The sequence below is a fragment of the Hevea brasiliensis genome, chromosome 14, assembly GCF_030052815.1.
Source record: "Hevea brasiliensis isolate MT/VB/25A 57/8 chromosome 14, ASM3005281v1, whole genome shotgun sequence".
Classification (NCBI taxonomy): domain Eukaryota; kingdom Viridiplantae; phylum Streptophyta; class Magnoliopsida; order Malpighiales; family Euphorbiaceae; genus Hevea; species Hevea brasiliensis.
In genome coordinates this window covers 24,878,873-24,942,892 of record NC_079506.1, presented here as the reverse complement: position 1 = coordinate 24,942,892, position 64,020 = coordinate 24,878,873, and the positions used below count along the sequence as shown (strand labels likewise).

Below are 64,020 nucleotides of genomic sequence, written 5' to 3'. Positions count from 1 at the left end.
ATTATATTTGCATATGAAAGTATAAATGAAGGAGAAAATGAAGGGAACTAATCAATTTGCCTTCAATCCTTTCATTTTTCTTTTATGTTTCAAGCAAATTAAATATAATAGGAAAGAATAAGTGAAGTGCATCTTAGGGAAAATTATTATTTAACTGACGTGTTTTAACAAAAGTTACTATTTAATTTTTTTATTTTAAAAAAATAAAGTATATGACCCTCTTGGTTTTAATATGTTAAATTGTTTAGTTCCTTATTAAATTGTTTGTTAGTAAATGAATTTTAATATCGGTAAAATATTATTTAATTTTTTTATTTTGTGAAACTAATTAGTTGATATTTATGTTTTAAAAAATACATTAGTTAATTCTTATAATTTGGTTTCATTAACTCTTTAGTCTTTTGATTTTTTTTTTTATATAATCAAATTGCATGAACCCTCTCTTATTTCTCTCCCACCCTCCCTTATTTCTTTTTCTCCCTATATCTTCCTCTCTGTACTTACACTCTTCTCTCCCCTTATTCTCTCTATGTTTTTTATTTTTTAATAGAAAATGGTATAAACTGTCTACACAAAAAGTTAATAAGTTTCATTAGATCTCTAACTAATTAAGACAATAATTCAGGAAAATTGTTTCATAATAAAGAAAATATAAAAATAATGTTTGGAGAATTGAATGGAAATATTTAATTTTTTTTTACAAAAATTGTAAATTCAAAATTAGTTTCCACAAAGCAAAATTTTTATTTTTATAAAGAATATGTTTATTTTTCAAAATATAAAAATTAACTAATTAATTTCATTAAAATAAAAAAACTAAAAAATAGTATTTTTCCAAATATCAAAATTTATTAATTAATCTATATAATATATAAATGTATGAAGGACAAGGGAAACATTAGGATTGGCTAAAATTGTAACACTTTGAATTTTTAAATAATTATTTTATGTGTAATTATATGATTTTTGCCTGTTTTAGAGGGCTCAGAAGGGGCCATATGATGTTGAGGAGATATGGATTGAGATGTATGATTTAGAAGTATTATTTGAGCCATTTTGCAGATTGGGTAGGTCCTAGGCATAAGAGAAACTCTGTTGGATTCTTAACATAAATTAGGATGTCTTTTATCTCTTTAAAATCATATTTTGAGCTAGTACTAATGAAAATATAACATAATTGTATAGGTGATCAGGGTCAACCATCTTCCTCAACCCAATCGCTATAGTAGTCACCGGTTAACCAGTGAGTAGATATTGATTTTGATTATAATTTCAATATTATTATTTTATATTCAAAGCATGCCATGCATCATATATAAAAATATGTATTTGGCTATCATAGGCATACTTTGTGTTACATTATTACTTAATATATAGACGTGGATGTTGCCTTAGGGTAGTTTGGAGCTCTGTGTGTGTGTTAGCGTATGTGTGGTGTGGTGTGGTGTGATGGATAAGGGTAGAATGGGTAAATTGGCTTGAGCTAGTCACGCTTGGGGCCCGATCCTTTTTGTAATAATTTAGGATGAGTACGGTTTTAAGTTGATCTCGCTGACCCCCGCATTTGGATTATTAGGAGAAAGTCCAGCTTAAGTTGATCTCGCTGGTAGGCATGGGATTAAGAGAGCTGTATAGGGGATCAACTCCCATATTATATATATTGATATGACACACGGATGCGTGAGTGCTCCAAATTATTCTTTGTACGAGAGTTGTTTGAAAATGTCTGAATATGATTATATGTGTTGCATCTCATCCTTAGGGATGCCTTAGTGCTAAATAGTTATAGAAATTATACTTAAAATCAATATCTTACTCTATGAGTCGAACGCTCATGCTTGTTCACCTTATTTTTTCAGGTTACAGGATAGCTTTTTCTTGTGTTTAACCTACTTTCTTCTTTGCAGGTCTACTGGCCATTGTCTTCATAATTTGAAATGTTAAATTTGAATTCCAGATCTCCGCATGTGTAGGAATATATTATTTAGTTGGGACTATACGATTTGTTAAATTGGATGTAAGTTATAATTTACATGCATGTGTAATTGTAGGGATGGATACCTATGTTGGATGAGGGGGTTGGACTACTATTTGATTTAATATTGAGTATGGATGATTGTGTGGGTCAGCTGAATTACTCGAATAAATGTATTTTGTGATTACAGGTTAAATGAGCTAAAAACTTTCCGTTGGATAGTCCAGGTTATGGCTGGACTTTGTCCGGTTAGTTTCTTGAAATGAGTTTGTATATGGGCTTTAAGGTTGGGCTATTGAATAGTTAGGCTTACTATGGGTTTTGAGGGTCTTATGCTTACCCAAGTCCTAGTGCAAGTCCGGCTCGTATGATCGGATAGTGACCAATTCCAATACAATTATAATCCTCAAATATATATATATATATATATATATATATATATATATATATATATATATAATTCAAAAAATCCTGAGAGTTCAAATTCTATTTACAACAACACACTTATATAGCTAAGTATAGGAAATATTAAACTCTAATTTACTATGTGCTATATTCTTTTTTCTAACAAATGATTATTTAATAAATTAGCATTTTATTAAATTATTTTTAACAAACTCTAATTTAAATTCTTTATATTGTTAGTTATTATAAAAGTTATTTGATTATTCATAATGATTATTGTTTTATTTATTTGTATTTAATACTAATTATTTATAATAATAATTATTATTATATTTGTTTGCTTAAATTGATTTGTGATTGAAAATTATATTAGAAAATTATTAATGAAAAATATTCATATGTAAAATTATAATTCTATAACTATAATTATAGTTATAATTCTAATACAATTATAATTTTAAATTTTAAAAGTTTAAAATTTAATATCACTCATTGATGATAAAAAAATTAAATAATATATATATATATATATATATATATATATATATATATATATATATATATATATATATCTAAATTGGCATAGAATTATAGTAATATTAGAATTTTTATTTCAATTTGATAATTCCTTTAAATTGAGATTATATTGTTATTATTGGTATTTTTATTTATTTATTACATATAATAATTAAATTTAATTATAACAGGTAACTTTCCATAAAAATATAATCTAATCAAAGATATAATAAAATTTAATTTAATAGATATTTTATAATTTTTAATTTAAAAAATATTTTTATTTATAAATTAATTAAATTAACATTAATATTAATAATAATTTAAAAAATGAAATTTAATATTTAATATTTATACGTAAATTATAAATAGTATAATTGAAAATGTGTAGAGATAAAATTATTATTGTTATTATTATGAGATAGAGTTTTTACTAAAAATTGTTTTTAACTTTTGTTATAAAATTTAATACTTTAAAATATTATAATTTTAAAATTTTTTATATTTAATGGACTATTTATTTTTCTAATTAAATGATATTAATATGGTATAATATATTAAAAATTATTAAAAAAGTTACATTTGAACAAAGTTAAATTACTAATACTAATAAAAAGTATAAATAACACGCGTAGCGTAGTAAATAAAAAGACTAGCATATAACTAAGTATAGAAAATATTAAACTCGAATTTATAATTTGCCATATTTTTTTTATTAGCAAATAATTATTTAATAAATTAGCATTTTATTAAATTTTGTTTTTAAGAAACTCTAATTAAAATTCTTTATATTGTTAATTATTATAAAGTTATCTGATTATTCATAATGATTATTATTTTATTTATTTGTTATTTAATATTAATTATTTATAATAATTATTGTACTTATTTGTCAAATTGATTTGTAATTGGAAAAAATATTATAAAATTATTAATGACAAAATATTTATATGTAAATTATAAAGAGAATAATTAAAGATGTGTAGAGATAAAATTATCATTGTTATTATTATAAGATAGAGTTTTAAGGTAAAAATTGTTTTCAATTTTTATTACAAAATTTTATTAAATTTAATATTTTAAAATATGATCTCTTTAATAATAGGCAAAATGGTAATAGCGTGAATATATACTATAAAACAATAAAAAAGAATGTGAATTATACTAGAATGATTAGATCTTTAGAAGTAAAGGAAGCACTTAAGAGAATGAAAGTAGGTAAAGTCTGTGGACCCGATGGAATGCCAATTGAAGCGTGAAAGTGTTTGGGAGATATAAGAGTGGCATGGTTAAATAAATTATTTAATAAGATTCTAAACTCAAAGAAAATGTTTGATGAATCGAGAATGAGTATTTTAGTACCTATTTTTAAAAATAAGGGAGACATACAGAGTTGCTCGAACTATAGGGAAATTAAACTTATGAGCCATACTATGAAGTTGTGAGAGAGAGTTGTGGAGCATTGACTACGTCATGATACTTCTATCTCTCTCAATCAATTTGGCTTCATGCCCGGTCGTTCAACTATGGAAGCGATCTTTCTCATTAGAAGCTTGATGGAGAAATATAGAGATGTGAAGAAAAATCTATACATGGTTTTTATTGATTTGGAGAAGGCTTATGATAGTGTTCCAAGAGATATTTTATGGAGTGTGTTAAAACAAAAGAGGGTATCTATTAGGTATATACAAGTGTTAAAAGATATGTATGAAGAAACAACTACTATTGTGTGCACAGTGAGAGGGGACACAAGAGATTTTCTGATCTCAATTGAATTACACCAAGGATCAGCTATAAGCCCTTACCTTTTTACATTAGTTTTAAATGAATTGACGAAACATATACAAGAGAGTATTCCTTAATGCATGATGTTTGCGGATGATATTATTCTGATAGATGAGACGCGAGAAGGAGTCAATAGAAATCTAGAGCTTTGGAGAAGTACTCTAGAGTCAAAGGGCTTTAAGTTAAGTAGAATGAAGACAGAATACATGCATTGCAAGTTTAATGAAGGCCAAACTGGTGATAGGGAATGAGTTAGTTTGGATGGAGTGGTACTGTCCCAAAGTAATCACTTTAAATATCTCGACTCATTCCTTCAAGTAGATGGGGGATGTGAGGAGGATGTTAGTCATAGAATTAAAGCCGGATGGTTGAAGTGGAGACGTGCCACGGGAGTTTTAAGTGATCACAAGATTCCCAATAAATTGAAAGGAAAATTTACCGTACAGCCATGCGATCGGCTATGTTATATGGTAGTAAGTGTTGGGCACTGAAGGAGCCGTATGCATCTAAGATAGGAGTTTCAGAGATAAGAATGTTAAGATGAATAAATGGTCATACTAGACTAGATAAAGTCCGTAATGAGAGTATTAGAGAAAAGGTAGGAGTGGTGCCAATTAAGGATAAGTTAAGAGAACGGTGATTGAGGTGAGGTCATGTGAAGCGTAGACATACGGAGGCTCCAGTTAGACAAGTAGAGCACATTAGGTTAGAGGATAGGAAAAAAAAAGGGGTAGACCTAAATTGACTTGGAAGAGAGTAGTACAACATGACCTAAAAGCATTACACATTTCTGAGGATTTAACCCAAAATCGTTTAGAGTGGAGAAAGCGAATCCATATAGTCAACTCCAAATTTTTTAGATAAAGACTTAGTTGAGTTGAGTTGAGTTGAGTTAAGTTAATATTTTAAAATACTATAATTTTAAAATTTTTACATTTGATGGACTATTTATTTTTTAATTAAGTGATATTAATTTGATACAATATAATAAAAAATATTCAAAAATTACATATAAATATAATTAAATTAGAAACACTAATAGCGAACATAAATAACGTGCATAGCACCTTATATAAAAAAATTAATTTTATTAAAATAAAAAAATTAATTTTATTAAAATAAAAAAATTAAATAATAATTTAATTATTATTGAAATTTATCTATTCAAAAAAATTAAAAATTTTAATGAAAGTAAAATATAAAATTAAATAATAAATTTTTTACAGGAATGAAATAATTCATTCCTCTATTTTAAATACCGGTAGGCTTGAGACCAAGTGTAATGTGGGGCGCGACCATGTAAACGCCGTGCAGAGTTGTGTGGATTAGTTGGATGAGAATGCAGAGTGGGGATAGATTGGTTGACGTCAGCCAGAGGCAGATTTACAAGAAACTGCGCAGACACTCGCAATATGTGTTGCTTTATTTTATTTTACTCCTTTTTTTTTTTTTTTTTGGTTAAACGCATTATGTGTTATTAATGGCAAGTAGATGGCAGCAATATGTTTTTGTCCAACACAGCATCAAACGACAAATGTCGCCCCAGTAGACTTTGGCGACAACTAAATGGTCTGCTCCAGTTTTTACTTTTCTCAAATTAAATGTGAACGCAGCCACATCTGATACTACTGGCTACGTTGGTTTAGGCATTATTTTAGTTTTTCTATTTTAAAAAAATTATTTAATTAGTTTTGTACTTTAGAAAGAGATATTAGTTAATTTTTTAATCTAGTTTTATTAATTATTTAATTTTATAATTATTTTTTAAGTTTAATGTTTTAAGATATTCAAAATTTTATGCATTTTTTATTTATAGCTAAATTTATTTTAATTTGATTTAAAAATTTAGTATTTATTATTATTTGATAAAAATGAGAAATTGAGGGTATTGATATGATGTTTAAAATAGTAAAATGTTATTTTTTAATATATTATTATTGATGTCGTATCTAATCGTTTGTAAGTTTTTTAGTTTTTATTTATGTGACGAGACGTGATAAAAATATTATTATTTTATATATCATTAATGATGTAGTATAATTTTAATAATTAAAAAATATTAATTTTATTAATTATAATCAATTCTATAAATTTATTTTAATTATAGTTAATTAACTATTTTTGATATAATTTAATCAAAAATTAATATTTTATAATCTAATAAAATTATAAAAATAAATATATATATTACTTAGTATAATAAAAAAAATAATTTTCCCCTCTTTCTCTTAATTTTTTATTATAACAATACTCATCATTTTTTTAATAATAATAATAATAAAAATAATAATAATCATGAGTTAATATGTATATATATTATTGGATGATAGTATGAGAGAGAGAGAGAGAGAGAGAGAGAGAGAGAGAGAGAGAGAGAGAGAGAGAGAGGGGGAAGTATATGAATATTTTTTAGGTAGAGAGGTGGGTATATATATATATATATATATATATATATATATATATATATATATATATATATATATATATATATATATATATATATATATATATATAGTGGGTGGGAAGAGAGAGGTAGATTGATTAAAAAAAAAGATGAGAGAGAGAGATATTTTTAATTTTAAATAAATAAGAATTTATTTATTTTGATAAATAATTTCATAAATACTAAAAAAATAGGAGAGAGAAATAGAGAAATATATTTTTTTGTTATACTAAATAATATAAATATTCATTTTGATAATTATATTACCTAATAAAATATTAATTTTAACCAAATTAGAATATAATTATTCAACTAACTATAAATAAAATAAACTTATAAAATTGATAATAGTGGGTAAAAGTTGAAAAATTTTAGATTTTTTTTAATTATTAAAGTTATACTACGGTAGTAGTAACGTATAAAATAATAATATTTCTACTATATCAGTAAGAACATAAAAATTTATGTCAAATCAGCTGCTACATCAGCAATAACATATTAAAAAATGATATTTTTACCACCTTAAGCACGACATCAGCACCTCCAATTCTCCATTTTTGACTAGGTTATAATAAATATTAAACTTTTAAATCAAGCTAAAATTGAAAAAAGGAGCGGATAAAGTTTTATTTTTTTAATAATATTTAATCTATATTTTATACTTAAACTATTTTAATTCTCTCATTCTTATTTATTTCTTATTATCCATTATTTCTCTCTTTATGTTCCTTCTCATCTGCATCAAGACCCTTCTCCTTCTCATTCCCTCTTAGTTTTCATCTTTCAATAAAAATAATACAAATTGTCTACGTAAGAAAGTTAATCAATTTTCCTTAATTTCTAAGTAATTAAGAAAAATTATTTTCTAATAAAAAATGCACAAAAATGATATCCAATGAGTTAAATAAAAATATTTAAATAATTTATAATATATATATTTATTTTCCATATAGTAAAATTTTTATTGAAAAATATATTTTTTAAAATATTATATTTTCAGATACAAGCATCAATTAATTAATTTTACTAATTTAAAAAAAATTAAATAATAATATTTTTTAAAATATAAAAATTAATTAATTAATTTCTTTAAAATATAAATATTAAATAGTAATTTAATTAGTATTAATTAATAAAAAAATTTGATAAAGAGATTAAATAATTAAATAAAAAAAAATTTTAATATATTTTTTTAAAATACTTGAGTAAGTAGTTAGATTCGTTACGTAATGTTTAACTAATTGTATTCCTCTATTTTCTTTAGCCCATGTCTCTTTCATTCGTTTACTTCGATTTAATAGTTTCTCAGAAATGTAGAACAGATAAGCATACAAATTTAAAATGAAATCAAATAATAAAGTAACGCCATACAATGACAATAATTTTAAAAAAAATTAAATACTTCTTTTTCTGGAAAAATATATCATCTCTTTAAACTTCCTAGAAGTTGGCTGATCAATCTCCTTATTAGGAAAAAAAAAAGTTAGCCTTCCTCCCATTCATTCTACCTTCATTATTAACCTTCTTCCCATTCATTCTCCCTTCTTTCTCTCTATTAATTCTTGTGATACTATCAGAATGGCAGACATAGTGCTTTCACCAGTTCTACAGGTGATTTTTGACAGATTAGCATCTCCAATCCTACAAGCGCTTGGTGACAGATGGGATCTCAAAGATAACTTCCAGAATCTACAGCAAGCCTTATTAATGGCACAAGCAGTTCTTGAAGAGGCAGAAGACCAACAGGTCACTAATAAAGCTGTCAAAACTTGGCTGTTAAGACTTAAGGCTGCAGCTTATGATGCTGAAGACCTTCTTGACAAGCTTGCGGCTCATCTGAAGAAATCTGAAGCACAGGAAGCACATGTTTCTAGCTTCTTTGATGCAAAAAAGATTGTATTGGAAGCAGATGAGGTCAGAAAGAAGCTTCGGGAACTGCAAATGGTAGCAATGGAGGGTTCTAACTTCCATCTTCAACAGGACAATATGGCAGCAGCTAGTCAATTTGATGAGAGAGAAACAGGCTGTTTTGTTATTGAATCAGAAATCTATGGAAGAAACAAAGATAAGAAGGAGATAGTAAAACTGTTATTGTCTCGTGAAGAAACCGACAGAGGAAATTTGTCCTTTATTCCGATCATTGGAATGGGAGGACTCGGCAAGACAACTCTTGCTCAGTTCGCATATAATGATGATGAGGTGACACAACATTTTGATGTTAAAATATGGGTTTTTGTATCTGTTGATTTTGATGCAAAAAGGATAATAAAGGAAGCTATTGAGTCTGTAACAATGGAGAAATGTGATAGTTTGGCGATAAATGTGCTTCAGTCGAAGCTCTGGGCATTGCTGCAAAGGAAAAGGTTCTTATTTGTGCTGGATGATGTTTGGACAGAAGATCAGAAGGCATGGGACAAACTAAAGCCTCTATTCATGGGTGGCATGTGTGGGAGTAAAATCATTATCACTACCCGCAACAAAAAAGTTGCATTTGCAACAACCTCCCCAACTTATCCATACTATTTGAAAGAACTGGACGAGGATGACTGCTGGAAGTTGTTCAAGCATCAAGCTTTCCCGCAAAGAGAAGAAATTAAGTATCAGAACCTGGTACCGATAGGAAAGGAGATCATTAAGAAATGTGGTGGTGTTCCACTAGCGGTAAAAGCTTTAGGAATTTTGATGCGCTTTAAGAAACAGGAAAGGGAGTGGCTATTTGTTCAAAACAGTGACCTCTGGAATTTAGATGTCTACCATAAAGAAATTTTACCTGCCATGAAATCCAGTTACCTTCTTTTACCATCTCACCTCAAACACTGCTTTGCTTTCTGCTCAGTTTTCCCCAGAGGATATGAAATCAAGAAGGAGAAACTAATCCAAATGTGGATGGCAGAAGGGTTAATTCGATCTGATGGAGCAAAACCGCTTGAGGACATCGGCGAAGAGTATTTCCAGGATTTAATGTGGATGTCTTTCTTCCAAGATTCAGGAGATTCTGACAATGGTGACATAAGTGGATACAGAATGCACCATATCATTCACGACCTGGCACAATCTGTTGCAGGAAATGAGTCTACTATTCTAGACAAAGGTCTTCCATCAGGTAGCCTTACTCAAACTCGCCACGCTTCTGTGATTTGTGATTTTAAGTATCCCAAAATCCTTCAAGCTTTGTCTGATGCAAAACATTTGCGAACTCTCATACTGTTTCCTGAAGGTGACACCATAGAGTATCCTGATCAATTGTTTGCAACTTCTTCATTTTTGCGTGTCCTAGATATGAATGCTTCTGGCCTTCATTACCTTGTTCACTCAATTGGTAACTGCCTGTGCTTGAGATATCTTGATCTTTCATACACGCCGATCAGGTTCTTGCCTTATGGTAGTGTTGAGCAACTACCATTTTTGCAAACATTGAATCTTTGCGGTTGCTATAACCTCAAGGAATTGCCTGTTATCGCAAAAATGATAAGCCTAAGACATCTCGATATAACTGGATGTGAATCACTGACTGCCATGTCGCCTTCTTTTGTTGCATTGTATGAAAATTATGGACGTTCCTTCAGTAGGACAGCCCAACATGAAAAAGTCATTAGCTCAACATTTCTCCCTGGATTCTCTGCTCAGCTGCATACGTGTCCAACAATTATGGTTGGTGGTTTTCTAGACCTCATGTTTCTGGGAAGGTTAAACCTTCGCGGTGAGCTAAAGATCATACATTTGGAGAATGTGAGTAATTCAAATGATACAGAGAATGCCAATTTGATGGAGAAAGACAACCTTGATTCTTTAGGACTATACTGGGGGGAGAAACATGACAGTTCCACCCTAAACCCGATGGAACAGCATCATTCATCTGGATCATCAGAGCAGCACCAAACTGATGCTAATGCAGCAGAAGAAGTTGCCAAAGGCCTCCATCCGCACCAAAATTTGAAGCTACTAGTTGTGAAAGGGTATCCAGGAAAAAGATTTCCGCATTGGATGCTTCCAAATCTAACAAAGGTTGATTTGAGAGATTGCCTGAATTGCAGTTGTCTTCCTGTCCTAGGGAATCTACTATTTCTTAGGACACTCTTCCTGCATGGAATGCCTTCTCTGAAACATATTGGGCCAGAGTTCTATGGTGAAGACACCAGGCAACTGTTCCCTTCACTTGAAGAGCTTGTTCTCAGTGATTTCATTATTCTGCAAGAATGGCTTGGTCCAGATGGCAAAGATGCATTCCCTAAGTTGAGCAAATTAATTGTCAAGAAATGTCCCAAGCTGACTTCAATGCCATTACTTGCCTCTCTTCAACACTTGGAATTACGGGAGTGTAGTGCAGTTCTGTTTAATTCCATTAGGTGTGCATCCTCTCTTACGGTTCTTGCTGTTGAGAAAGTACCAGACTTTTCACCCTTATCAGGAGGGAGCATTGTAAACAATCCTCTTCTTTCTTCTTTGGAGATCATAGCTTGCCCAGGGCTTTGTTTTCTGCCATCAGAGTCGGGAAACCTCACTGCTCTGAAGTCATTGAAAATTCATTGGTATGAAGAGCTCTCCTCTTTCCGACAAGGTTTCCAGAATCTTAAGGCTCTAGAATTCTTGGAAATTTGTGATTGTCACGGTATAATTTCTATACCAGAGGGGATTGAAAGTTTGAGTTCCCTCAGAAGTTTGTCCATAGAAAACTGTGATAATTTGACATCATTACCATTAAGTTTGAAAAATCTCACATGTCTTGAGCACTTGACCATCATGAACTGTCCAAAGCTTGTGTCTTTGCCAGCGGACATGCATCAACTTTCTGCTCTTCAAAGTTTGACCATCTTAAGCTGTCCCCAGGTTTTATCTCTGCCTGAAGAGTTGCAATATATCACAACAATGCATCGAGGAGTTGTGCTGGCCTAACAGCTTCGCCAGAATGGATTAGGTGCATAGTCTCTCCAAAGTTGTTGGCAAAGATTTTTCCTTGGACTTTTCTAGGGCTGTACTCAAATTTTTTGCTTAGATTTATCTTGAACTAGATATTTACACGCGCAAATTTTTATTTTTTTTAATTATCATTGTATAAAATTGTGCACAATTTTATTTTTAATTATTTATGCTTATGGATTTCAAATTGAAGAATTATTGTTTTTTCTTTTTTTTGCAATTGTAATTTATAAATATAGATTTGTAAGATAATTGTGATATATTATCGTTCAATTCTCGTCCCAATTCATGGACATCTCCGCTGTGTGACTTTGGGTAATGCATTGTATCAATTGAAGCTTTTCTTTTGAGTATCGCTGTTATAGCAAGTTAGCTATTCTAATAGTATCAACGGTTAGTTTTCAGATATTAGTTGATGATTTAAAGTAGAAAATAGTTATTAGATTAATTATTAAATGGTGTCATTTTTTTGACTTAATCAAAATACTGAATATTACCTTAAAAAATATTCAGTGTTTTGATTAAGCCTACGAGAGGCGACGTTTTATCATTCACTTTATCAATATTTAAATATTAATATAAACACTTACATTATCGAACAACATAACTAAAAGAGTTAGTATTTCGACTCTAACACTGTCTTAAAATCTATTGCTGAGCAGACCAAAGACTTCACCACTTCGTGATGTGCTGCAGACGTACGCATATATTGGAAAGATAGCATTATTTGCACTGAGGTGCAATTGACCCCTAACCTTATGATAAAAAAATTTATATATACATTTTGATGGATAAAAAAATTATAAATATAGATATATATTAAGTGTTATTTTGGTCCCTAAAAATAAATCTCGATCCATCATTGCGTATGATGACTGCACTGCTAGCGGGCAGAAAGCCAGTTTCATAGACAATATATTCACCTTACATGATTGTTATTTGTCTCGCATCTTTCCATTGCATCATTAGCAAGTAGTATTGAGGATCATGAATTTCTTAATCCTTAAGAAGTGCAAACAAAATTTTCACCCACTTTGGTTGCTTTGTGTACCTCCAGGACCAGTTGAGAAAAATAGTCCCGACCCCCCAAAAGCTTTCTTGAGATGAGAAGAATGATAAAATATAAAGAACACCATAGATGATGACGATCTAAGCTAGTCAAGCCAACTCCAAAAGATGTAGGATTAAGTTATAATATATGAAAGAAATTATCAGACAGCCCAAACTAACCAGACCTGATACATCTCAGGTTTTTGGTTGTTTGGTTGGGTTTGGTTATTAAATGGGTTGATTCAAGATTTTAGACATACATCCAAACCTAGCAATATGAATTCAATGTCATAGAACAAAGATATATGCCATTTCCAAGAACTTGCTTTTATTAAGCAAAAGAACATTAATCATCTTTTGCTTCAATTATTTACACTTGAATAAAGCATATATATATATATATATATATATACAAGGATGATGGATAATGGGGTATTCAATGTTATATGCATGTATGATGTATGACAATTGCATGTGTGCCTGTGAGCAGATGGAGTTCAACCTCCCATACCATTGGATGATTGTGAATGTTGGCTGTAAGAGCATTCCTTGGAGCGATCACAAGATGCAAGCAAATTGACCTGCAAATTTTGTTTCTTATATTTAGAGCCTGCAGAGGAACTGAAAGATACAAACATGTAGAATCGGCATAGACTATAGAATGAAGAATCAAAAAGCTTGAGTTGTACCTTAACAATTTCATACTTTGAGTTTGGACGCATGTAAGCTGCTAAGATACTCAAGTTGAAATCCTATGCAAAGGGCATTAAGAAAACACAAAGCATATTGAGAAACATACTGTAATAAAAAAATTTTCATAAATTTAGAAGCAATATTCATACAACCTAACTCGAATGGATGTGTTGTGAAATGATGAAGTGAAAGATTTTATGAACATAATTCCCAAGTCTACCTGTTCAATTACCATAAGCATGCTGAGAATCAATATAATAATTAAAACTCACCCTAAAAGGATCACCCCTCAAAGACTGCACATACATTGAAGTCCCCAGGCCTCGTCCCTTCATGAGACAAAATGCTAATCACGTTAGTAGCTTTGGCACAAGATCAATACTCGTTAATGAGTAAAGGAGAATAGTTCTGCCTAAAAATCAGCAAAACAACTTATTTCTTCTAACCTTGATCCTTATGAGTAATCTCTTATAATTTGACCACTTCAGAACATAAAATAAAAACCATCATCTAGGAGGATCATAAAAATATGAACACATAAAACCGTCATCTAGGATAATAAAGACCAAGAAATCATGAAAGGAAATGAAGCCTACTCCAACAAGGCAACAACTAAAGCAATTTCTGCATATGGGAATGGCTGCAACTCTTGAAATAGGATTTTTGTGATGTAGAACTAATCAAAGACCAGCTAGTCCTTTCTTATGTGCCTCTTAGTTCTCTTTGCTTAGTTCTACATCACACAAAGAAATTTAATGAGAAGACCATTATACCTCCAAAGATATGTCTTTGAGACGCCTTCCAGTTTGAGCACAGCAGACACGGACCACATGTTCATCACAACTCCCACTTATAATATAATCCCTTCCATTCATGTAGTAGGAGCGAGTGTAATTCTGTGAACTTGCAGTTGACGATATCTCAAAATTCAAGTGTGGCCTCCCATCAACTGCCAAAAGTTGTCGAACCTGACAAAATCCACATGTTAATATCAAGAGACTATTAATTTTCTCAAAGGAGTGACTAGAGTTCTATCCAAAAAAAGGATCCATGCACAAGATATACTAGAAAGAAAGAAATACATCTTTAACAAGGCCCCTGCAAGAGAAGCACAAGTTCCATAAATGTCACCATCCATAGTGCTGCTCAAGAAATCTTGAAAATCATCCATCCACCAAAACTAATTAATACCAATCCAGAAAATTTGGCTTTTGTGAAGATATCAGTTGATTTCAGGGAAATATTTTAGATAACCCAACGGATAATGACAGCTTTGGTTAGAAATATTTAAAAAAAAAAAAAGCTAATACCCAACACAAAGATTGTTTCAATTCATACAATGCATTACTATTTTTATGTTCGCACACACACTTCACTTGCAAACCAAAACATTCATTTTTATGTACCTTATTGTTCATATCACCTTTTTATCTAATACCAGATAATGCTCCTACACCATCACCATAATGAGTTTTACATATGACCACCCCCAACCCCTTTTTCTAATTTTTTAATCTATTTTGCTGATAATTTTATCATTGAGGAAAGGCGATGAAAACAGTTAAAAGGAAAAAGTGCAAAACACGCAACAGTTGAAAACTTTTTCTTGGTGTACCAGTCTGTTGTAGTTTCTAGAGATGGGCACGGTTCTTGGGAGAACCAAACCAAACCAAACCAAACCGAATTTATTTTGTTACTTTGATTTGGCTGGTTCTTCACTAAGAACCGAACCAAAATCGTACCGAAACCGAACTGAAACCAAACCGAAAATCGAATTTATACATATGTTTTTCTATATTTTTTCAAATGTATTATATATTTTCACTATAATTATGTATATTGATATATGTATATATAATTATGAACTAAATACAACTTAATATTATATTTCATTTTTTTATATTTTCATAATAATTTTAGTTATAAATACATTAAATTACCTTATAATTCTTAATTATAAATATACTATTTTATATATATATATTCTTAATTATATTTGTATGTTATAGTTAAATATTATATGATTAATAAATAGTTAAAATATATATTATATAATATACTATTATATTATATAACATATTTAATCCTAAATTATATATGCACCTTATAGTTAAAGATTATATAATTTAGGCATAGCCAAAGATATATTATGTATTAATAACCCAATTCAAAACTTAAATGCTAATTCAAGCACGACTTTTTAAGGAAATAATTACATAAAATTGTTTTAAGAACTGAGAATTGAACCGGAACCATACCAAACCAAATCAGAACCGAAGAACCGAGAACCGTACCGAATCGAAACCGAAACAATGAATAACCAAACCGGAACCATACCGAAATTTTGGTTTGGTTCTGGTTTCTAGGCAAATCCCAAGCCGAATCGGAACCAAACACCCCTAGTAGTTTCTACCCATTTTGGCTTATTTGTCGCCTTTGCTCCAAGAAAAAAGGTAGATTCAATGTATTTTTTCTTTAATAAAAAATGAATTTGAAGGATCTGAGTGTTTTTAGTTTGATTAGATGAGATTTTTACCTTTTGGATTTTGTTTGACCCATGCTTTATCATTTTTGTGCAAAGCATATCAATCTTTGCCAAAACTGATAACCAAGACTGAACCAATGTCTTCAAATTACTTCAGTTTTTAATAGCTTGAATACAGCCTCGGTTTTAAAACTGTATAAACAGATGACATTGGATAGGTTGAAAAAATTTCACCAATCAGACCCCAGCACCCCACTGACCTGTTCCCTAACCATTAAAGTCACTCTAAATAAGTAACAGTGCATACCAGAAGAAACTAGATTCACAAGCCTACTTGCAATTATTTCCACCATATTGAATATTCTTAAGTTTTCTCCAAACAGTCACAACATATTCAATAGTAATCTTCCACAGTAAATAACCTATAAATGGCCAGGTTAGACCTGCTCAAGTCACAGGGTGGCCAAGTTTGGGCAAATTATGTCTAGCTTGGCCCTTGTTCCAGCCTGACCATTCAGGCCTAACATATAGACCAGGACCAAGCCAATCTTTTTTATCATGTTAATAGTGCCATTCGCTATAGCCAAGACCACCACCTGGCTTAGCAAGAAGCATTTCAAATTTGAAGTTGTTGATGGGGTATTTAGTCCCCCTGTCAACCTTTTCCACATATATGTATTAATAAACTATAGCATATAATATATTATTATTAATATTATCAACTAAATATGACATATATAACATCTTCTAATATAAGATAATATGTAATTTGGGGCAGACTCAAACAACAAACATAATCCATCCCAACATAGTTCAAGTTAGATGAGGTTCAAGAGAACAAAGAAATCAATGACAAAGAATAGAAATTTTCTGGAACAGGATATGCTGGTTCCCAGAAACATTAATAGGTGTATGCCAGGTAATTGAGTTGCAATAGATTGCCAGTGTAGCAGTGTAGCCAAGTTTGTCACATCCTTACTAACAAGAAAGGCTTTAATATGCAGGTAGTGGAAACCTGATCTTTATGTACATCAGTACCCTGTTCATTGAGTGCATATTCTAAAAGAGGAAAAACAATTGATGGGGTCCCCAATACTATTCCAAATTATGGAAATGCATTCAAACCCAATGCAAGCAACAAAATCAACTCAAAAAATACCTCATTGTCAACAGCAGATACAAGAAGATAATGATCATCTGGAGAAAAGCAAACCATCACATTTCCATTAGAGCTTGAAGTTGTATAGCAAGGCTGCATTGGTTTCTGTCTCAAGTCCCATAGTTTGACGTCATGATCAAATGAAGAAGTAGCAAAAATTGACGGGGAATGGTTTGAGAACTTGACCACATTGATATGTTCCCGGTGCATATCAGTGAACATTTGTATTCTCCTTCCAGAGTTGATGTCATACAGAGCAACATTTTTTGAGTATCCACTTGCAAGAAATAGCTCATCCGTAGCATTAACATGAACAGATGTCAACTGGTCAAAATCATCAAAGGTGACTGAGCCAGCACCTGAATATATTCCCGTAAGTGTTGGGGGCATATGCTCAACGTCATATAATTTTAGTGAGCCGTTATCAGAACCAGCTATGAGCTGACATTCAACAGGAAAGAACCAAAATAGAATCAGAAATAGTCATATCATAAGGAACTTGATAATCGCATAAGCAAATGCTCTAAGAAGGTTAATGGTGAAAAATGTCAAATGACCATATTGCAAAAAGACTATTTTGATTGTCCAAGGTGAAAATTGTCCAAGGAAAACTCTCTCTCTCTCTCTCTCTCTCTCTCTCTCAGAAGCAGTTTGGTTTCATGTAATATTCCCATGGGATGCTGGCATTTGCACACTAAAATTTGTTACCCTCTCATGGAATATGATCTGCATCCATGATTTTAAAGGGATTTCTTGCCTCAGGATAATAACAATTATATTCTGAGGCATACGTATATAAGTTTACAAGGTCCCAGTAATAGCCAATATTTGTAGCTTCAGCACTATTATATTATCAGATGTTAAATCTCTCTATTTAAATTTATCTTAAGGCCCAAATGGTTTTCTGTGAGGGAACAACAGTGCTAAAGAATGATGACATCACATTCTAGAATTTGTGCTAGCAATAATTGCAAAATCTATATCTATACAGACTACATATATGAAAGAGTGAAAGAAGAAAAATACAACCTCTCCAATGTTTTTCAGAGTCAAACTTTAACCAACTAAGTTTTATCCTCTTTTTCTTTGGAAAGACAGATCAACAAGTAGGAGGCAAAACGAAGTAAGTTACAATTAGTCTTATCAAGATCGCAACAATTTAGTCAAGCCTAAGACACATATAAACAAATAGGCTTCATGTTTATTTATATTTTGACATGAAGTAAATCTATATTTGATTTTCTCAATAAATAATGCCTAATTTTTTTTTTATTGCAATTGGTTAGTAATGATAAAGCATACCCCAAGATCCGAACCAGTCCCTAAAGGGTTGATCCCCCAGATCCGATCCGATCATGTGGAGCTCGAATTCATCAATCAAACAGTCCGAAAACAGTCTGATGATAAGGCAGAAGGTACAAAACCGAAAACAAGGAGATTGGAAAAGACATTTCAGTGATCTAGTTCGGATAAAGATCAGATAATTGGGATTGAGTTCAGAAGCATAGAGATAGGACAAAAGCCGTTAAAACAAGAGAGATCACCATCAGGAATATCGCTGATTAGGTACATTTCCATAACGTATAAAGGCGTACAGCTTGGCACTAATCAGTAGAATCCCAAGGATCACGCTAATACATCGCTCCTCACCTTATAAATAGGCTCCTAACGCCTACCTAGGTAAGTAATTTGTTTTCCATAAGCTATTACTCTATTTCATCACTCTCTTCCAAATTTATAAAAAAAAAAAAAAACACTCTCTCACTTGAGCGTTGGAGCAGCTGCCTTTAGGCCGCTAACCTCACATCTTCTTGTAGTTGCAGGCCATCCAAGATCTACTACACTAGTTTGGCAACCCGAGATCCGCAGGCAGCATCAGTTAGTACCAAAAATATTAAAAGAATGACTTCTCATGTGCATCACACGTACAACTTGACTCTTTAAATGGGATTAGAAAAACTCTTATAATAATAATTTTTCACATGCATTACACATATATTTTAACTACAATTTAAACTTTCTTTACCATGCTCAATGCAGAAATCATGTACCTTGGATGGATAACGCTTGAGCCAGCATAGGCCCAATACACTGTTCATTGCTCCAAGTGAGGGAACATAACTTACTATTTTCTCATTCTCATGATTGACTACAACCACCTCACCATCTAAAGTTCCAAATACCAAGAGGCTGGAGATAGAAGGATGATACTCGAACTGTCTTGGACGAAAGCTCCTCCTTCCACCACCCAAATCACATCCTGACACTGAAAGTGGATGCAAAGAAGGCCAAGCTGAAGAACCCACTTTGGCGGCACAAAAAGACCGGGTATAGAAGTATTGTGAGTTTTTGGAAGGATATGAACGCTTATTCTTCTTTGTCTGAAAAAATGTACGATTTTCTTTTATTTCACGCCTATTCAAAATACGAACAACACTCTCTTTATATTTCCGTTTGTATGGTAAGTACTCAAAGTATTGTGAATATGTAACAGCAGCCCTTTCCCTGTCAATCTTTCTGATAGGCAAGTTATCTAAAGTTTTCAATTGGGGCAATGAAGCTATCATGTATTCTTTATAATGCTTCTCATAGCATATGGGTGAAGCATGACAAGAAATATACTTCAAAGCAACATCTGTCATATGCCTTGTGAAAGCACCAGCCAAGGATTCTTCATTGCGATTGCACATAGTGATAAAAGGCACCTGGAATAAATTAGAAATTTGACCATAAGGACTTAAAAGTGAAAAAAATGGATAACACAAGAAAATAGCATGGATTCAGTCTAAAATATATATTTCACAATCAAGAATTACCAACTAGGAATTGCATGATAGGAAGAACATCAAAGAAATAATTGATTAACATTATTTGGCCAAAATGATTTTTTTTTTTTTTAAAAAAAAAAAGGCAAAGCAAAGTAGAGCAAAAAATAATAATAATAAAACTTAAAATACATGGACAAGTTAGATGTGGTCCAGAGAAGTACCAAAAATCAATGGCGGAACCAGAAAATTGTAGGAAGATGCAAGGCATTATTCATATCCATACATATACAGTACGTGTGCGATTAAACAAAGAAAAATAAACAAATACGACTACAATAGAGAGGCAACTTATAATAAATTAAATAATTTTTCAAAAAAATAGAATCACTGCCATTGACAAATAAAATATAGATCCACAATACAAACATGTACATAGTGATGCAGTATTGAAAGAAGAATAAAGTTATGATTGATTTTCTATGTTCAAATATTTTTGGAGATGAAAAGGAAAACATGAAGTTTTTCATTTCAAGCCCATTGCTACTATCCAAGAAGATAGAGTTGTTTGTTCTCCAAATTTAGTTCTTGTTTCTTCCACATTACAAGACTCAAGATCGAGAATGATGCAGTATTGGAAGAAGACTAAATTTAATATTATATTCATTGTACTCAACTCAACTAAGTTTTTATCCCAAAAATTTGGGGTCGGTTATATGGATTCTCTTTTTCCACTCTAAACGATTTTAGGTTAAATCCTCGGAAATGTGTAATGTTTCTAGGTCATGTTGTACTACTCTCCTCCAAGTCAGTTTAGGTCTACCCCTTCTTTTCTTTCTATTCTCTAACCCAATGTGCTCTACTTATCTAACTGGAGCCTCCGTATGTCAAAGCTTCACATGACCAAACCACCTTAATCTCCCTTCTCTCAACTTATCCTCAATTGACACTACTCCTACCTTTTATTTAATACTCTCATTACGGACTTTATCTAGTCTAGTATGGCTACTCATCTATCTTAACATTCTCATTTCTGCAACTCTTATCTTAGACACATACGACTCGTTCAATACCCAACTCTCACTACTATATAACATGGCTATTGTATGGCTGTACGGTAAAATTTTCCTTTCAACTTATTGGGAATCTTGCGATCACATAATACTCTCATGGCACGTCTCCACTTCAACCATCCGACTTTAATCCTATAACTAACATTCTCCTCACATCCCCCATCTACTTGAAAGATTAAGCCAAGATATTTAAAGTGATTACTTTGGGGCAGTACCACTCTATCCAAACTAACTCCTTCCCTATCACTAGTTCGGCCTTCACTGAACTTACACTGCATGTATTCTATCTTCGTTCTACTTAAATTAAAGCCCTTTGACTCTAGAGTACTTCTCCAAAACTCTAACTTTCTATTGACTCCTTCTCGCGTCTTATCTATCAGAACTATATCATCCGCAAACATCATGCACCAAGAGATACTCTCTTGTATATGTTTCTTCAATTCATCTAGAACTAATGTAAAAAGGTAATGGCTTACAGCTGAACCTTAGTGTAATCCAACTAAAATAAGAAAATCTCGTGTCCTGTCCCACTGTGCGCACAATATTAGTTGCTCCTTCATACATATCTTTCAACACTTATATGTACCTAATAGATACCCTCTTTTGTTCTAACACTCTTCATAAGACATCTCTTGAAACACAATAATAAGCCTTCTCCAAATCGATAAAAACTATGTGTAGATCTTTCTTCACATTTCTATATTTCTCCATCAAGCTTCTAATGAGAAAGATAAGTAGTTTGTGCTTAACCGGTCCCAAGTCCAAATAAAGGAGGAGAGTTGCAGTAGGTAATAACCAGCGTAAAAATTTCGTCACACCTCATAATATGGATTCAAATGATATAAATTCATTGTAAAACTAGAAAAATAATAATAAACCTAATAGATTTCATAGTAACAATAATAGAATTTCTAAATAATAGAACTCTAAACTTCCTAATTAATAGAGTCCTAAATTGAATCTTCTTGGACTTCGTTAACTGCATCACATAGTATGGACAATTTTAACATTCAAAAAAAATATACTAAATAAATAAATAAAATTCTACATGAGAATTAGCTTATATTAGGTGAGCAACTACAAATTATCTCGAGAAATTCATTGCTCATAGTAAAATGTGATTGCCAAAAACTTTGATAAGTATATTGCTGCATGGGCAAGTTTTATGTTTCCAATTACAATACATAATCAGTTAAGGGAGATTCCATATTGGTATTCTCAGTTGCACTTATCAAGCAAAGAAACTTCCAATGCATACTCAAACAAGTGTATACAATGTGCATATAATATAGTAATTTTGGGTATATAATTAAAAATTAAACAAAAAAGAAACAAATAATTGACTTGAATATGTTTACTTTTGTAATGGGCTTCAAAAAGGTCAAAGAATAAATGGCTACATTTCAATGGACAGTTTTTTTAAGCATTTAAATGGTAACTGTAGCGAAACCCAAAGCAAATTAGTTGGTTTTAGTTTAATCCATTAACTTAGAAAAATCTAAAAATACAATGGGGACAAAAAAAAAAAAATTTTGTTTCTTGTGGGCTTTTAAAGTGGGCAATTGGGCCAAGCATTAAATCTGGCCCTACCAAATAAAACTAAAAAGGAATGAAAAGGGAATAGATATGGTAATCACCTAGAAATATTGTTGCATTTTGGAAATTTTCTAGAAGTCCTACAAAATATTCTTCATATCCACTGCTATTGAATTGGCTATCAATCCAATAGCAAAAAATAAACAAAATATACAACCAACTGCACCTCTTTAGAGCTAAAGCACCCTCATTATTGTCACATAAGAAGTACAATTGACCTGTATGTAGGACGGCACATGTTGTTTACCTCATCCTGCAGATTGACTTGTCTGTTCCACCCTGAAGATTCATTGGACAATGAATCCATGTAATCGAATTCTTGCCAGTGAGTTGAAAAATCCACTTCACCATCATCTGATGAATCCTCCATCATGCTTTGAACTTCTTGATTCATCGTCACATCATTGAAAGAAAACATATTCCTGAGTGTCTCTTCTGTGCCTGAGTTAAAATCTGTTTGCTCACCTAAAACAATGGATGGTGCTTCATTGTTGGAACAACTTCTTATTTGACCATATTCACATTGATAATCTGACTTTCCACCACATGGTGCTGAAGAAGACCCAGTCTCATTACAGCACAGCCACTTTTGAAACCTTAGCTCCACCAAAGACGAGAGTTTAGTAAGTGCTGCAATAGTTGTCCAAAGATTTGCAACTCTTGTTGCACACATTGAGAGGTAACTTAGATTGGGCATGCAAGTAAAACAATCCTCACGGAAGCTAGTAAGTGAAGTGTTGAAATCAAGATTGAGGGTGTGTATCCGCATGAATTCTCCCGCCATGTTGAGCTTCCGGAAACGTGAAGACCTCAAGTTTAAAACTTGGCATGTCAACCCTCCTTGTGACAGCTCCCTGATGAAGAAACCCAAACTAATAATAATGTACGCAAAAATGATGCTTCACAATTGGAAAATATGATGCAAAGAAAGAAAAAGAAAAAGAAGTCTGAATGAAATATTCAGAAAAAGGTATAAAACCAATAAATCATATTGCATAGGAATTCAAAACAAAGGCAAAGAGAAAACTGTCCTGCAAAGACATTTATAAACAAATCAACAATGCAACAGACAACAAATCACAGAAAGTTAATGCTCAAAATGGCAAATGAGAAAAAAACTTTTAAACCTCCTGATGAGTTATAATACATTAAACAAGACATCAACAGTGACACTAATCAGTACTAACAGCCTAAAATAACTAGACTACCAGAGTATAGATTACACCACAAGTTACATAGAAATAGGATGATATAGGTAGCAAGAACAAAATTGGCATGCCCTTTAAACCCATGGCAGCTTGAGGAAAGAGTGACACATTCTTCAGGAGGACTCAAAGTAGTAACACAGTAGATATACAGTGAATTTAGAATGCTACAGAAGCACAAAAAGTGCAGGCAGACAAAAAGAAAAGGGGAAATAGGACTTCAAAGAAAAGGGAAATGATTAAAAAGTGACAAGAAAGATGCATAAATACATTAAATGAAAAACAATAAAATGCATAAAACAACCATATACCTTAAGAAGTCCTTTCCATATAATGAATCCTGAAGATCTACAACTCGAAGCTTTTGATTGAACGCACGCATCAAAGATAAAGCATAGTCTCCATTCAACACACGCGATGATCCATCATGTATGTCAACAGCTTCAATCTCAGAAGTGTCAATTGACAAACAAACATCGAGAAGAGGAGGAAAGTCAATATCGTTAAGTTGGTCCAAGAATATCTCCAAGTTACATAGTTCTTTGAAAGACTTTTTAACCTCAGCCTGAACAGTGAAGTATTGAGCAGAATCAACTTCTCATTTCCGTTTAACCGAAAAAAGAAGGGGAAAGATTAAACTGAATAATGAAGGTAAAAAATTTACCACTTCTAACATAATAAGCAATATATATAAATTATTATTTGCTCCAGCTTTATTGAATGAACAGAAGGTAATGTAATTCCAATCAACACTCACCTTGAAGAAACCAGATAAAACCGCAGCATTAGGTAGGACCCCATGTCTCTCACAGGAATCAACATAACTGAAACAAAAGCCAAGAATATAGTAAAAGTTTAGCAAATAAATATTTTATTTGCATTAAAAGAGTAATGACTGCATTAGTAATTAAGAAACTGTTAGCAATAACTATGCACTTTTAGGTCAGCAAAAAATGTAGCAAACTCGGTTTGCTTGTCCTTTTTCATTTTTTTTCTTAGGGCCTGTTTAGCATTGCTGTTGGAACTGCTGTTGAGAAAATCATTTTTTTAAATAGACTAGTTAAAGAGTATTAAAAAATAATTTAAAATTAAATTTGATAAGTTTTAGTCATAAGAATACTAAAATATAAACAGTTTTTTTCAAACTACTTTTTTTAATCGTATCTAAAATGATACTTTTATTCATAAAAGGAGTTTCGGCCCTCCAAATGCAATGCCAAACAGGCACTTATACTCTATGAACAACCAACTTCAACATGTAAACTAATATAAAGACTTAATATACATAAAACATGGTATTAAATTGTGATCAGGGATTGCAAAAAATCATTATGGACGTTACGTTGCAGTTTGCAACCATTGTCAAACAAGTAGTTTGAATTCAACATTTCAACCTTCTTATCTTGCTTCTAGATCCTTGGCTTCAGAACTGAAAATTTGTAAATTTTATATACTCCAAGTTCATAGGCCAACTATGATTAATTAAAAATAATAAAAAACCACTAGCAAGAGATGCTGCCTAAAATAGACTAATACCTTCAACCAAGAACTCAAAATTTGTAAAATTAGTTCGTATTAAAGGAGGCCAAATATATATTATAATTGTATGCCAGACACGGAAGCTCAAGGCCTAGCTCTATTACTAACCTTCCAATTCCATCGTTTGATTACCAAATTCTTACTCATGGGCAGTCTATAACTTGCAAATTGGAACAAAATTTAAATATATCTCAAGAAAGTAAAAGAGGGTATAAAAGCATTTCAAATATGAACAAGAAAAAAAAATCTTTTCAAAATTCACCGAAAACAGTGTCCTTTATCCCCGTAACACTTTCTATAATCAAATGAAATTCATTGATCAAACAACAAAATTATAAGTGCTGATCCATATAATTCTCTAAAATTCCATAAAATATTAAAAGAAAAATCAACAAATCCAAACTCAAATAAAAAGACTTACATATTTTGCAAGGTTGAAACATCGATGGCCATGATAAGGATTTGGAGAGTCCAACTTTGATAGAACAGAGGCTTTTCTAATCAGCTATGACAAATACAACTATAAAAGTAACAGAGGAGGTGGATCATGGAAGTCTCCGCCCTTTCAACGCAGAGAGAGAGAGAGAGAGAGAGAGAGAGAGAGCAGAGGCTTTGGGTTGGAGAAAACGAGAGAGAGTAGTTGAGTTTGCGTCTGTGCAGCACATGGCAAACAAAAGTGCAAAAAGAAAGTCGTATAGTTTTTGCAGCTTTTCGTGCCACGTCTCAGCTTCCCTCATTTGTTTGGCTATCAGATTTCAGAAGAAAGCAAGTGGAACTCTTTTTTTTTTCAAATGGTAAAAAATTATTAAAACATTCTGATATTCACCAAATTTACATTCTAAAAAAAAAATTAATTTAAGATGTTTTAATTTTTTTTTATTTTAACTGTATTATAATTTTTATTTTTTATTTTTTCATTTACTTAAAATACAAAATGTAAAGGCTAGTAATAGGACATATCACTTCCTATTCCCACCCCACAAGAGTTCGGTATAGGGTGAGGTTTCTTTGTTAGAGAGTGGAGTGGAACAAGTTTCTATGTATGTATTTTTTTAATTTTTTAATTTTAATTTATTATTATATAATATAAATTTATTTAATAAAAATAAATTATAAGTTAGTAAATAAGTTTTAAACATAATTTTAATAATATATCTTTTTCTTTTTAAATTATAATATATAAATACATAAAAATAATAATATATTATTACGCAGAACGAGTTACTATAATTTAAGGTTGGACACATTCTTTCGATTCCGGTCCCACACAATATCAGAGTCAAAACGAATTTAGAAGAAAATAATCAGATTCAAGAATCATTGTCATAACTAATAAAGAGTTAGAATCTCTTTGATAATGTTATTTGTTTTAGTAGTTGCTAACTATTTTAATAACTGTCAATTATTTTACTAATTATTAATGGTTAAATATTAGCAGTAGTAGTTAACCGTTTATACAATAATTTAAAATCAAAATATTCAATAAAAATAATAATTAAATTTATCATAAAATATGAAAATAGTGATATCATTTTTTTTAACTTTGTCAAAATACTTTCTCAATCAGGATAATATTTTATAAATTATTCTCTCAACCTTTAAACACTAATATAAACATTATACTACTAAATAATATAAATAAAAGAGATAGAGTTAAAAGTCTAAACGTTAGCTAAAAATAATTAGCCAACAGGCCCTTAATGATATATCATCTAAAAGAGAACGAATTAAAATTTACTTCATATAAAAAGTGTCAAATTTAAGAATTATTTAATGTAATCTTATAAAAATATGAATACAATAATTAAATTTTAAATTAGATGGGATTGGTTATATAAATTATTTTTCTTAATTTAACTCTATTTGAAACCATTAGTGTAAGAACTCAAATTGAAGTTGATAATAATGCCATTCTTTAATTATAAAAACTTTTTTAAAACACTTTTAAAATAATTTTTGGCATTCCATAATTATTTTTAATTTTTCATTTTATAAAGTGTTTTCACAATTCTACAATTAATACTCTTTCTTAATTTTTCATACTTAATTCTATTAAAAAGAGTTTTAAAAATTTTAATTTTTCAAGAATATTTTTTTTACTCTTATAATAGATTAAAGTCAAAAATTGTTAATGAAAATAATTTTTATATAATTATAACCTAATTAATTTGTGTTTTTAGTTTTTATTATCAAAATAGCATTCTAAATAAAGAGTTAAAAAGGGCTTAATAAGCCCATAATGAATAGCCCAAACTACCACCTTTCATGGATGTCTTTCAACCAACTTAACAATATCCAATTGAGAATTGGATATAATTAAAAAAAAAAATCATTTAATTTTTCAAAATTCTTTTTTTTTTTTTATTGTTCCTATCCAATTTTCGAAGTTTTTCTTCTTGTTTTAATCTCTGATCATATTTTGAGATTTTGGTCTTCCCTTCTGTGATCATATTTGGGCCAGTGGAGGGTGACGTTCTGAAATTGGCCCTGTTTTATGAAAGTAAGAATCTATTCTTTGAAGGGTTAAAAAAAAAAAAAACTATTATATCCTTTAACTTTTTTTTTCCAAAATAAAATATCTATTTCTTTAATTTTATAAAATCCCACTTTTTATTTTTTTGAAAAATAAGTTATGCCTTTTATTATCTTCAATTAATTGTTTTTGACATATTGTTAGCCCCTATAGAATAAAGATTTGTTTACTTGTGAAAATTAGTTCTTTATTTTATTTTATACTTTTAAGAAAATTATAATTTTTATTTTTTAAGAAAAATAAAAGGAAATATAAAAATTCATTTACCTATTAACAATAAAATAATTTTTAATTTAAAAATTAAAAAATTATTCATATATTTTGTAATTAAAATTACTCTAGAAATATATTCATATCATTATTTTACATTTTAAAATTTTTTTAATATGCTTTACTCATTTATTTATGCTTATTTGATTAATTTAATTTTTATAATTTTAAATAATTATTTAATTTTAATTATGAAAATTTGTAGTATAATTTTTGTTATTGAAAAGTTTTTTCCTTAATGAAAACAAGACTTTTATTATAAAAAATTAATATTGTTATTTTTTCTAGTTTTTCCTTTGAATGTGAATATGAAACTTCACTTTAATTTTTTAAATTAAAAAAAAATATTAATTTTTTATAATTAAAAAGACCTTAAGGATTGTCTTTATAAAATTCATTCATAATATGTTTTTCTTTCTAAAATGATGTGATTCATGTTACCCAATAAAAAAAAGTTATTAATGTTGTTTGGAAATGAGAAAAAATTGTGAATTAAGAGCATTGGTGGTACTAGGGCTATGTACGAGGGTCACAACTGAACCGAAGAATTGTACCGAATTGATAGGAATCGTATAAAATTGAAATTATTTTAATATTTTAATTTGGTTATAGTTCTTTATTAAGAGTCAAATTGGAACCGAACTAAAAATCGAATATATATATATATATATATTTTTTTTTTCTATGATTTTTTAGATGTATTATATATTTTTAATATAATTATATATATTTATATATGTATATATAATTATAAACTAAATATAACCTAAAATTATATTTTATTTTTCTATATTTTTTAATAATTTTAATTATAAATATAATAAATTATAATTATAAATATAATAAATTACCTTATAATTTTTAATTATAAATGTATTATTATACTATATATATATGTTATTATATTTATATCTTATAGTTAAACATTATATAATTAATAAATAGTTAAAATATATATTATATAATATACTTATACTGTTATATTATAAAATATACTTAATTTAAAATTATGTATGCACTTTATAGTTAAGGATTATATAATTTAAAAATAATTGAAAGATATATTATATGATATATTATATATTAATAATTCAATTTAAAACTTAAATACTAATATAAATATAATTTTTTAATAAAATAATTACATAAAATTATTTCAAGGATCGATAATCGAATTAGAACTGTATCAAATCAAACTGAAATTAAAGAATCAATAATTGTATCAAATTATAATCAAAACAATGAAAAACTAAATTGAAATCGTATTAAAATTTTGATTCGATTTTGGTTCCTAAATAAACTCTGCCACACACTCCTAATTGATACATCCTCTAATCTAGCTTGAAATTAACCCTTTTATTATTAAAGAAAGTTATGGGCACCTTGAGGCTAACGTCCCTTTCTATAAAGGAATTTTCATTATTAATCCCCTATTGGAAAGTGGTTAGCACTAAGAGGATACCAAAATCTCTAGGTACCCCATCCCCTCCCCTCTTCTCTTGTATTAAGACTTGAGAGGTTACTCTTTTCATGTAATTAGTCACATCTTGATCACCATAAACAATTAAATAGCTAGTAATAGCTTTACCTACCATTTTCATATACCCACTTCTTGGTTCCATCAGCAATTATGGATTAAGGTCTAGTTGCCTTCATTGGCATCTCATGTTTTTATGAAATCAATATCTATCTTTCGATTGAAAAAAGTAATATTTTAATAAGTTTTATAGATATTTTAATTAATTTTTTAAATAAATTTGTTTATCTGTTGGATTTGATTTATTTGATTGTGTGATTAATCAAATTTTATTTTTGGGCATATGCAATGTTGTGAGAGAGTGATCCTATACATATCTTCTTCTTCTGCATCTTCTAGCTGTTACGAAGTAGGCTATTCCGGAAGGGAAATAAAATGATTACATTAAAGAGTACGAGCAGGCTTTTCTATGGAGATGCCCACGGTGCCTCTCCAAATTAGTATTGCACGTGCTTCGGAGCGTAAAGAGGAAGGCTGGTGTTGATGGGTCAAGGGGAGCATCATCGTTTTGGGACCCACATAACACCATATGCTTTTGATTTATTAATGATTTTGCTCCACCAATCACAAACACACATTCACATTGATGGTTCTTTTTCAGGTAATTAATTAAGAAAAAATATATGTTTCTTAAATTCCATTTCAAACTAAATTGAATTAAAAATAATATTAATAAAATCAATCGGAACATAAATTAAATTAAATTAAATAATTTTGATTAATTGTTTTTAAATAATAATTTTATTTTTTTAAGCTTATTATAAATTTCATAAATTATATTATACTATATTTTATAATAAAAAAATATACTCAATGGGATGCCTTTGTCTCTAAGGAACAACAATTTAGGCCAGTGCATACACAGGTCCTTTTGGAAATTAATAATGGCCCACAAAACCAATTGTATAGTTCTTCAGTTCTAAATATAATATGTCCCACTTGTGATATGAAAATATTCGTAAAAGAAGTTATAGTAATATTTAAAGGTGGAGGCTACTTCAATGGAATTCAATATTTTTATTTTTTGTTAACTTTTTAAGTATTAAAAAAAATAAGTTAATAAAAATTATTTTTTATATAATTAAAAAGAAAATTAATTTATTTTTAAAGAAAATAGTTTTTTCTTAATTTTAATAATTTTATTAAAATATAAAAATATTCTTGTATATATTACATAAATTTATATATATATATATATATATAATTTATTTTCTGCGGAAAAAATGCCAAGTTTAATTTAAGATATTTTTGGTGGGACTCACAGGGACAGCAATTTCCAAATCACAAACAAAAAATACTTGGAGCAATTAGAATCCAAAAGAATGTCTTGGACATAGCAAACTCACATGAGATGCCTACAAAAACATGCAAAAACACAATCCCATCATCAATATTTGTTGATGTGTGATGTATCAACAGTACAATCCTCCTCCTTTTTTTATTTATTTTTTTATTTTTTATATAAGAATTTTGGTCATTCTTATTAGTTATTAGGCACTTTTCTCTTAGTATACAGACCCAATTAAAAGAATACCGTGATGAAATGAATGTTTGATGAATCATAATCATAGTAAAAATAAAATAAGTGATAAATGGAAAAATTATTTTATTATCATCATAAAATTTCTTATTAATTAGCCCTTTTCTCTTATTATATAGATCCAATTAAAAGAACATCATCATGAAATGAATGTTTGATGAATCATAATTCATTTGAGCTCCATAGTAATAGAAATTAGTAGACTAATGTATATAAAGAAAAAAAGAATGTTATAATAGGGTCATACACATAGTTGCACAATTATAATATAAAGAAAAGAAAAAATTTAGACATAAAATTTACGTAATTTATCTGTAAAATCTATAATTATATGCAAGATACAATAGAAAATTCTCATTGTGATGAAAAAAGTGAGAATATTATCATGTAATAAAAAGAGTGAAATACAATCATATAGAATTTTATAAATTATAACTCAATTTGTTTTTTAAACTCTCACACATATCGTCGAAAATAGTTAAATAATATAAGTATACCTTTCGCTGTCACTATTAACTTTATAAAATATTTTATTTAAATCAAAATACAAATTTTTTGGATTGAGTCAAAATCAAAATCTAAATTTATGAAAACATATTCAAAGTTGAAGCCACATTATCTTTTTCTATTGTTTTTTATCTGTTTTTCTCTCCTATATAATAACTCTCAAATCTATGTGACTGGAAACAAATTTTATACATATCTTTTTAGGTATATCATTGTTGATAAATTTTGAGTTAATAAATTCTTAGATATATAATTATTGATAGATTTTAAGTTTTTTTAGTGTTTTCTCTTCTTTACTGGAGTTTTTATGTATTTTTATTATTGAGATATTTTATTTTTTTGGATAAGATCACTCTAAGAGACGTAGATATTTCTCTTGATAGGAGATTTAAATTTAGAGGTTACCTAATGATTTCTTAAAAAGACCATAGACTCTATGAGAGGAGTGTGCAACCTGCAAATTGGTTGATCTACATGCTCTGTTAATAATATCGAATATTTCAAATTTTTTATATTATTTTTTATGTGAATGATTAGTTTCATTTATACAATAATATAGTATGTCAAATTTGCATTTCTCTTTTATACCTTATTTTTAATTAATGAAATATTTTTTTTATTTTCTATATATAAAAAAAAATATTTCAATCACTGAGCTTATTAATTTTACTACATCTATACATGTAGTAAAGGAGCAGTAATTCCACACACTATCGCTGCATATGAATAATTGGAAGTGGAAAGTAGCTTTTTGAGATATAACCATTAAGTCAAATGCTTGGTGGGGCAAAGGGAAAAAAGAAGAGTGAAGTTGGAAAATAAAATGAGTACACAGCTTCTAGATTTGGTGTGTTATAGTGGGATTTGATTTGTTTGCAATGGTTGGCAAAACCCAAGTGTTGGCCGATCCTCAATCCCCATAACCCTGGAGTGAACTCAATAATGCAATGCCAACAGAGACAAACTAGCCGTTAATTTTTTGAAAGTAATAACAGCACCAGTGTATATATTCTTTTTACAATAATTAAATCAGGACTTCTCTTTGATTCTTTTGTTACAAAGCGAAGACAAAACACTAGATGATTTTTATCAGAAAAATTATTATTAATATTATATAAAAATTAAAGAATGAATTCCCTAATTCCCTTTTTTTAATATATAAATTATATGAGTTGCGAGTTCCAATATATTAAGAGCTTAATTAATTAAAAAATAATATCATTTATTAAATCAAGGAAACTTTCTGTTAGTTAAGATTAATTTTAAAAATTTATTAGGATTTAAATAAGAAATATTTAAAACATTGATTTACGGAATTGTTATTATTAATTAATAATAATACTCATATAATTTCCAAAAAAAAATACTATAATAATGAATCATTTTAAAAATATTGGGATTTTATTAAAACATTAAATAGTTATAGGTATCTTAAAGATTTCTCATGTAATATTCTAATCTTTACGTATTAAATAAATAATGGAATAAATAATACACTATTATGTAATTTATTTATGACGTAGTTACGTAATATAATAAAATATAATAAAATAAATAATTAAATATACAATTACATTACACTTTTGATTATATCATACTAAACATGACCCATATACTTACGTTTCACATTCAAATTAATATATAGGCATTATTATCTCTATTTCTTATTATAAAAATTTATGATTTTAAATCTTGATATACTTAGATTCTTTAAAATATTTTTTTAAAAAATCAATTTATTGGCCATGCTAATACGAGAAGAAAATTTTATTGCATAGAAAAAACAAGGGAACAAGCGGGTAGAATTGATTGCTAACTACAAAGAATGCTTGGGCAAATGATGTAAAATATAAGCATATCATATGATTATGATACCTTCATCTTCCAGCCACATTATAATGCCATTCATTTTACGAGCGTCTCATATGGTAATTTCTACATTTTGATACATTGGCCTTTACAAGAAATTATATCATATTTGGGCATTTGTAGGGTATCGAATATAAATTGCAAACAGCTTTTCAAAGTGCAAAATTTTATCAACAACGAAGGTATAATTAGATATACTCGGTATAAATGTATCATTTCAATTATGTGAGACTCACTCTTTATATTATAAAAATTTATTTTAATTCACATAAAATTTAAATGGCATGTGAAATTAAAATTCAATTAAAATGATACAAATCATCTTATTGACCTTAATTAAATTCTTAATTTTATAAATTATTTGAGTTTAAATTATTTCAAATTTTGTTTTTGATAAAATTTTGTGCAAATATTAAACTAATTTCAAATTAAATAGATTCCAATTAGATTAGATTAGTGAATATGATTAAAATTTAAGGTTGAGCATTAGTTGTTTTGGTTTGGAAAAAATATAAATCAAGTCAATTTTGATAATGAAGAAAATCAAGTTAAATCAAATCAAATTGATTTGATTCAATTCGATTGATCAATTTGAGCCTTTTTAGGTTTATTTTAGACTTATTTCAAACCTAATTTTAATTTTAAACCTAATAAAAATTAATTAAAATATAAACTATTTAATTCAATTCGATTTTATTAATTTTTTTTCTAAAACATTAAATCAAACTGAATAAATTGAATTTTTTAAATTAAAAAATAAATCAATTTACTAAAAACTTAAAATAAAAATTCAAATTAAATTAATAGAATTTAATTTTTTTTTCCATTTAAATTAAATTCTACACACTCTTATTAAAATTCGCCATCCCTTTGTTTCAAGAGGGAATGAAAAAGGGGTTTGCTTAGTTTTGGTTATTTGTTGCAAGTGGGGCTATAATGGGAAGTTTTTCTCTTAGCTGTGTGCACTATACAAGTAAATAAAGTTATGAAAACGCGTCCTCTTTTGGGGCCCTAAAGCTAAAGTTATTGGTGGGAACCAACCTTTTAGCAATTTCTCATGTCTAGTTGTCCTCTTCTAAGTAATTTTAATTTTATCTTAAGAGAGCCCAATTGGCATTTGAAGATTTGCTTATGGCATGACATTTTTTTTTTTTTTTTTTTTTTACTTTAGATTGAAAATGACCAAGTCTAAAGCATTACCTTAATCTAATATATAATTGTCATGTCATTAGACATTTAGACTAAGATATTATTAATCTACATATATATAATAGTAGTAGAGTTAGTAAATAATCATAAGAGGGATGACAAATTTCTTCCAACTTTTTGAAGTGCTTTATGTTTGAATTACCCAAAAGTTGCTTTTTAAACTACTAAAAGCAATTGCTTTTGAGCCTATAATTAATATTATTGTTTTATTTTTTCACTATTAGTTTTAAATTAAAATTTGAATTTGTTAGGTGTATTCAAATGTTAGAATTTTTACATGGAAAAGTGATGGAATAAGTGAGAAGAAATTATCTTAAAGTCTTGAGTTAGATGTGAGTCAAGTATATAAATGTATCGTGGTCCATGAAATTTTCTTATAAGTAAGAATCTATAAAATAAAAAAAAAAAGCTTGTAAAACTGATTAGGAGAAATAATATACCCCACTATAGAATTTTAAACTCTTCATATAGGCATTGGATGGAATTATATTAGAATTATGTTGAGAGAAATCTGATTAAAGTGATTTGATCAACGGAAATTCAATTAAAGTGAGATATGGTACCATGGATAAGGTATCATGCTTATCTTTAACAGGTAGAGTTAGTTAACATACTTATCATTTAGTTGATCGAACTTCACATTCAAGTATTTTGAGGTGATATTATATCATTAGTCCCTTCAAATATGAAATCTTAGTTTGGTTGCATTAGACATCAAAGCTTTGGTCATTGCCTTAAAATTTTTGGAGTACGGACTATAGGCTAGATGAACTTGATAATGGTGGACTTTTGCTTAGCCTGGCATACTACCAATATAGAAGAACTTGCACTTTAACATGGTGAACTATTGCCTTACATGGACTTACATCTTCAATTCGTTTAGTTTGGTTTGGTAGGCTATCGTCATAGGTAGGCTAAAAAACTTTTATTTTAATTTTAGTAGATTATGAAATATGTGTTGTAATGGATTATGATTATAAAACAAAAATTAAAGTTTAAGTTTCACTATTATTAAATTAATTGTATTTTTATATTATTTAATTATTTGAATTTACTTTAGTTTAGGCTTATTCTTCTTGTAATTAATATAATTATTTATTTTTAAAAAAGAATCAGATTTTTTATGCTACTTCTGCTGGTTTACAACGTCTTCTATTCTCATGGGGTGATGGGATTGGTCCATGTGAGAGTGTAATTCTTGAGTTTTTTTTTATTAAAATTAAAAATATAGACTTATTAATTACTCATGCTATTAACAAAATTGAACAGAAAAATAAACTTATTTATCAATTGATTTAACTAATAAATTTAAATACTGTTGTTTTAAATATGAAAATTTTAATGAATTAAAAAACAGCTATTAACATTTTTTTAAAACAAAAACATTTTAAAGGTGCTTTTTTAAAGCAGTCTTAAATAAGAATTTGAAAGACAAGTGAATTATTTATTTTTTGATTTTTTTAATAAAAAAAGGGTCTTTCAATCAATATAGCAAACTTTATATTATTATGTAATTATATATTTTATATTTAAACTATTGGAAAAAATTGTTTTATTGATCTTAACATGCAAGGAATTTAATTTTGATTTTTTTTATATATTGATTTGAGCCAAACTACTCCTAATCTAAAGTTGTTTCAAATTAAAACTCACTTCACCCAAGTTTTTCTTTTTTATTCTTTTGAGAGAACTCATCCAAGTTAAAAATAAATAAATAAATAAATAAACTCCATGATGGGCATATATATTTGATTAATTGTCAAATATTTTTTTTTAAAATACTGATAACTATCATAAGAAAAATATGATGTATAGGTGATTATATATCTGATAATGATTAAGGAAAAGAAGACATATAATTATACTTGAGGATATAAATAAAAGTTGTTTCATTCATAAATAATTATAGTTACTTATCTTTTTGGAAAAAGATGCCTAAGGATTAGGTATTTTTAAGTAGGATATATATATATATATATATATATATATATATATATATATATATATATATATATATATATATATTATATAGTTTTTGAATTTTATTATTATTATTAATATTTTGTTCTCCATATTTTAGAAAATAGACTACTTAATTCTTGTATTTTAATTATATCAATATTTTAGTCATTCAGTCCATTCCTCTCTCCCTTTCTTATAATTTTTCCTAGGATCTTCTCTTGTATCACCTCCCCTCTCTCTTCTCTCTCACCTAATCCAACTCATTTTGTTGCAAAGTCAGCACCACACCAGCCTTTTCATCTCTTTGTTTCTTCATGGTCTTTCAGTGAATCTCTCTCTTTGCGCGATGTCGCTTTTGTAGGTAAGGTTTGCATCGCTGGCTAACTAGTTTTCAGTGACTACAGGTCTGACATGGTAATTATATTACAGACCCAAATCAAATAAATATTTTTAACACATGCAAAATTCTAGGAGTTAACAAAATTATATAAACATTACAGACATTAATAGACGACCTGCGAGGGAGAGAGGCAGGCTAGAACTCAACAATAAATCTCTTGTAGCCTGAAAAAATAGATGAACAGGAGTGAGCGTTTGACTCAGAGAGTAAAATATTAATTTTAATCATAATCTCTATAGCTATCTAAAACTAATGCACCATGTGAAGTGAAATGCAACACCATCATAAATTTCATACAAATCACATAAAAAGGCAATTTGGAGCACTCACACACCCAATACTGTCAAATAATACATATATGGGAGCTGATCCCCTATACAACCCTCTTAATCCAACCTCTGTCAGCGAAGATCTCAAGCTGGACTTTCGCTTAATAAACTAAATATGGGGTCCCAGCGAATAACTCAAGCCGTGTCTACCCCGAAGGACCGGGTCCCAGCGAAGATCTCAAGCCGTGTCTACCTGTCCTGTCCGTATCCAGTACCATATCACACGCATGCACACTACTCCAAATTACCACAAACAACACCCATGGCAATTTATCAATTAAGAATGCAATATAAAACATGCCTAGTGTTTAACTACATAGATATATACATATAAGTGATGCATGAGCATGCTTGAATATATAGTAATATCGAAATTAAAATTAAATTAATATTGTACTCACAGACTTAACCGAAGTCACTGTGGCAGTTGGGCGGAGGAGGAAGGCTGTCTTGGCTCACCTAACAATTTTATTATAATTATTTAATATATTTTAGTCAATACAAATTGAGAAAAGACCAAGGATGTCCTAATGCGTGCAGAAAATCCGACAAAGTCTCATCTAAACCTAGGACCTATCCAACCTGCAAAAAGGTTTAAAAATGCACTTCTATATCCACAAATCATACACCCACAACTCAATCACATCACACCGCCCCTCTTGGGTCCATCCAAACAGTCATCAATCACAATATATAAAATTACAATTTAGTCCTTATAATTGACCCTTTTTGCAAAAACTACCCAAATAAGCTCTAAAAATTCTAAAACTCTGCCCCGTGGTCCTTAGCAATATTACTAAGCTAATGAAAAAAGAATCATAATTTTTTGAGCTACCACGAATATTTTATGGATTTTTAATCCAATTTAAGCATTAGATAATTAAGAAAAAACAAGGTTTGAGTTTACCTATGCCAATTCCGACCTCGGGAATGCGCTCGGGACGTCTGACAACGATGGGGTAGCCAAAATCTCGACCCAATTCCAAGACCTTTTTCAGTAGCCTGTTTGTCTGATCGGAAATTTACAGACCTAGGCAACCGTTGAATTTCCTCGAATTGAAGGTACCTACACGAAGCCCACAACTCGGGGGTTAGTATAAAATTTTTACAAAATTTTCTAAGCTCATTTAGTGCTTGAAAAAACATTACGAAGTTTTGTGGAACCCATCGAAAAACGGTGTCGAAAAATTTTGAAATTTATATTACCGCGAAGCTCTCGACGAGTGGAGCGCTTTGGTACTCTCGGTTTTCTAGTGGGGTTCACAGTTTACGAGAAATCTAGCCCAAAAGTCAAAATGGGCTAAAACTTTCTGGACAAAAATTGGGCAAACCGCTAGATGAATTTTGGTGTTCTTGGTGTCTATGGAAAACTCTCGAGGTGTAGATGAGTTTCGACACAAGGCTCGGCCCAAATGGTGGTCGGATCGGCCAAATTTTGGCCGGGAAGTAGAAACAGTGCGCGCGCGCAAGAGGGGCTTCACGCGTCGTTTCCAGCCGCCTAGAGTGTCGACCGACGGTGGGGAAGGGTTGGGGAGGCGTGCCAGCGAGGTTGGGAGGCTGGGGTGGCGGCAGCGTGACGTGGGGAGGAGGAAAGAGAGAGAAAATTGGAGAGAGAGAAAGAGGGATGGGAACACGCGGGGAAGAAAGAAAAAGAAGAAGAAGGCCGGTCAAATTTAACAAATCCGATCCGATCCGGTTTTATTCGGCCGGTCCGATTCAGGATACAAAATTTTGAATTTTTACTCTGTCTTGGGACTGAAAACGAGGCCCAAAAATTCTGAAAAAAATTCTAGAAAACTCAGAAAAATTCGTAGAGTCCAAATATATTTTTAGTTTTACAACGTGGTCTTCAAATTAATTTTTAAAAATCATCAAAATTTTATATTTTCGAAAAATCGAACCCGATTTTTAAAATCTGAAAAATTTCAAATAATTTCCTAAAATTTAAATAAAATAAAATATTAATATTTACTCACAAAATAATACATTTTTCCCCCTTACAGAAAATTCGTCCTCGAATTTTACACAAGGCAGAATAAAGTACAGAATTACACATTGAATAGATAAAGGTACTTGCTCTGCATGTCTCGCTCTAACTCCCAGGTACACTCTTCCACTGACTAGCTCCTCCACAAAACCTTAACCATAGGGATCTGTTTTGATCTTAGCTACCTCACTTGGTAGTCCACTATGGCTACAGGTTGCTCCTCAAATGTAAAATCTTCCTTCAGCTCTACTATATCCTACTGTAGCACATGAGAAGGATCAAGAATGTATTTCCTGAGCATGGAGATGTGGAATACAGGATGAACGTGAGAAAGGTTGGGTGGTAACTCCAACCGATAGGCAACTGCTCCAACTCTATCAATAATCTCAAAAGGTCTAATATATCGAGGTGTCAACTTGCCCTTCTTTCCAAATCTCATGACTGCCTTCATCAGAAAAACCTTCAGGAATACGTAATCGCCTACTGTAAACTCTACATTCCTCCGTCTAGGATCTGCATAACTCTTCTGCCTACTAAAAGCTGTTTTCAATCGTTCCCTGATTAAAGGGACTATCTCTGAAGTATACTGCACTAGGTCTATATCATGCACCTTCGCTTCTTCCATTTCCGTCCAACACAGAGGAGACCTACACTTTCTGCCATATAATGCCTCATAAGGTGCCATCCCTATGCTAGAATGATAACTGTTGTTATAGGTAAACTCCACCAAGGGTAGCTGATCATCCCATTGACCTCCAAAATCCAAAACACACATGTGAAGCATGTCTTCCAGTGTTTGGATTGTCCTTTCGGACTGTCCGTCTGTCTGAGGGTGAAAAGTAGTACTAAAGTTCAACTGTGTGCCAAGTGATTTCTTCCAAAATTGAGAAGTGAACTGGGGCGCTCTGTTAGATATTATGGAAGCAGGAATTCTATGAATCTGACTATTTCTCGAATATAGAGCCGGGCGTACTGTGCAATAGAATATGTGGTCTTCACAGGCAAGAAATGAGCTGATTTAGTCAGACAGTCTACAATTACCCATATCAAATCATATCCCCGCGTGATATGAGGCAACCCAGTCACAAAATCCATAGTAATCATTTTCTACTTCCATTCTGGGATAAGGAGCTCTTGCAGCTTCCTTGACGGCCTCTGGTGTTCAAACTTCACCTTCTGACAAGTCAAGCACTTGGACACAAAGTCTGCTATGTCTCTCTTCATGCCATTCCACTAATAGCTATCTTTCACATCATGGTACATCTTGGTGGAGCCTGGGTGGACATTGTACAGTGTATAGTGTGCCTCTCGCATGATTTCATTTCTGAGATTGTCCACGTCGGGCACACATATCCTGGAACCTTGCATAAGGACACCATCATTGGCAAATCCAAACTCACCACCGTCACCCTGCTGTACTCTTTCTATGATCTTCATCAATTGTTGGTCTCTGTGCTGGGAAACTCTGACTTTGTCTCGCAAGTCTGGCCTCACTGAAAAATGGGCCAACAATACCCCCTCTTCTGAAAGATCTTAGATCTGACCTTGATCATTCAACTCATGTACTTCTGAATCAACGGTCTCTTCTCACGATATGTGCGCCATGTGCCGCTGAAGATTTTCTCGCTCAAAGCATCTGCATTACATTGGCCTTCCCAGGATGGTACTGGATGGTACAATCATAGTCCTTCAGAAGCTCCATCCATCTCTTCTGTCTCAAATTTAAATTCCTTTATTGGAAGATGTACTTCAAACTCTTGTGGTCGGTGTATATCTCGCACACTTCACCATACAGGTAGTGTCTCCAGATCATTAGTGCAAAGACTACAGCCGCCATTTCCAAATCATGGGTGGGATAGTTCTGCTGATGCTTCTTTAACTGCCTTGAAGCATAAGCCACTACTTTTTCATTCTGTATCAAAACACACCCTACACTAATTCTGGAGGCATCACAGTGCATGGTATATCCTTCACCACTCATCGGTAATGTCAACACAGGGCCAGTGGTTAGACACTCCTTAAGCTTCTGAAAACTCTCCTCACAATCATCTGTCTAAATGAATGGAACATTCTTTCGAGTTAACTTAGTTAGGGAGCTGATATCCTAGAAAAATCCTGCACAAAACGCCTATAGTAGCCAGCTAGGCCCAGAAAACTTTGCACCTCAGTGATTGTTGTAGGCCTAAGCCAATCAGTTATAATCTCAATTTTCTTGGGATCCACTTGAATGCCTTCACTAGAAACCACGTGTCCCAAGAATGAGATGTTTTCTAGCCAAAATTCACATTTTGAAATTTTGGCATATAGCTGGTGCTCCCTCAAAGTCTGCAACACCATCCTCAAATGCCACACGTGTTCTTCCTCGTTCCGAGAGTATACCAAAATGTCATCTATGAATACGATAACAAAACGGTCCAGGAATAGCCTGAACACCCTGTTCATCAAGTCCATGAAGGCTGCTGGTGCATTAGTGAGTCCAAAAGACATCACTAAGAACTCATAATAACCATATCTTGTCCTGAATGCTGTTTTGGACACATCCTCATTCCTAATTCTCAACAGACGTAGCCTGATCGTAGGTCTATCTTGGAAAAGAATCTAGCCCCTTGGAGCTGATCAAACAGATCATCGATCCGAGGAAGCGGATACTTGTTCTTCACAGTCACCTTATTCAGCTGTCTATAGTCAATGCACAACCTCAATGACCCATCTTTCTTTCTCACCCCAAGGTGAAGTGCTCGGACGTATGAAACCCTTGTCTAAAAGCTCCAGTAGTTGCTCCTTTAGCTCTTTCAATTTTGCTGGTGCCATCTTGTAAGGCGGCATTGATATGGGGTTTATACCTAGCACAACATCAATGCAGAACTCTATTTCCCTTTCTGGTGGCAACCCTGGAAGCTCCTCAGGGAAGACATCCATGAATTCTCTGAAAATAGTACATTTTCCATATTGACACCTTCTACATATGTATCTCTTACCAATGCCAAATACCCTTGACATCCACGCCTCCACATTTTTCTAGCACTAATTGCTGACATCAAATTATATGGAGCCACGCTCCTATCACCATCAAAGCTAAACTCTTCCACACCAGGTATGTGGAAATACACCTTTTTGTTCCTGCAGTCTAATGTGGCATAATGAGTTTCCAACCAATCCATTCCCAAAACTACATCAAAATCTATTACTGATAGAGGAACCAAGTCTGCTGTGAGGATCTTTCCATCCACTACTACTGGGCTACTCGGAAAAACCATATTATTATCTATGTTATCACTAAGTAGGGTAGCTACAGACAAAGGGCATCTAAAGTTGTAGGGTTCCTACCCAATCTCATGGCAAACACTGGGGAGACAAATGAGTACGTAGCACCCAGATCTATCAAAACATGAGCCTCATAGGAACAGACTAGAAGAATACCTGCCACAACTGCATTGGAAGCCTAAGCATCCTGGTGGGTTAGAGTTAAAACCCGTGCTTGACCCCTACCCTACGTTGCAGAACCCTGATACTGACTTCTACCTCCTAATCTGCCTCCAAATCCACGTCCTCCTTGTCCTTGGCTATGTTGGCTACTAAACTGACTGCCTGCCATGCTGGAAGCACCAGGATACAACTAACGAGGAATATTTGCAACAGAACCCTGTGACCCCATCTGTGGCTCGCTGAACACGTGTCACACCTTACCCCTCTGTAAGGCATAACATGATCCCGTAGAATACCTAATGAACTACCGAACTTCACCTACCGATAACTCATTAAGTACCCTACAAGGGATTTTAAAACAATTTTCTTATCTTTGACAAGTGGTGAGCATTTCTAATAAGTATTTAAAACATTTAGTTAAAATTAAAACTAGTTAATATTTTTGGTCCATTTTAGTTTTCCACAAATTCTGTAAAAATTTTGACAGAGTTTCCTCTGTATTTTGAGAAAACCGTTCTTCAAATACCTGAAATAAAAGCACTTCCAATAATTTTCTAACCACTGCTTCAAATTCATACTCAATCTCAACCAATTTCTCAAAATTCACAAGTTCAATAATTCTCAAAATACTGTCAAACAATATCATTCATATTTCATTAAAAACAAAACAATTTATACACATCCTTACAATTTTATATCAAAAGAAACACAAACTAAACTTTATTATAAACTTCATACAAATTTGTGTACAAGCTGCTCAAGACCCATTTTTACATGTCCATACATTTATGTGCAATATATACATCAAAAGAAGTATTTGCAGTTAGGGTATAAATTATACCCTAAGGCTTCAAGCTGATGACTTCACACACTTCAAGAAATCGCTTCGCTCCTCTAGTCTCTGTATCTGCGACAGCAATAAAAGCTATCGCTGAGTACTAGGACTCAGTGGTGCACAATATACTAAAATAATCTTTATGCAAAGCTTAAAGCACATTCATTCAAAAATTTGGCTAAACATGAAAATTAAATACAATCATGCATTGTGAGATTTTACATGTAAACCAAGTTCATTTCAAAGTATCAAAACACATTTCATAAAACCCACAGTTAGATCACGCCATTCGAAACAAATAGAATCTCAATAGCCAGAGGCTAAAGAGAAATCATATCACAAGGCTAGCTAGCTCAAATATATGGATATCCATTCACATCCTCTTCTACTGGCACACCTCAACACTTCTCCAGAGAAGGAATCAAAATTCAAAACAAATTACCCCCACTAGTCGTGCTAGTGAGGTGTTCAAATATATGGTCATGATACTGTGGTTTCAAAACTTATCTTAACAATTTGCTAAACATTGTCATTTCAAATATACATAATAAATTTCAACAATTTAGATCAAACATCATAAGAATGCCATAATCCAATATTTCACATTATTCAAAACGATATGCAAAAGATGATTATAAAAGTATATGTTGTGCACAAACCTCAAACGAGTCGCCTGTTGGCCTTGACTCGACTCCTCGGGTTCTGTCCCGGTATTTTTTTCCACTGAAACACGAAATTTTCCAATGTTTCAGTACTAAAACTTAAAATAAATCCAAAATAAACTTAACTTCACATTTAGCTAGCTCTAACGTGTTAAATTCGACGTTCTCAAAATTTTGTGTTTCGGGTTACTATTCACTGCACTATTCAAGTCAAATTATTGACTTTCTAAGGCTTAATAGGTATGGGAACTCCAACTTCACCCACATACCACATTTTGGTCACCAAACTTGTTGGTTTTGGTCATTTGTTTAAAGCTTAGGTCATTTTGGCAAAATTGCCAATTTTCGGTTTTGGTTCTCCGAAGTTGCACTGTTTCATTGGTCGGTCTACTGTTGGAATTTGATAAAACTTCCTTCATAGAAAATGTTCCTTATTGTCTTAAGTGTATTCTCATTTTTGGATCACCTCAATCGGAGTTTTGTAGCTCAAGTTATGGCCAAAATAAGTTTACTGTTCACGCAATCGCTCATACTGCATTTTTGGGTTCTGGCAGATTTTGGTCCAACTTTGGTCAGTAATTTGATTAAGTTATGTTCATAATTTGGTCTAACTTTCTTCATATGAAATGTTCTACTATGTCTTAGGTTTCCATCGGTTTAAGAATTGCCTAAATCCGAGTTTTCTAGAGAGAGTTATAGCTATCCAAACATTGCTGCTCAATGAAAATTCTGCAGAGTTGCAGGTTTGGTAACCTAACTTTGCTCAATAATTTGAATGGGTTAATGGCATAATTTGGGGTGATGTCCTTCATGAAAGTTTTAGATCTATATGCCCTCTAACCCCTGGCCAAATTTCAGGTCAATTTGACCTGTTTAACTCGAGTTATGACCAAATGAACAGTTACTGTTCATTTGGTCAGTTTAGTGCAGTGGCAGCCTGCAATCAATCCACTTTGGTCAATTGTTTCACCAAGTTTTGGTCAGTTTTTGGCCATAGTTCCTTAATGAAAATTGTGCTCTTTTATGTCTATTTTCATCTCCAATTGGTGGCATATCAATTGGACTTGTAAAATTTGAGTTTTGGTCCTTCAGTGGTTTGGTCATGCTGCCAGCAGCATGACCATTAACCTACGAATTTGGTTTAATTTCCTACCATTCCCACACAATCCATTTGATCATAATTGACCATTATTTCACTTCATAATAGGTCAAACATGCCATTTATGCATTTCTCCAAATTTTGGTTCACTAACCCTAGCATTGAAACCCTAATCACACTAAATTGTTTCATTTAATCACATTTAAGCATACCAACATCACATCTACCTTCATATAAGCTTGCCTACACTTATAATCTAATCAAATTCATGCACTTACATATCAAACCCTAGCTGATCAAAATCCAGGTTTAGTCCTCCTACAATTAATTTCATTTTATTTTAAGTTAAGATCTAAGTTACATACAATAAGAACACAAATATTAAACATAATTTTCAATTTTAAATTCACTAACCTTAAACTTTGAATTTCAATCTTCCTCAAATCTTCAAATTCTTTTAATTTCTTGCTCCAAATCTTCTTCTTGAGGGTCAATTTAATGGTTTCTATAATTATTTTCAAGGATTAGGGGGTGAAATCTAAAGTTTAAGAAGCTTAAAACTAAGTTTTAATGGTGAAACAAAATAAAAAGAGAGGGAAAGGAGAGAGCTACGGGAAAGAGAGAAAAAAGAAAGAAGAAGAAGTAAAAAAATTGGCTTTTCAATTTTGTTTTTAGTCTTTAATTTGACTTAGTCAATTAGTTAATTAAATTAAAATTAATTATGAAGTCATAGTTACATCATCATGATGATGTCATCAACTTTTCAACTTTTTCATTTTCTCTTCTTTTTTTTTCTTTATTTTTCTATTAGTTCTTTAATTTAATTGTTGATTCCGAAATTTTCTTTTCTCCGATTTCATTTGACAGTTAGGTCAGGAGTCAGCTCTCGGGGTCAATTGACCAAATTGCCCCTAGCCGGTTCATCCCGGTTTGCAAATAATCCAATATTTCTTCCGGCTCCCTGACCTAATTATTTGACTGGCTTAACAGTTCTTTTTCATGATTTTCTCTTTTCCACTGTGTTCATAAGGGTCCTGAGGACCGCAGCGTCACTTTTTACGGTTCGAAATTTGAGTTTAAAACGACTTCGCAGTCGTTCCCGAGGAGGTCACTCATCGCTGTGACTCTCGGCTCGTTTAACCTCTTATGTTCTGTTTTTCTTATTTATAGTTAACTAATTAAACATTACTAATTATTTGTGTTTATGGCTTCTCAAATTGTCTTAAGTGTGGCCCTAATCCCATTAATTGTCCGGACCGACACCGGTCATCGGAACAGTGAAATATACCAGGCTATACAACGGGGGTGTTACAATTCTCCCCCCCTTAAATAAATTTCGTCTCGAAATTTTTACCTGGTATCAATCTCTGAACAGCTGTGGATGTTATCTCCTCATGTCCTCCTCTCGTTCCCAAGTAGCTTCTTGGCCTGAATGATGGTTCCACAAAGACTTTTACCAATGGTATCCGCTATTCCGTAGTCGCTTCACCTCATAAGCTAATCTTTATGGGTTCTTCTTCATATGTGAGGTCCGGATTCACTTCTATTTCTTCATCGGTAGTACATGAGATGGGTCTGATCGATACCTCCTCAACATAGATACATGGAAGACATTATGTATCTTCTCCAACTCGAGGTAGTGCTAACCGATATGCCAAAGGACCCACTCTTTCCGTAACCTCATATGGCCCGATAAAACGAGGACTTAATTTCCTTCTACTAATCTCATAATCCTCTTCCAAGGAGAAACCTTGAGGAAAACTTTCTCACCCATGCATACTCAATATCCCTTCTTTTCAAATCAACATAGGACTTTTGACGGTCGATGCGCTTTTAAGTCGACCCCTGATCACCTTGATTTTCTCTTCAGTCTGTTGAACAATTTCGGGTCCAATCATTTTTCTTTCACCCACGTCATCCCAACACAACGGGGTTCTACATTTCCTGCCATACAAAGCTTTATATGGAGGCATCCCAATGCTTGATTGGTAGCTGTTGTTGTAAGCAAACTCAATCAAAGGCAAGTGTATATCCCAACTACCCTCAAACTCAATCACACAAGCCCGTAGCATGTCCTCCAAGATCTGAATTACTCTCTCGGACTGGCCATCTGTCTGTGGGTGGAATGCAGTACTGATGTTCAATCTAGTTCCTAGGGCTCTCTGAAGACTACCCCAGAATCTAGAAGTGAACCTAGGATCTCTGTCCGATACGATGGATACTGGCACTCCATGCATTCTCACAATCTCATCAATGTATAACTTGGCCAATCTTTCTAAACTGTAGTCCATCCGGACTGGCAGAAAATGAGCAGACTTAGTTAGTCTGTCGACAATGACCCATACTGCATCATGACTCTTCTGTGTCCTCGGAAGTCCCATTACAAAATCCATCGTTATCTTTTCCCATTTCCATTCTGGCACTGGTAGTGGATGTAACAACCCAGTTGGTACTTGATGCTCGCTTTACTTGTCGACAAGTTAGGCATTTGGATACAAACTCGCCACATCTCTTTTCATACCCATCCACCAAGAATGCTCCTTTAGCCCCTATACATTTTTGTACCACTGTGGTGCATAGCAAAGGAGACTCATGTGCTTCCTTCAAAATGATGCCTCACAAATCAACATCATTAGGAACACATATTCTCGCCTGTGTAACAAGAGGCCATCATCTCCGATTGAGAATTCTCGGTTTCTTGCCCCGCCGGACTTCTTCCATCAATTTCTGATACTTCTGATCATTCTGAGCAGCCATTCTTATCTGATCAATCAACACTGGCTGTACATGCCATGCAACTGCTGTCTGCCCCTCATCATTAATCTCTAAACTGGCATGTAATGATCTCAACTCATGTACCAAAGACAAAAGAGTAACTCGTTGACTTGCCATAGTCTTGCGACTTAAGGCATCAGCCACAACATTAGCTTTCCCTGGCTGATAGTCTATCAGACAATCATAGTCTTTTATCAACTCTAACCATCTCCTCTGTCTCAAATTCACTTTTTTGGGTGCCCAAATACTTTAAACTCTTATGATCTGTAGATGTAGCACTTCTCCCCATACAAATAATGTCTCCAGATCTTAAGAGCAAACACAATGGTCGCAAGCTCCAAATCATGTGTTGGATAATTCCTCTCATGCGGTTTTAGTCATGGCGTGATGCATAGGCAATGACATTTCGATCTTGTATCAACACACACCTAACCCATTGTGAGAAGCATCACTATAAATCGTATATTCTTTACCCGGGTAGGTAAAGTTAGGACTGAGCTTCACCAAACATCTCTTCAATTCATCAAAACTCACTGGCATTTATCTGTCCACTGAAATTTCACATCTTTTCTAAGCAGCTTGGTCAATGGAGATGCCAACATGGAAAATCCCTTCACAAATCTACGGTAGTATCCAGCTAAACCCAGAAAACTACGAATCTCTGTGACATTTCTGGGTGGCCTCTAATTAAGGACAGCTTCAATCTTACTTGGATCTACCTTGATGCCCTCTTCTGATACTACATGCCCCAAGAAAGATATTTCTTTCAGCCAAAATTCACACTTCGACAATTTGGCATATAGCTGTTTCTCCCTCAAAGTCTGTAGTACAATTCGCAGATGTCTATCATGCTCTTCTGCATTCCTCGAATAGACCAATATATCATCTATGAATACCACAATAAACTGGTCGAGGTATGGTCTGAAGATAGTGTTCATCAGATCCATAAAAGCAGCCGGAGCATTAGTTAACCCGAATGGCATAACCAAAAACTCATAATGGCCATAGCGGGTTCTGAAGGCAGTTTTAGAAATACTCTGCTCTTGTACTTTCAATGATAATAACTCGATCTCGTGTCAATTTTGGAGAACACGCTTGCACCCTCTACTGATCAAACAAGTCATCAATGCGGGGCAATGGATATCTATTCTTTATTGTCACCTTATTCAACTGCCGATAATCAATACACAAGCGGAGAGTGCCATCTTTCTTCTTTACAAACAACACTGGCGCTCCCCAAGGTGACACACTAGGGCGGATAAAGCCCTTGTCAAGCAATTCTTGCAACTGCACTTTCAACTCTTTCACTCGCAGTGCCATTCTATATGGCGTTATGGAGATCGGATCCACACTGTGCATAACATTAATTTCAAATCGCACCTCTCTTTCTCGGAGGTAATCCGCAATTCATCAGAAACACATCCGAAAATCACATACGAGGGGATGTCCCTTAGTGCCGACTCCCACTTGGGTGTCTATCACATGTGCCAAGTATGCTTCACACCCTTTCTCGATCATCTTTCCGCCGGTGCAATTAAATGATGTTTGATGGCAGAAATGCCTCTCCCGTGTATGACCACATCACCGCACAAAGGAGACCAAAAGTGATCGCTTTCGCCATACCAATCATAGCATGATGTCCGCTAACTAATCCATGCCTAAGATAATATCATACTCTCAAGGGCATCTCAATCAAGTTCGACAGAAAACATGTCCTTGGATTACCAAAGGATGTCTCTATAAATTCCATTGACCGGACCTCTTGTCCTAACAGACTAGTTACTAGCACTTCAAAACCAATTTGTACACATGGGACAGTAAGTGAACTAACTATGCTAGCACTAACATATGAATGGGTTGAACCCGGATCAAACAATACAAATACTTCTTAATCAGAGATAGAGAATGTACCAGCTACCACATCAGAAGTCTCACCTTTCTTCTCGTTTCATTGCGTAGATTCTCGTTGAAGCACTTCCTTGTGCCGATTGACCAATTGTGCCCCGATCGTCAAGTAGTGCCTCTACCGCCTCTTCCTCCGCCAAATGACTGTGAACTCGGGAGCAGGACTCAATAGATCCTCGGCAGAGTAGGAGCCGGACCATATCTCTGAGCACTAGTACGCTTTTAGCTATATGGCCCTTGCCTCCAGCTAAAGCAGCTCCAGTGGCTCAAAGAATATTCCCCATGAATCTTGCCACAAGTCTCACAGGCGGCGTAATGTGAACCTCGCTGATCACGACTGCACCTAGGGGTCTCTCACTGTAAAATCTACCTCTACCAAACCTTCCACCTCGACCCCTGCTGGGTTCACTAAACTTCTTTTTCTTTCCAGAGGTAGCACCAGAACTCTGTTCAACTGATTTTTCCCCCTTGTCTTTTTTTAATTTCTCGACTTTTTCCTTCACTGGGTTTGCTTCTGCTTCAACTCTCTCCAGTTCAAGTGCTTGAGACATAAGTTCTGAGAAGTTGCTGTGTCGAAATCCCACAACTTGCATCCTTATGCTGGGCTTCAAACCCGTCTCAAATCTCTTGCATCTTGCTTTACTGGTAGTAAGGAGACTCTCCGCATAGTGACTCAAAGTGGAGAACTCCCTCTCATACTCGCCATCGATCGATTCCCTTGTTTCGCACTCAAAAATTCTTGCAATTTCGTCAACATATGCATCCGGGATGTATTGTCGAACTCTCCGATGAAGTCATCCTGTGTCAAGACCGTGGTTCTCGCTAAGCCGTGGGGATGGTCTTCCACCAATCATATGCATCCCTTGCAAGAGCGATACGTAATATTCAAACTTCAACTCCTCCGAGCAAAGGCCTTCTTAAACACTGGCCCATTCTTTCAAGCCATTGCTCGCTCTAAAGGGTCCATCAGCACTTTAAATTCTGCAGCCCCATACTTCAGTAATTTATCATATTGACTGGAACGAGGCAATGGTTGTGCCACAGATGGTTGTGGTCGAGTTTGAACTGGCATACCTCTACCATTTGTTGAAACATCGCAGCATCTCAGGCAAATTGTGCAGTGGAATCGCGGCATTTGTGGGGTAAAGCATCGACTCCACCGACATTCGGTAAAGCCGGGCTTTCCTTGTGCCCAGCTCCAACAGATCGCTTCAACCGAGCGATCCTCTTCTTCCATTTCAGTCAAGCTAGGGTATCTCATGAACAAGTAACACAAGGAGATTTCCCTCCGTTAGTTCACATTCATGATGTAATGCACTGTATGTAACAATTATGGACATTGAGCAGTTGTACTTAACAAAGAAAAGACACAAATTCATAATTTAAAACATAATTCAAAAATTTGCTCTGATACCACTAAAACATGTCACACCTTACCCCTCTGTAAGGCATAACATGATCCCGTAGAATACCTAATGAACTACCGAACTTCACCTACCGATAATTCATTAAGTACCCTAAAAGGGATTTTAAAACAATTTTCTTATCTTTGACAAGTGGTGAGCATTTCTAATAAGTATTTAAAACATTTAGTTAAAATTAAAACTAGTTAATATTTTTGGTCCATTTTAGTTTTCCGCAAATTCTGTAAAAATTTTGACAGAGTTTCCTCTGTATTTTGAGAAAACCATTCTTCAAATACCTGAAATAAAAGCACTTCCAATAATTTTCTAACCACTGCTTCAAATTCATACTCAATCTCAACCAATTTCTCAAAATTCACAAGTTCAATAATTCTCAAAATACTGTCAAACAATATCATTCATATTTCATTAAAAACAAAATAATTTATACACATCCTTACAATTTTATATCAAAAGAAACACAAACTAAACTTTATTATAAACTTCATACAAATTTGTGTACAAGCTGCTCAAGACCCATTTTTATATGTCCATACATTTATGTGCAATATATACATCAAAAGAAGTATTTGCAGTTAGGGTATAAATTATACCCGAAGGCTTCAAGCTGATGACTTCACACACTTCAAGAAATCTGCTGCTCCTCTAGTCTCTCAGATCATGCGACAAAGAATAAAGCTATCACGAGTACTAGGACTCAGTGGTGCACAATATACTAAAATAATCTTTATGTAAAGCTTAAAGCACATTCATTCAAAAATTTGGCTAAACATGAAAATTAAATACAATCATGCATTGTGAGATTTTACATGTAAACCAAGTTCATTTCAAAGTATCAAAACACATTTCATAAAACCCACAGTTAGATCACGCCATTCGAAACAAATAGAATCTCAATAGCCAGAGGCTAAAGAGAAATCACATGAATCTCAATAGCCAGAGGCTAAAGAGAAATCATATCACAGGCTAGCTAGCTCAAATATATGGATATCCATTCACATCCTCTTCTACTGGCACACCTCAACACTTTTCCAGAGAAGGAATCAAAATTCAAAACAAATTACCCCCACTAGTCGTGCTAGTGAGGTGTTCAAATATATGGTCATGATACTGTGGTTTCAAAACTTATCTTAACAATTTGCTAAACATTGTCATTTCAAATGTACATAATAAATTTCAACAATTTAGATCAAACATCATAAGAATGCCATAATCCAATATTTCACATTATTCAAAACGATATGCAAAAGATGATTATAAAAGTATATGTTGTGCACAAACCTCAAACGAGTCGCCTGTTGGCCTTGACTCGACTCCTGGTTCTCATTCCGTATTTTTTCCACTGAAAACACGAAATTTTCCAATGTTTCAGTACTAAAACTTAAAATAAATCCAAAATAAACTTAACTTCACATTTAGCTAGCTCTAATGTGTTAAATTCGACGTTCTCAAAATTTTGTGTTTCGGGTTACTATTCACTGTACTATTCAAGTCAAATTATTGACTTTCTAAGGCTTAATAGGTATGGGAACTCCAACTTCACCCACATACCACATTTTGGTCACCAAACTTGTTGGTTTTGGTCATTTGTTTAAAGCTTAGGTCATTTTGGCAAAATTGCCAATTTTCGGTTTTGGTTCTCCGAAGTTGCATTGTTTCATTGGTCGGTCTACTGTTGGAATTTGATAAAACTTCCTTCATAGAAAATGTTCCTTATTGTCTTAAGTGTATTCTCATTTTTGGATCACCTCAATCGGAGTTTTGTAGCTCAAGTTATGGCCAAGATAAGTTTATCGCTCACGCAATCGCTCATACTGCATTTTTGGGTTCTGGCAGATTTTGGTCCAACTTTGGTCAGTAATTTGATTAAGTTATGTTCATAATTTGGTCTAACTTTCTTCATATGAAATGTTCTACTATGTCTTAGGTTTCCATCGGTTCAAGAATCGTCTAAATCCGAGTTTTCTAGAGGGAGTTATAGCTATCCAAACATTGCTGCTCAATGAAAATTTTGCAGAGTTGCAGGTTTGGTAACCTAACTTTGCTCAATAATTTGAATGGGTTAATGGCATAATTTGGGGTGATGTCCTTCATGAAAGTTTTAGATCTATATGCCCTCTAACCCCTGGCCAAATTTCAGGTCAATTTAACCTGTTTAACTCGAGTTATGACCAAATGAACAGTTACTGTTCATTTGGTCAGTTTAGTGCAGTGGCAGCCTGCAATCAATCCACTTTGGTCAATTGTTTCACCAAGTTTTGGTCAGTTTTTGGCCATGGTTCCTTAATGAAAATTGTGCTCTTTTATGTCTATTTTCATCTCCAATTGGTGGCATATCAATTGGACTTGTAAAATTTGAGTTTTGGTCCTTCAGTGGTTTGGTCATGCTGCCAAAGAAGATGACCATTAACCTACGAATTTGGTTTAATTTCCTACCATTCCCACACAATCCATTTGATCATAATTGACCATTATTTCACTTCATAATAGATCAAACATGCCATTTATGCATTTCTCCAAATTTTGGTTCACTAACCCTAGCATTGAAACCCTAATCACACTAAATTGTTTCATTTAATCACATTTAAGCATACCAACATCACATCTACCTTCATATAAGCTTGCCTACACTTATAATCTAATCAAATTCATGCACTTACATATCAAACCCTAGCTGATCAAAATCCAGGTTTAGTCCTCCTACAATTAATTTCATTTTATTTTAAGTTAAGATCTAAGTTACATACAACAAGAACACAAATATTAAACATAATTTTCAATTTTAAATTCACTAACCTTAAACTTTGAATTTCAATCTTCCTCAAATCTTCAAATTCTTTTAATTTCTTGCTCCAAATCTTCTTCTTGAGGGTCAATTTAATGGTTTCTATAATTATTTTCAAGGATTAGGGGGTGAAATCTAAAGTTTAAGAAGCTTAAATCTAAGTTTTAATGGTGAAACAAAATAAAAAGAGAGGGAAAGGAGAGAGCTACGGGAAAGAGAGAAAAAAGAAAGAAGAAGAAGTAAAAAAATTGGCTTTTCAATTTTGTTTTTAGTCTTTAATTTGACTTAGTCAATTAGTTAATTAAATTAAAATTAATTATGAAGTCATAGTTACATCATCATGATGATGTCATCAACTTTTCAACTTTTTCATTTTCTCTTTATTTTTCTATTAGTTCTTTAATTTAATTGTCGATTCCGAAATTTTCTTTTCTCCGATTTTATTTGACAGTTAGGTCAGTAGTCAGCTCTCGGGGTCAATTAACCAAATTGCCCCTAGCCGGTTCATCCCGGTTTGCAAATAATCCAATATTTCTTTCGGCTCCCTGACCTAATTATTTGACTGGCTTAACAGTTCTTTTTCATGATTTTCTCTTTTCCACTGTGTTCATAAGGGTCCTAAGGACCGCAGGCTACTTTTTACGGTTCGAAATTTGAGTTTAAAACGACTTCAGCTGTTCTCGAGGAGGTCACTCATCGCCGTGACTCTCACTGCTTAACCTCTTATGTTCTGTTTTTCTTATTTATAGTTAACTAATTAAACATTACTAATTATTTGTGTTTATGGCTTCTCAAATTGTCTTAAGTGTGGCCCTAATCCCATTAATTATCCGGACCGACACCGGTCACCGGAACAGTGAAATATACCAGGCTATACAACGGGGGTGTTACAACACGGGGCATTCCCAAGTAAAGTGACCTTGTTGGCCATACCTGAAACATACTCCTGAACCCATCATACAAGGTCTTGAATGTCCTCTTCCACACTGTGTGCAAGGTGCAAAGGAGGATCTCGAACTGCATCTAACCAGATTCCGAACTGTGACCACTGCTGGATCCATACCCTGGTTTGAATCGTCGAGATTTGTGTCTAAAACCACTCTTTTTATTCCTACTTCTTCCTCTGTAATTACTTTGGCCTCCGCTACCCGTAGTACCCATATGGGGAACAGTTAAAGAACCCTCTGCTCTATTTTTCTTTGCCCTTCCATTGTCATCTCCTGTATAGCTAATCTCAATCTGTAGGGCTCGATCAACTACCATATCAAAAGACTGATAAGACATCATGGCTAGGTTTGCATACCTCCTGTCCAACCCCTTTAGGAACCTTTTTACCTTCATATTTTCTGTAGCCACTGCTGTAGGGGCATATCTGCTCAGTTCCATAAATTCTGTAGCACATTCATCTACAGACTTGCCATTCTGGCTTAAGGCCTCAAAGGCCCACTGCTTTTGATCTCTGAAACTTTCTGGCACAAACCTGTTGATAAACAGTTTCACAAACTGGGTCCATGACAAACCTTCCATCCGAGGTAATATGTAGTCATTCATCCATTGTCTAGGCATAGGCCCCATGACATGCTGCACACACTCTATAAGTCTCCTATCAGTCAATTGTAACTCCGTCCCTACTTGTCTGCAAGAATCCAAAAACCGATAAGCATCATCTGACACATCATAAGTATCCGGCACCAACTTCTTGAAATTAATTATTTGTTTATAAGGTTTCCCTCTTGGTGCGATGGACTGCTGCTGTTAGGGAGGGTGGACCATATACTGTGCCATCATATCGATGGTTATCTGCAAGCCAGCTAGAGTAGTTGCCATTGGGTCCATGGGATCCGGGGCCACAAAAGACTGATCCTGAACTGGTGGCAGCTGCTCTTCTACTTGAGTAGCTCTAGGCCTCCTACCCCGCCTCCTCGGGGTAGGCACCTCATCCTATGCCGACACCTCGTCAGGAACATCTGGTTCTGATGCAATGGCAGCTCTCCTGCTTCTAAGCATTTTCCTGAAATTCAGCAGCATTAGCCCACAAAATTTCAAAACAGCATGTTACACAACTCTATAGACTCATATTTACACACAATTATATAAAACAGAAACTAAAAGCAAAGATGACAATGCAAGACGAACATGGACCCTATTTTCCTCATGTGACTCCTATTAGACTCTTCCCAACACTTTAGATAAATATTCCCTATGAATCTAGAGCTTAAGCTCTGATACCACATTTGTCACGACCCAACCTATGGGCCGGACCGGCACTAGGACTTGGGCCGGACCGGCACTAGGCCTAAAGCCCCCGAGGCCCGTAGTAAGCCTAACTATTCCTCAACCCAACTCTAAGGCCCATTTGGGCCCAATTTCAAGAATTCAATCGGATAGAGTCTGGCCATAAAATGGACCATTCAACAGAAATTTTTTGACTCGCCCGACCTGTAAACACAATATATAATAAATTGGGGAGCTCAACTCACCCTCCTCATTATCTAATGTCATACAATAAATGGGAGCTCGGCTCCCTCATCTAATCCAACCATACATGCTTTTAATAAGTTTACAAGTCCAACATGGCAATTATATTACAGACCTAAATCAAATAAATATTTCTAACACATGCAAAATTCTAGGAGTTAACAAAATTACACAAACATTACAGACATTAATAGAGGACCTGCGAGGGAAAGAGGTAGGTTAGAACTCAATAAGAAATCTCCTGTATCCTGGAAAATAGATGAACATGAGTGAGCGTCGACTTAGAGACTAAAATATAAATTTTAACCATAATCTCTATAGCTATCTAAAACTAATGCACCCTATGAAGTAAAATGCAACACTGTCATAAATTTCATACAAATCACATAAAAAGGCAATTTGGAGCACTCACACACCCAACACTATCAAACGATATATATATAGGAGCTGATCCCCTATACAGCCCTCTTAATCCAACCTTTGCCAGCGAAGATCTCAAGCCGGACTTTCGCTTAATAAACCAAATATGGGGTCCCAGCGAAGAACTCAAGCCGTGTCTACCCCGAAGGACCGGGTCCCAGCGAAGATCTCAAGCCGTGGCTACGCGTCCTTGTCCGTATCCAGTACCATATCACACGTAGGGGTGAGCATTCGGTCGGTTTGGTTTCGAACCGAACCGAACCGAACTGAACCGAAATAATCGATAATAAAAAATCTCATAAATTGTAAACCGAACCAAACCGTTTATTGGAGAAAAACCGAACCGAACCAATCATTATCAGTTCAGTTCGATTCGATTAATGAAAAACCAAAATTTCAATTTTTTTTAATTGCCAAACCTGCTTGACCTGTAAATTGCATATTTGCATTTGTTCACACTTCATAGTATACAATTCATATAAAATCAATTGTGTAGCATCAAATAAACAATCAATTTAATAAAATGTCACTATGCCAAATAAACCATAAAATAAATAAAAGTATAAAACCACTAAACCAAATAATAATCCAAGCATCAAATGCCAAACCATAAAGCAAAACATAATTGAAATAAAAGCTAAAATAACCACAACCATACTCTAAATACAATCCAGTTAAGTTATTATTAAAATCCATAAAACAACATAATAATAAAATGCCAAATCTCCAACAAGATAAAAGCTAAATACAGTCCATATTAAAATCCATCAAATAACAACAGAATTAAACATAATATTAAATTCCATCAAATCTCCAATAATTTGATTTTGAGCAGTCCAACCAAATCCAAAAACATCCTCAAATGAAGAGGCAACAGGCAATAGCTTTTGGGAACCTACATAAACAAAATAATAAAAAAAAGACAATCGATATATAATAATTAATGAAAGCATAAAATAATATAAAACTTTAAACAATCAAACTTACATCTAAAAGTTAAGAGTAGGGGTTGAACAAATTGATCCCCCTAATTGAGTTAGGCCAACACTTGGCAGTACTGAAAATTGAATTATATAATGGAAAAAAAAAATCAATCCATATTGAAATGAAAATATTAAAAGATAAAAATTATCTAAATACATGTATTTATTACATACCCTCTTCAAACTTTTCAAGTTCCTCTAAATCTTCCTCAACATTTATTGGACAATTTGAGGAACGTGTCCAATCTTGTGCACATATCAAAGCTTCCACAATTCTGGGAGTTAAAGAACTCCTAAAGGGATCTAGTATTCTCCCACCAGTACTAAAAGCATTCTCTGATGCAACAGTTGAAACTGGGACTGCCAATATATCTCTTGCCATTTTTCCAAGGATAGGAAATCTCTCAGAATTGATTTTTCACCATTTTAAGAGATCAAAATCTTCCTTGTCCTCTTGAATTGCCTCATTGAGATACATTTCCTGTTTTTAAATTTAAACCTCCATTTTTTTCTAACTTTTGCTTCTTGTAGTGATGCTTCAAGTATAATTTGGGCTTTAGATTTATTATACTACCACTACCACTTGAGAGCTGTGAGCTAGTGTTATCACTTGTTTGCTCACAATCAGTTTGATACATTTTCTTATACTCATTAAATAAGTCAATCAAAGATGACTTCACCTTCTGGAACAACTGCTCACCCTTTTCTTCATCATGCATTTGGCAAAATTGAAACTCCATATATTCAAACTTATCATGAGGGTCAAGAACAGTAGCAAAATAAATTAATTTATTCATTTTATCTATATCCCCCAGTACTTGTCAAATTTTTTCTTCATTCTGTCCCCCATATTTTTCACCTCAATATTAGTACTATCCACCCATTGATTTAAAATAAAAGCCAAGTCACTTATCTCACCAAAAAACTTGTTAGATGTGATATATCGAGAACCAGAAATACGCAAAGTAAGCTCGTAAAAATGAGATAACATTTCAGCCATTTTCCTACATTCAGACCAATCATGAAAATTAGGCACTTCATTCTCTCCCAATTCAAGCCTAAACATAGGTTCTTGTGACTCATACCTCTCGAATGCCCTTTCATATTTTTGAGCTATATTCAACATCAAGTAAGTTGAATTCCACCTAGTTGACACATCTAAACACAAAGAAGACTTGCCATCAATTTTTTCATATTCAACACACTCCTTAAACTTTTTCAACCTAGCTAGAGAACTTCTAATGTATCTCACTACATTCCTTACCTTCAACATTGACACACCAACATCTTTTAAGCCATCCATGACAACCAAATTAACTATGTGTGCCATACACCTCATATGAAGGTAATCAGAATTAGAAACAGTGACACCCCAATTTGCAAGCTTTTTTTTTCAAATAAGAAATGGCTATATCATTTGAACTAGCATTGTCAACTGTAATAGTGAATATCTTATCTAGCCCCCACTTTAGCAAACAAGTTTCAATAGCTCTACCAATTGCATCATCTTTATGACTTGTAATAGGACAAAAATTAATGATTTTCTTATGTAACTTCCAATCATTATCAATGAAATGAGCAGTGATACACATATAATTAATTCGTTAAAATGATATCCATGTATCCGTAGTAAGACTCACCCTTTGACAATTTCTCTTCAAATAAGACTTCAATTTTGACCTCTCCTCAACATACACTAAATAACAATCTCGTGAAATAGTCCAATGAGAAGGAATCTTAAACTTAGGACATATAGCTCTCATAAATTTTCAAAATCCCTCACCTTCTACAAATTTAAATGTCAACTCATCAATGATAATCATGAAAACAAGAGCCTCCCTAATTTCATTTTCATCATATTTCCAAGTAGAAGTGTGCCTACTTCACCCTTTACATTGTTTGAATTTGGTTGCAAATCCAATAGTGCTTGCCTAGTCTCAATGGCATGTGGATGCTTTTTGCAAATATTCATATGATTCCTAAGTGCAGTGGTTCCATTTCTCTTGGGATCACAACAAAATTCTTTATTACAATAATTACACTTGCCTTTGGTGTCACCATCATCAGTTTTAAACTTGGTGAAGTGATCCCAAACTGTAGACCTTGGCATGACTGGCTTTCTTTTCACTTTTGATTTTGAACTTGTTGCAGTTTCTTGTTCACTTTGATTGGAATCAGTTGTATTTATTGGATCATTTTGCCCGCTAGAACTAGAATCCATGTTCAGCTACTACAAGAGTACACAAATAATTAACATTAGAACTCTAATCAATATTATTGTGGAGCACAAGCTACCATAGAAAGAGTAATTTCAATTCACATTAATAATATAAATTATTAGTATATGTAATTTATTAATAAATTTTCATATATATCAATGACTGATTTATAATTTCTTTTAATAAGTATTAAGAATTTAGGTTTTCATAAAGATCAAAATTTGATTCATGGCCAGCTTTTGCCCAAAATAAGCAACTTTTTATAACCATTGCTTCTGTCAAAAGCATTAAATGCAAGAAAGTGACCAACTTGAGGAATAATCAGTTAATTATAACATTCACTATAATAAGCAAGAGATGCTTAGTAGTTAGACACTCATCATAGCAAGCAGCAGAAGTTAACTTTGAGTTATGAGACGTCCATAAAATAAAATTAAGCCAACATCACATGTCAGATGATAACAAACAATTCAAAGTATAGATTATGGCCAACTAATTAACTAGTACTTTTTTTCTAAGCTTTTGTAGTGGGTTCCATATCGTAAAAAGGGAAATGCATGTGGTTTTAGATTTCAACTTCTTGTGCCACTAACCCTACTATTATCCTTCTAATTGAGCTCTGATGAATTTTATTATTTCTTAGGTGATTTGATTAACGTCATAGGACAAAACTCTAATTGAGGACAGAAAATAACAAATAAGAGCCTAACTAAAGAGTCAACTCCATGATTAGTATGTCGAGTGTTAAATGATTCGTAAAATCAACCAAAGAATTAATATTCACAACAATCAAACTGTCACACATTGTGTAAGGTAGTGCCATTCCATTGGCCTATTTTAATTTAAATTCAGGAAAAGGGGGAAAAATGACAATACAACACAAAATGGTAGCCAAAATTTGATTATTAATTTATCTTTTTCTGGAAACAATAGAAAATTAAAATACCATGAGCCTTCACAAGTTGCCAAGAAACATACACATACCCTACTAACATATCCTTAGTTTTTAATCTGATGCTTCAACCTCTACTTGATATACGTGTCATATAAACACAAAGAGATTCTAGATTGCTTTTATATCAAATCAATTTCAATAATCTTTTTTTTTTTTTTTTGTTGGGAAAGGGTTTCAATTTTATCTACTCAAGTATATTGCTATCTTGATTTATACATGTGTCCAATAAAGATGATGCTCAATCTGTGTGGCCTACTTAGCCTTAGTTAACAAGTTATAAACTAGTTGATCACCAGTGACTACTGATAACAGTAACTGCCAACCTTATTTTCCTGATATAACTATATTGATACTGAGAAAATAATAACATACCGTTGTCTAAGGCTTATGTGCTGTGGAAAATGAAAATCCTCAAGGAAAGAATGCAAATTAGCAACCTAGTCATTAGAATAATATACATAAATAGAATTTTTTCAACATGAAAAAATATTTCAAAAAAGCATGTCGGCAAAATCTACATACCTCCCTAGGGGTAAAATATCTTAGGCCTTGCTCCTTCAATGAAGATGTTTTCCCCTTATCCTTTGGCTGCATGATCATTTTGTAAATGTCATGTTGAGAAAAGGGGAATAGATTAATGGCATTCAAGCTTAACATAAAAATTAGAATACAGGAGAAAATTATTTTGAGAGACGAATGCTCACCTCGAATGAAGATTGAAGAAGATGCATACCACACACACAAGTAAGGAAGAAGAGAGACGAAGAGGAAGCTTGGGATTTTAGTTTTAGGAGGGAGAAAAGTTGAGCGGCGGTAGACGGCAGTAGGCAGATGAGATGGGAAGAAAGGTTAGTGATTTTAGTTTTAGTTTTAGGTTAGGGAATCAATTATGGGCTGGGTTGTGTGAAAGGGTTGGGCTTAAATCAATAAAGGCCTGTGTTGATTTCGGTTTTATTGGGTTCTTCGGTTATAACCGATAACCGAACTGAAATAACCGACAACTGAAACTTTTTGAAAGTACTAACTGAACCGGACCGGTTAAATCGATTAACCGAACCGAACCACTAATTTCGGTTCGGTTCGGTTAATCGGTTTAACCCGTAAACTGCTCTCCCCTAATCACACGCACGCATACTACTCCAAATTATCACAAACAACACCCATGGCAATTCATCAATTAAGAATGCAATATAAAATGTGCCTAGTGTTTAACTACATGGATATATACATACAAGTGATGCATGAGCATGCTTGAATATATAGTAATATCGAAATTATAATTAAAATTAATATTTAACTCACAGATTTAACCAAAGTCACTTTTGGCGGCTAGGTGGAAGAGGAAGGCTGTCCTGGCTCACCTGACAATTTCATTACAATTATTTAATTTATTTTACTCAATACAAACTGAGAAAAGACTAAAGATGTCCTAAGGCGTGCCGAAAATCCGACAGAGTCTCTCCTATACCTAGGACCTACCCAACCTGCAAAAAGGCTTAAAAACGCACTTTTATATCCACAAACCATACACCTACAACTCAATCTCATCACACAGCCCCTCCTGGGCTCATCCAAACAGTCATTAATCACAATATGTAAAATTACAGTTTATTCTTTATAATTGATCTTTTTTGCAAAAACTACCCAAATAAGCTCTAAAAATTCTAAAACTTTGCCCCGCGGTCCTGAGCAATATTACTAAGCTAATGAAAAAAGAATCATAATTTTCTGAGCTACCACGAATATTTTATGGATTTTTAATCTAATTTAAGCACTAGACAATTAAGAAAAAGCAAGGTTCAGGTTTACCTATGCCGATTCCGACCTCGGGAACGAGATCGGGACGTCTGACAATGGCGGAGTAGCCAAAATCTCGACCCAATTCCAAGATCTTTTCGGTAGCCTGTCTGTCTGGCCGGAAATTTACAGACCCATGCAACCATTGAATTTCCTCAAATTGAAGGCACTTACACGAAACCCATAACACGGAGGTTAATACAAAATTTTTACGAAATTTTCTAAGGTCATTTAGTGCTCGAAAAAATACTACGAAGTTTCGTGGGACCCACCGAAAAACGATATCGAAAAATTTTAAAATTTATATTGCTGCGAAGCTCTCGACGAGTGGAGCCCTCTAGTACTCTCGGTTTTCTCGTGGGGTTCACGGTTTGCGAGAAATCTAGCCTAAAAGTCAAAATGGGCTAAAACTTCCCGGACAAAAATTGGGCAAACCGCTCAATGAATTTTGGTGTTCTTAGTGTCTATGGAAAGCTCACGAGGTGTAGATGAATTTCGACACAAGACC

At 32.7% G+C, this 64,020-nt stretch overlaps 3 protein-coding genes across 3 annotated transcripts; 1 reads left to right on the top strand and 2 right to left on the bottom strand.

The window, feature by feature from the left end:
* Positions 1–8,702: 8,702 nt before the first annotated feature.
* LOC110651693 (disease resistance protein RGA2) lies at positions 8,703–12,017 on the top strand. Its single transcript, XM_021807086.2, has one exon. The coding sequence runs from the start codon at positions 8,703–8,705 to the stop codon at positions 12,015–12,017; it is 3,315 nt and encodes a 1,104-aa protein (XP_021662778.2).
* Positions 12,018–13,397: 1,380 nt separating this feature from the next.
* Positions 13,398–26,192, bottom strand: LOC110651692 (protein DWD HYPERSENSITIVE TO UV-B 1). Its single transcript, XM_058133930.1, has 10 exons — positions 26,028–26,192; positions 24,825–24,891; positions 24,379–24,632; positions 23,110–23,716; positions 19,480–20,133; positions 17,429–17,869; positions 14,558–14,752; positions 14,057–14,113; positions 13,781–13,843; positions 13,398–13,672 (listed from the first exon to the last, which is right to left on the bottom strand). Exons 1-10 carry the CDS (start codon positions 26,057–26,059, stop codon positions 13,589–13,591), a joined length of 2,454 nt encoding a protein of 817 aa, XP_057989913.1. The 5' UTR covers positions 26,060–26,192; the 3' UTR covers positions 13,398–13,588.
* Positions 26,193–60,360: 34,168 nt separating this feature from the next.
* Positions 60,361–60,762, bottom strand: LOC131172917 (zinc finger BED domain-containing protein RICESLEEPER 3-like). Its single transcript, XM_058134465.1, has one exon. The coding sequence runs from the start codon at positions 60,760–60,762 to the stop codon at positions 60,361–60,363; it is 402 nt and encodes a 133-aa protein (XP_057990448.1).
* Positions 60,763–64,020: the final 3,258 nt, after the last annotated feature.

Coding starts and splice junctions, on each gene's coding strand:
- LOC131172917 (XM_058134465.1), bottom strand. CDS start 60,762: ATGGATTCTAGTTCTAGCGGGCAAAATGATCCAATAAATACAACTGAT.
- LOC110651692 (XM_058133930.1), bottom strand. CDS start 26,059: ATGGCCATCGATGTTTCAACCTTGCAAAATAT. Junction 17,870..19,479: donor TCAAGCGTTATCCATCCAAG/GTACATGATTTC, acceptor GTTGAATGTCAG/CTCATAGCTGGTTCTGATAA. Junction 13,673..13,780: donor CAAAGTATGAAATTGTTAAG/GTACAACTCAAG, acceptor CAAAATTTGCAG/GTCAATTTGCTTGCATCTTG.
- LOC110651693 (XM_021807086.2), top strand. CDS start 8,703: ATGGCAGACATAGTGCTTTCACCAGTTCTACAGGTGATTTTTGACAGA.